Source organism: Diplotaxodon limnothrissa, linkage group LG8 (assembly GCF_057381915.1).
Source record: "Diplotaxodon limnothrissa isolate DT_005_m linkage group LG8, D_limnothrissa_male_GT1.1, whole genome shotgun sequence".
Classification (NCBI taxonomy): domain Eukaryota; kingdom Metazoa; phylum Chordata; class Actinopteri; order Cichliformes; family Cichlidae; genus Diplotaxodon; species Diplotaxodon limnothrissa.
This window is the reverse complement of record NC_140603.1, coordinates 26,958,020-27,030,108: the sequence shown is the minus strand read 5'-3', so window position 1 is coordinate 27,030,108 and position 72,089 is coordinate 26,958,020. Positions and strand designations below refer to the sequence as shown.

Genomic DNA, 72,089 nt, shown 5'->3' with positions numbered 1-72,089 from the left:
TTTCCGTAAAGGGCGGAAGGGGATGTTGCCCATATCCAATATGTCTGCCGGCATCTACGTTGTGTGAACAAAAACAACTCGTGGACGATGGCAGACATCGGAGTCGACGAGCTATCGCAGCTCGAATATCTGTCTTTAGTGTCGAAAGTCTGCACGGAGCTTGACAACCACCTGGGAATAAATGACAAAGATTTAGGTACGTATTTTATGTCTTTAAAAATCGCCTTCTGCCAAAACTAGCTAGCTAGCTTATGCTAACTAGCGGTTGTTAGCAAACTAGCATCTGTATTTACTGTAAACATATGAGTTCTTTTTGGATGTATTGTGTCGTTTACTAGATTTAAAAAAACTTTACGTACTAATCATTCAATAAATTCGTTGTGGGTCACTTTTTAATGCTGGGATATAAACTTCGACAGTTATGAGTCTCATGTAGTTCTTCGTTAATGTGTTGTTTGTGGTTCCTTTATAGCTGAATTTGTCATCAGCCTTGCCGAAAAACAACCGAGCTTTGATGGATTCAAAGCACTTTTACTCGAAAATGGAGCCGAATTCACAGTAAGTTAGTCTCTACGAGTTGTTCATGAAGCTTATTGTTATTCAACTAAACATTAACGTTTTCTTCGCTTATTGTAGGATTCTCTCATCAGTAATCTGCTCAGGCTCATTCAGACGATGCGACCACCATCCAAAGCATCTACAAGTAAAGGTAAAGTAGTTAGGCTAACTGTAAACTGGGCAGCTAATGGTCCCAAGGACATATTTTACTCCTTAAAAGTGACATTTCTAACCGTGTGCTCCTCTTCCAGCATCTGAGTCTGTGGCTAAGCCGAAATCAGAAAAGGAAAAGCTGAGGGAGATGTTTCCTGCACTGTGTAGACCAAATGAGCCGGCACCGAAGGTGTGTGGCTTCATCACACTGACATGAAGCTGCAGTGTCCACATTATCTTTATTGCAAAACAAGCTTGTACACATGGGCGCTGTACAAAGAAACGATCTAAACACACACAGGGTGTCTTCTGTTGGCAATCAGGCTAAACGGTGTCACTAAGCTGGTTATCATTTTGATAAGTGAACCCAGGATTTTCCTTTTTGTGTTTACATGAAAGGGCTGGTGTTGGCAGTACAGCTAGGAGATGCAGCCTCAAAATTACAATATTTTAAGAAACTGCGATGATAATACAATATATACTGACAATATATACACAAAATACCAAATGTGGTATTGATGCTTGTAGGTAGGCAATAGAAACGTTGACCAATTTATGTTGACTGATTTTTGTTATACTGAACTTCGTAGGCTCTCCTGGATGAAGATGATGTTAAAGTAGCAGCTGATGCCATGAAGGAACTGGAAATGTTCATGCCCAGTGTCAGTGGGACAGAGTCCAAAGGGAGCAAGAACAGGTAAGACTCAAGTCACTGGTCACATTTCATTGTCATGTTGGGTTTATTTAAATCTCTGATACCTGTGCTCCAACTAGCAAACTTGCGACAGCTGTTTGAATTCAGGATATTATTGTTGTGTTTATTGTATTATGTATTTCTGGCTCTTCTCCTCTCGTAGATCAGAAAAAAACAGGCGAAGTCGCAGCAGAAGCAGAGAAAAAGACAGACACAGAGATCGAGACAGAGATCGGGAAAAGGACCGAAAGAGACGGCATCGTTCCAGATCCTATTCCAGATCCAGGTCACGCTCCAGAGACCGTGATCGGCATAGAGATAGAGACCGTGGCAAGAGAAGAGACAAATCTTCCCGCTGGTCTGAGCGCTCACCTAGTCCGAGAAAAGACCAAGAGAGAGAGTCTGACCGCTGGAAGGACAAACACGTGGATCGCCCTCCACCTGAGGAACCTTCTGTTGGTGATATCTACAATGGAAAGGTTACCAGCATCATGCAGTTTGGATGCTTTGTTCAGCTTGAGGGACTCAGGTTAGTATAAGGTCGCAAACATTGTATAAATATACTTTCAGTTTTAAAGGGGTCTGCTGGTTACTAAAGATGTTTTCAGTGCATACTATTTAGAGATGTCTCCTCTTTTGTCCTGTCTCTTATTTCATTGTTAAAGTTGTCCATGATCATCTTCTCAATTTCTAGGAAGCGATGGGAGGGTCTGGTCCACATTTCTGAGCTGCGCAGGGAGGGTCGTGTGGCCAACGTGGCCGACGTTGTTAGCAAAGGCCAAAGAGTCAAAGTCAAGGTGCTCTCATTCACAGGGTCCAAGACCAGCCTCAGTATGAAGGTAAAAAAACAAAACATAACAGTGTGGTGCTCAGTTGATTTTAGAGTAGTAAGTAGAGATTTTCTGTGTTAAAGTGAAGGAAGTTTTCAGATGTCTTCCTTCTGATCCTGTCTGAAGAAATAAGATTTTTATCAAATAATTTGTGCTTAATTAATTTCACATTTATTATATTATAAATGTATGTATTTATTCATTCTGGTGAGTTTCAGCCAGTAGAACTAAATCAAATTTTCCTTGAGATTTTTCAGCTGTTGTATCTCAGCTCCAGGTACAGATAATGGAACGTTTTTATTTCCTCCTCTGTTTGCCAGGATGTAGACCAGGAGACGGGAGAAGACCTGAACCCCAACAGGAGGAGGAACGTTGGCCCCGACGGGGGGGAGGAAATTTCCATGAGGAATCCTGATCGGCCGAGCAACCTGAACCTCGGCCACGCGCCGGAGCTGGAACAGGATGACACACTGGAGCGCAAGAGGCTCACCAAAATCTCAGACCCAGAGAAGTGGGAGATCAAACAGGTGGGTTCACATTTGAAGTGGCTGAAGCTTCGTTTATGTCTGTGCGTCTATCTAATTTTAAAAGGTGTTTGTTAAAATCATCAGATGATTGCTGCCAATGTTTTGTCCAAAGAAGAATTTCCTGATTTTGATGATGAGACAGGCATCCTTCCTAAAGTTGATGATGAAGAGGGTAAGAAATTGTTTTGTCTATGACTGAACTGCTTTAATAAATGAGTAATTCAGGCTAGTAAAGGCACTTAATAAAACAGTCATCAAGTATTTAAACAATTTCAGTTTTTTAGCATTAAGCATAAATATTTAATACTATCTTGTATATTTGGGTTAGGGTTAGCTCTTGTTCATGTGAACCATGACTAAGTGTGACCTGATTGCTAACTGGTTGGTTTCATTTCATACAGATGAAGACTTGGAAATTGAGCTGGTTGAAGAGGAACCACCGTTTCTGAGAGGCCACACGAAGCAAAGCATGGACATGAGCCCTGTCAAGATTGTCAAGGTAACAGTAGAAGTTTGAGTGAAAGGAAAAAAAGAATAAACTAGGAGTAAATTTTCAAAAAATGATCAGGCCATAAAGTTTTCCAGCACCCTGCTGTGATTTATAAATTGAATTAATTATATTATAATTCTGGCGAAATATTCTTGTTTATATTTAATAGTTAAATTTAAGCATCTCGGCAGTCAAACAAACAGAACGTCCCTGGTTTGAATCCATTGGCCAGCTGGAGCCTTTCTGTAAGGAATTTGCATGTGTTTCCTGCTTGGGTTCTCTCTAGGTTCCTCCCAGTGGAACATGCAGATTAGGTCAATTGGTAATGCTGAGTTGGCTGTAGGTGTGAGTGGTTGTGTCAGCGCTGGGATAGACTGGTGAACCTTTCCAACCAGCTTAACCACAGCCTTGAGCAAGAATGGTGAAAAAAGATGGATGAGTTTATAAATTTTTAATGTTATGAAGTAAATGAGTTTCTGTAATACCGTATTTTCACGACCATAAGGCGCACTGTGCTAAAAGGCGCAGTCTCAGTTATGTGTGCCATTACTGTATTTAACACACACATAAGGCGCACTGGATCATAGGGCGCATACAAGTACCGTATGCGTATTTAAAAATAAAGCGGGAGCAAACCTGAGTTCGGTACCTTACTCACATTTTTATTACCAATAATCGTCATCATCAACAACACACAAGCATACAAGTGTGCGTATTTAAAAATAAAGCAGGAGCAAAACAAAGTTCGGTACTCACATTTTTATCATCAATCAAACCCATCGAAGTCCTCATCCTCTGTGTCTGAATTGAACAGCTGCGCTGAATCTCCATCAAACATTACAGGTTCACTTTCTTCACTGTCAGAGTCACTTTCCGTGCCATGCGGCTCCTCGGAAATGATGCCGGCTTTTGCGAAAGCTCGAACAACAGTGCCAGCAGACATGTTAGCCCAAGCATCTACAATCCATTCGCAAATTGTGGCGTAACTCGCCCGGCGCTGCCTTCCACTCTTTGTGCCAAGCACAACAGTAAAAGAAGACTTTTCATACCCCGTTGTGCGTATCGCTACCGTGCTGGTCCCCTTCTCCACAGTGTGACTCACTGGGATGTCAAAAGTGAGCGGGACCTCGTCCATGTTAGTGATGTGGCTGGGCTGGATGTGTTTGCTGCAGTAGGGGCGGAAGATGGCCAGCTTTTCCTTATAATCCGCTGGAAGTTGCTGCGCTACCGTAGTCCTGGTCCGGATGGAAAAATGGCACCGTTTCATAAAAAGTGAAAGTGAAACTGCTTTTAGCCGAATGGTGACCGTCGAAACGCTTCTCCCGCTCGTTCTTTGCTCGATGATCCACCGCTCGAGTCTTTCCTCCAACTCTGCCACACTTCACCCTTTAGCGTTCTCATGGTGTTCTCTACTACGTCCTCATTACAACACACAGGGCGCACTGCGCTATAGGGCGCGCCGTACTTTTTGAAGAAAATCTAAGACTTTTAAGTGCGCCTTATGGTCGTGAAAATACGGTATATCACCATGGACTGATTCAGGAAAAGGCACAACTTGGTGCATAAAACACCATCTCCTGCAGATAGTGATCTTATAGTCAGAGCAATACAGTATGTGGTTTAATTTGGATTTAAGGATTTATATGGTATTTAATTATGATCTCTTCCTGTGCTCTTCATAGAATCCAGATGGCTCGCTGTCCCAGGCAGCCATGATGCAGAGTGCTCTGGCAAAAGAGAGACGAGAACTGAAGCAGGCGGCGCGGGAAGCAGAGATGGACTCCATCCCCATGGGGCTGAACAAACACTGGGTTGACCCGCTGCCAGATGGTTAGAAATCTTTTGGACGTCCTCATTAAATCAGTTTTAAACTAATGCTAAATAGGAGTTTGTTGAGCAACACATCTGCAATCGTGACATGAGGAAGTATCTTAAATTGGGTTTTCAGATGTTATTGGACAATATTTTATCTTTGCTTTTGGATAAGCTTTAAATTAATGTAGCACTGTAGCATGTATGCTAGCCCTGCTTATTAAAAACCACAGCCCAGACACGACACTTCCTCCATGCTGGCAGACAGCACCCCTCAGGCTTGCCGGTACTGGAGATAGTTATCTGGTTTCCTGCCGCCCCCCATCTGGCCGGAATAGTCTTGTCATGGTTTAGTGTGCCTGTGTGCCCTCCTTAAGCACAAGGTGGTCTAGATGGCTTCCACTGGTGGGCATTATTCTGCCAACCCAACAGAGATGTAGCTTAATATGCGGTCAAACTTGAGTTGTAAAGCTAGATATATTTCCTCTTCTCTCTTACAGTTGATGGTCGACAGATTGCCGCTAACATGAGAGGCATTGGCATGATGCCCAATGACATCCCAGAGTGGAAGAAACATGCGTTTGGAGGGAACAAGGCATCCTATGGAAAGAAGACCCAACTCTCTATCCTGGAGCAGAGAGAGAGCCTACCCATCTACAAGCTGAAAGAGCAGCTCATTCAGGTTCATTACAGTTTAAACTCAGTGGGAGAAATTTCTGAGATTTAGTTTCACGTTTCAAAAATTTGTTTCTAACTGAATCTATTCAAAGATGGCTGCAGGTTGTTAAACGTCCTAGGCAGACACTTTCACCTATAAATGGCCTTTAAAAAGAAAAGAAATGACTAAAATTGGACTTTGAAAGTTTAGATTGCTCAATCTGACTGTTGGGCTAATATGGTCATTTATAGTTTGAGCGTTTCAGGGTATGTTGTGTAATAAAAAACTTATGAAATACTAAAACATTCTCAGCCTAAAAACATCCTCAAAATACAAAAATCCACAAAGCTTCAGCCCAGTGGGGTGGAAATATTGACATGTGCAAGTCTAATAACAAATAGCTATCCTAAAGAGGATATTTTCACGTTTTTTCTAAGATTTAGCAATGACATTTTCAAGTTGATATGTAAAAGTTCTTAAAATGTTTTACATTAACTTGGTCCTTGATGTTGATGATTAGGTTAATTGAGCTTTTAGTAATGTTAATGACCAGATTTTTAGCTGGTGTCTTCTTTCTTCTGGTTCTGACTAAGTAAAATACAACACCCCCAATAAAAACTCTGTTATTCCCTCTAAAAAAAATAAACCCAAATAAGGATGGATGCTTTTTGTTTACCAGTTACTAACTGTTGCCGTGTCCTTGTTAATCTGTTGCAGGCTGTTCACGACAACCAGATCCTGATCGTCATTGGAGAGACGGGATCTGGAAAGACCACACAGATCACCCAGTACCTGGCAGAGGCTGGTTACACAGCCAGGGGGAAGATTGGCTGTACGCAGCCCCGTCGTGTGGCTGCCATGTCAGTGGCTAAGAGAGTCTCTGAGGAGTACGGTTGTTGTCTGGGACAAGAGGTGAGTTAAATATTTCTGATCTTGAGTAAAGTGCAATCGTGTTACAGTATATAATTACTGAGCACCTTTTGCACACTGCAGCTTTGCTTAATCTCATTGGGACTTATCTTTTTGTGTTTTCCAGGTGGGCTACACCATCCGTTTTGAGGATTGCACAAGTCCTGAGACTGTAATCAAGTACATGACAGACGGTATGTTATTGAGAGAGTGTTTGATTGACTCAGAGTTGGGTCAGTACGCCATTATCATGTTAGATGAAGCTCATGAGAGGACAATCCACACTGATGTTCTTTTTGGCCTCCTCAAGAAGGTAAGCAAAGGTTTCCTACATTTAATCTATGACTTAATGGAGAATCAGAGACAAAAGGGATTCTGAGTGTTTCTTCTTGTGTTTGTCAGACTGTACAGAAGCGCACAGACATGAAGCTTATTGTGACATCAGCTACACTGGATGCTGTGAAGTTCTCTCAGTATTTCTATGAAGCACCCATCTTCACCATCCCCGGCAGAACGTATCCAGTAGAGGTTCTTTACACCAAAGAACCTGAGACGGACTACCTGGATGCCAGCCTCATCACTGTCATGCAGATTCATCTGACTGAGCCTCCAGGTATGTTTTTTTTCTCTTTAAGTCATGAAAAATGGATGTTCTTTCCACCTTTGGACTCTAGTATCAGTCCATGTCATCCATCTTACTGTGACTCTTCCTTTGCAGGAGACATCCTGGTGTTTTTAACTGGACAGGAGGAGATCGACACAGCCTGTGAGATCCTTTATGAGCGAATGAAGTCTCTTGGGCCTGATGTTCCTGAGCTGATCATTCTGCCAGTTTATTCTGCCCTGCCCAGTGAGATGCAGACCAGAATCTTTGACCCAGCACCCCCAGGCAGCAGAAAGGTACTTTCAGTAAATCTTTAGAATCTATAGAAACATATAACATTCGTTTTGTTCAAAGATTACAATTTGTGTAACTGTCTGTCCCTTTTCATTTGTCTGTAGAACTAAAAGTTTGGTTCATTTAATATGTTTCAGTGATTTAGTCAGTGTGTTTAGTATTTTTGTGGCCTTATATTGACATGGGTAAAGTCAATTCCGGATATTTTGTTGCTTCAGAGCAAATATATAACGTCCTTTGTTCTTTCTCTCAGGTTGTCATCGCCACAAACATTGCAGAGACCTCTCTGACCATCGATGGAATCTATTATGTTGTAGATCCAGGCTTTGTCAAGCAGAAAGTGTACAACTCTAAGACTGGCATTGATCAGCTGGTGGTGACGCCAATCTCACAGGTACAGCAGTTTTGTGATGTACTTGATGTTGTAGCAAAGGAGGTCTTAGAGCCTCGCTGAAGGCATTAGTGTTTCAAAATGATTTAGTGTGACATAAAACTCTTTATTGTATTTGCTCCAGGCTCAGGCTAAGCAGAGGGCAGGTCGTGCCGGCAGAACAGGCCCTGGAAAGTGTTACAGGCTGTACACTGAGAGAGCCTACAGAGATGAGATGCTGACAACCAATGTACCTGAAATCCAGAGAACCAACTTGGCCAGCACTGTGCTGTCGCTGAAGGTAGGAGCTGTTGTCCTTCAGTTCTTATCATGCATAGGATGACATCCTGCGTTATTGAGAAGAAGAAATTAAATGAGTTAAAAAACAAACAAACAAAACAACTAACAGACAGGAGAAGTAAACTAGACCTCTGCTTTAACATTTCAGATCACTAACGTTCATATTAATATTTACTCCTCCAGGCAATGGGCATCAATGATCTGCTGTCTTTTGACTTCATGGACGCTCCTCCTATGGAGACTCTGATCACAGCCATGGAGCAGCTCTACACCTTAGGAGCTCTGGACGATGAAGGCTTACTCACACGACTGGGTCGAAGGGTAAGGATGTTTTTACCCAATGGTTTCTCTTTGCTGCAAAGAAGAGCAGATAAATCTACATGTAATCAGATTTATGTAGCTGTATTTTCTTTAACTTCTTGTCTTTCTGTTATTCTGATAAGACTTTTAATCTCCTGTGCGTTTGTGTCTGCTAGATGGCTGAGTTCCCTCTGGAGCCCATGTTGTGTAAGATGCTGATCATGTCCGTCCATCTGGGCTGCAGCGAAGAGATGCTCACAATCGTGTCGATGCTGTCTGTGCAGAATGTCTTTTACAGGCCTAAGGTATGCTTTGAACACCGTCCAGTCATTTCTACACATCTCATTCCTTATCTGTGTAAGCAGTCATGCAATGTGTTGTGGTAGCGCTTCCTTTGAATCAATGGAGCATTGAATCCACTACGGTTTAACTGCATTAAGTTGAGATCAAGGCCACTTTATACAGATTAGTGGATGTCCAGTGGAAATGAACACTTCTGGGAAATCTTTAGCAACCTCAGGACTTATTTACTTCAGATGTTTTTAGAAACATTTAAACTTGAAAATGCAAAGTTTCATAAAAACTTTACAAATGTTGAAAGTGGCTATGAGAGCTGCAGCTGAGTGTTTGTGATGTTTTTAACATTTTTATAGTAAAAGATTTTGAAATGTATTCTGAATTCAATGATTCTCCCCCCCCCCCCATTTTTTGTGTTAAAGGACAAGCAGGCCTTGGCTGACCAGAAGAAGGCAAAGTTCCACCAACCTGAGGGCGATCACCTCACCCTGCTAGCTGTCTACAACTCCTGGAAGAACAACAAGTTCTCCAACCCCTGGTGCTACGAGAACTTCATCCAGGCTCGCTCCCTGCGCAGAGCCCAGGATATCCGCAAACAGATGCTGGGGATCATGGACAGGTACATTAGGGCCAAAATGTTAAATACTAAAAATCAAAAATCACTTTAAATGTTAACGGTAGCGCAAGAAATTATATTGCTTAGAAAGATTTAACATGTTCTTTTCTCTCTAGACATAAACTGGATGTAGTATCTTGTGGTAAAGCTACTGTGCGAGTCCAGAAAGCCATCTGCAGTGGTTTCTTCAGGAATGCGGCCAAAAAAGATCCTCAGGAGGGCTACAGAACCCTGATAGACCAGCAAGTTGTTTACATCCACCCCTCCAGTGCTCTGTTCAACCGGCAGCCTGAGTGGTATGTCAGCATTTCAGTTTTACTGTGCCACAGCGAAAGAGGAAGTAAATCTTTCTTGCAAGTTGGGCACTGTCTGATTTCTCAAATTCTTTGTCGACAGGGTTGTGTACCACGAGCTGGTGCTGACTACAAAGGAGTACATGCGTGAGGTGACCACCATCGACCCTCGCTGGCTGGTGGAGTTCGCACCTGCCTTCTTTAAAGTGTCCGACCCCACCCGCCTCAGCAAGCAGAAGAAACAGCAGCGCCTCGAGCCCCTGTACAACCGTTACGAAGAGCCCAACGCTTGGAGAATCTCACGCGCCTTCAGACGCCGATAATGTGTGTGACATCACAAACGCGCAACTCGGGTACTTGGACAGTAGTGGCAAAGTCGGACGTGTGGTCTCGTACCAGCACTGGGAAAACCCTGCAGGATGAAGGGTTTGCGTCACAGTTTGATTTGACGCTGCAGTCAGTCCTCCTTTCAGTTTTGTAAACAGTGTACATTTTCCACCAAAACTTACTGATCACATTTCTGTATTCGTCTTGACTTTTTGTTGTTGTTTTGTTTTTAAAAAAAATTGAGATGGGATGGGAATCTTGGTGTCAGTTGTTTTAGAAACACCAGAGGTATTTCCTTTGTTTAAGACTAGCAGGAAAAATTGGCGATTTTAATGTTCTGTTTGCAGATTTTGCAAAACAATTTATATTTATTTCTATTCTCTAAATTGTAACAGTAATATTGTACTGCAATGTTAAGTCTTAAGTAATGACCTAAAGGAAATCATAATGGGCTTTTATATTTTAACTAATCGACTGATGTCAGAGTAAAAGGATGGAAAAACATTTGTTTGATGTATTTTGTACAGGAATTGAGACTTTCACTTGTCGGTGTATCAAAGAATTACAGTGAAACTATGAAAACGTGTTCTCATTAAATACTGAATTTTCCTAAGCCTGTTGAGATTTTGTTGTCATCCATCCATTTTTATCCAGCTATCTGAAGTCGAGTCAGAGCTTTTTCCCTTCCTCCTGAGGGATGCCGAATGCCAGACAGATCTCTGGGTTAGGTGTGCCAGAAAAACATCCAATGGGAGTCATCCAGGAGAGGTCCTCATCAGATGCCCAAACCACCTTAGCTGATTTGTTTTGGATGGGAAGGTGGGGTGGCTGCTCTGAGCTTCCTCTGCATGTCCAAGTTACTCTTCCTGATCAGTTGGTAAATTAAAAGCTTTAACTTCTAGCTCAGCTTTCTCTTCACAACCATCAGTAACACCGCTGACTCGTAAGCTCTTCTTACGAAGGTAGAGAATGGTACACTGGAAATTTTCCTGAGGGGGAAATTGTGGTATTGTAGCTAGGCACAAAGAGGAGAATAAAAATGAGCCAAAGAAGTTAATAGAAGAAAAACAATTACAGAAATTTGAATGAGGATGTTTAAAAATGCATGAAAAAGATCAATTTGATAACTTTGATGTTAAGGGTGGATATGCTAGGGATTAAGAATCAGCGGTGGTAACAAGCTAACAGGTAACCTAAGGACACCTAAGAAAATATATGAAAAGTCTTATATGAAGATGGAAACTCAAGATTTAAAACTTTAGGATGTTTACAAAGAGACACACTAAATGTAACCAGAGGTTTTCATTACCAGAATTATTCCACAGGCCACTTACAATATATTTTTAATAATGGGATTATCAATATATATATATGTATAGTATTGGGTTATTAATGAGTTAAAAATAAAACGTGAAGGCTAGGTGAGTATAAGCGCATAAGCCAAAAAAATTGCTTAATGCATATTAACCTTGAGCTATGTAGAGTTGCCCAACAGGGGGCAGCAGTGCTGAAACATTTAGCTTCAATCACGAGAAGCGAAATGGCGTTTGACGTGTAACAACTTGCACGTTTGTGTTTGGTGTGCACAGAGCTGGAGAATCTTGATGACAACATTACTCATAAAGACATAATTAGTTATCTTGACATTGCTTAATTGTAAAGATGTGTGATAAAGTTCGTCCTAGGAGTGTAAAGTTAGGATGAACTGCTGAGCATAGGTTGCTGTGTTGGAGCAGAATCTGTGATCAGTCTTACCGAGAATCCCAACATTTGAAGACTTTAAAGCATTTCTGACAGAAAATTGAGCCGTCTTTATAGTAAGTACTCCTTAAATTATTATTAATTTTTATCCATTTGCTGCTGTTGTTTTATTACTTTTTAAAAATGTTTTTTTTAAGTTCGTTTTTAGTATAGCTTTATTGGTTACTTATACTTAAATATAATGGCCTTGGCATAAGAAAAGTCTCATTGGGTGTGTTGTCGGCCTTTTGTTTTGATTGTCAGTGTATTTCCTTTAAAAAAAAAGCTTCCATATTTTAGTGAGTCAGGAGTGTGAATAAAAAAAACAGCAAAAAAATTAAATTGAAGTTGGACTGCAGGATACATTTTTACTCTATGCTTTCAAACTGCAGATGATGAAACGGATGGAGGTGGTTAAATGGTACTCACCATTCCTGAGGGTCAGACTAATGGTCAGCAGACGTCATTCACAGTTTTCAAGGTATACTGTCTGATATTATCCATGTGAACACTATGTACTTCTTACTTACTGACATTTTCCAGTTCTGTTATGTGTTATTTCCTACATATGGAAACTTTAAGGGTCACTTCATATGAAATCTACCAAATCTAAAAGAATTCCCTCTTGACTCCCTCAGAAAGAAATTATTTACAATTATCGTACAATAACTTTACCATATTTAACCATATTTAATGATACCATGCAAAATTCATACTCTGAATATTTAGGAGTTGTGGTACTTTCTAGTTTTGCCTTATTTGCTTTTTCCAGCATTTTCACATAACTTCATAAGTACAGGAGATAGTCACACAGACGTTTCACACATCACACAAGACAACTCTCTGAAGGTTTACCCAAAATGCACTTAGAAGGTTTTCTGCACTGAGTTGCAAAAAAAGAAAAACATCCAGGGTAGCTTGTTTTTCCTCACTCTGCACTGATGCTCAAAATTGCTTATAGAAAAATTGTGCTGTGAGTTTGGCTTTAGATTGTGACACAGACTGATTTGATTTTAATTTCTAACAGAACGTATGCTTTTTCAGCCCCTGTGGATATCTCCCATATTTATAGTCTCGAGAGCTCACAAATGCTAGAAAAATAGCTCAAATTTAAGTGGCAAACCTCGATTGAGGACCAGTTTTAAGTACCTTCCATGTGTTCCTCTTGACTAAGCAAGGTGAGAAATGTAACTGGTAGGAATCAACAAAAACCAGCTGGATTTTTTTAAATCTTCAAAATGCCCACATATGAACATTTCCAAAATTTTTGTAACCTTTGCAGTGTCTTTCTCTTGCAATAATTCTCAAGCATCCTTGAAAGAAACCTACTTCCAGCCGGAAACTTAATTAAAATGCAACACCACCAATCTCTTGTTTGAGATTTGAAATTTAAAGAAATCAAACTCTAATTTCTCTTCTACGCCAGGCCTATTCCATTGTGACCTCAGAGCTGGAGATGATTATCAGGGCTTCCTCTGACTTTCCACTGGCACACAGAGGCGTAATGCACTCTTGTCTTCAGCAGCCTGAGGGGTCTCTGAGGTTTTACAAGTTCCTTCCAGCCCTGCTCACTACCTCTGACTCATACTTTAATACACAATGATCTTGTTGGGAAGTTTATTATCTTGGCAATTCATCTTAATTAAACAAAATGAAGACTGTTCTATGGATCTAGCTGGAAATTTACACATGTTCAGACTCACTGGAAGATCACTGCCAACACAGTGTCACAATGCCTGGTGAGAAAAATGGAAAGTGGAACGACTGTATAGCATGCATCTTTAGTGACTTTAAAGCAACAAGAATTAGTTGCATGTGAATTTATTTTTGATTTTCTCTAAGAAACACAGGGTCAAAAGTATACATATCCCCCTTGACATTTCATATCTGGTGAAATGTCAAGTTGCACCTTGACCAGATACTTTTGTTCACTATCAACAAGCTTTTGGCATAATTTTGTCGATATTTAATGACTTTTCTTAACACAGTTTATTTAAACTGGTTAGTTTCCTGGCGTGAACCTGGCTTTTAAGCGCAGTCGACAAATTTTCAGTAGGGCTGAGGTCGGGGCTTTTGAAAGGCCATTCCAGAAGCTTAATGTTAGCCTGCTTTGTCCGTTCCCAAACTAGTTTTGATGTATATTTGGGGTCATTGTCCTGTTAGGACACCCAGTTTTCAACCATCGAGCGATTTGTGGTTATGTTGAAGAATTTGGAGGTAGTCCTCCTCCATTATTTCATCCACTTTGTGCAATGTAACAGTACCAATGGCATGAGAACAGCCTCAGAGCATGATGCTGCCATCACCGTGCTTGACGGTGCTCTTAAGTTTGAAAGCCTCACATACCTCTTGTCATTGTGGCGAAATAGTCTTTGCCTCAACTGACCATAAAACTTTACTCCAAAACACATTTGTCTTGTCCATGTAGGCAGCTGAAAATTTCAGCTGAGCTTAAAGGTGCTAATTTTGAAAAAGTGGCTTCTTTCTTTGTCCATGGTGATGTAAAACTCACTTCACTGGACAGTGACACTGGTGTTCTGCAGTTTCCAGTTCATAGCAGGCCTGGGTTGATTCCTGGGTTGTTCCTGAATGTCCCAAGTAATTTCCTCTCGTCTCCGAGGGTGATAGTTTGCCAAGGTTAGAAGAATACCTAAAGATCTTCTCTGAGTTCCTTGGTCTTTCCTATTGTTCGGAGTATTGGTCAATCCAATGAGTGCAGTCAGTTTATGCTAGCAAAGAAAAACTACCAGTTGTAGCCAATCATGATCACTTAAGACAACTTAATGGCCTTGTCAAGTTAAAAGACATTGTAATCCCTTCAGCACCACTTTAAACAAAAGATTTCAGTGAGTGTTTGTATAAAATTCATCTTGCATGTATGATTTTGATCTGGTGAGGACTGGAGTAAACCCAAAATAAATTAAAACTTAGGAACCCAGTTCTTGTTGGGTCTGTGTAATCTATACGGTTATTCCACACTGAAAACAGTTGAAAGAAATTACTACCATTCAGTGCCTTGATGAGTGGATGTAAACTTCTGACCACAACTGTATATGATCTTACTTGGAACTTTTTCTCTCTAGGGCTATTTATCCACTTCAAAGTAGTTGCTTTTTTTTGTTAGCCTTAGCATCTATTAGCAACCCTAATTTCAAGTTGGTTAATTTATCAGTTTTGTGTGTATCAATCAAGTACATGACCCATGGTGTGCTGCAGAGATATGGACCCAGACATGACTCGGTATGCTAGACAAAGTCCACAACCCTACCAGTACTTTTTAGAAGTAATTTACTTAAAGTTAAATCAAGCTATTTGATTCAATCAATCAATCTTAGTTCAGGGTGATGATATCTCCCCCCTGACCTGTCATCCTGGCTCCCCCTCGCCATACCATGTTGGAACAGTGAGCTACCGGTACTTGTTGTTTCACCGACCCTTACTTATTTTATGGATACAGATGCCCCCAGAAAGGAATCCGAACTTGTGATCCTCCACTCCAAAGGTGTGTAGTCTTGCCACTACGCTATACAGCTGGCCATAAATAGTATGTATTAAATAGTGTATATATAGTCACTTTAAGATAACATTATGGAGTCAGATGAATTATCACGTTCAAATGGCATTTATTATATTAGTAAGCAATGATTTAGTGTGCCTTCTTGAATTTGGTGCCTAACACCTGTAATCGACTTCTTTTGTTCTCTGCAGTGGTTTTCAAACGTCCTGCCTGAGGCACATCGAAGGGCAAGCCAGAATTTCAAGGCACACAATGGAGGTAGCAATCGTTATTGCTACCTCCAGTTAAAAGCTCTTTGGGTTTTAAAGTGTGTCTGTAGAGACTTTGCATCGTTTTAGTGCTAGTTAACTCCAAATGATGCATTTAGCCAGAAAGCTGTTGACATTTTACAACTGAACTTGTAACAGGTAGCTTTTGCAGTTTGTTTTTTTTCCCCTCATCTTTGTGGTTTTGTGTTGCTGTCTCCAAACGAAAACGTTTCACCACCTCACAAATGTTATCCTCCCCACTATGAACCAGAATGTTTCAGTTATGCTAAAATATCATCTTTTAAAGCTCAAAGGTATGCGGCCATACCTTGGTTGGTACCATAACCAGTTTTAGCAGCAGATGGTGCAGCTCCACCCTTACAACTATCCCTTAAACTGCCCTCCTGAATGACGAATAGTACCTGGCTACAACGGGTCAGTCTAATTTGAATTAAGAAACACTTGATTAAAATTCTCATCACTATTCAGTAACATTGCTTTCAGCTGTGTTAAAGAATTCTCAGGACTTCAGTTTGAATATTATTATGAGTATTTATTAAGCAATCTCTTCAACCACAGTCAGGTTTATGGATTGAATAAGCCTCGAATGTGAGAGGAATACAGCTCTTAAAAATAAAACAAAACCAAAAAAAATCCCTAATGCGATTAATTTAAAATAAAAACACCATATCCTTATATACAAGAGGATGGGGTGGGCATGTGCAAGAGGTGCATGGGGTTTTGTGGGGCATGTATGATGGTGGGTTGGTACAATGGGAACATCTCTGAAGGTGGGGTAGAAAGGAGGGCGTGTTGGGGCTGGCTTTAGTACATGTAGCCTTTGGAGTAGGGCTGAGGGCCCATGTTTTGAGGGGCTTGTTCCGGGGTGTAAGGCACCCCCTCGTCCAGGTGCGACAGAGGCACCGTGTCCTCCTCGTTGACGTAGCGCTCGAACTCAGCCTTCAGGCTGGGTCGCTGATTGTCGGGGAAGGCCAGGGAGATTAGAGCCTCGGGCTCACAAACGAACTTGTAAACGTAGCGCTCCCCAGCCACCTAGAGAGAGAGAGAGAGAGAGAGAGAAGGATTATTTAAAATGAAATACGAATGCATTTGTAAACTAATATTTCACAGTTTCTGTAGCCTCTGAGGGCTGCAGAGACTAAGCACTCAGTATAAGAGAAAATTGGGAGATGTATATAAATATAAAAGTGCTGGAAATGTGTTATATCCACTTTGAACGAGAACACCAAACTGTTTCCTTTTCTTTAGCTATCCAGCAAGACGAGTGCACGAGTATATTCCTATTCCAGGGCGTCAGATACTAACTTTTTGTCTTAAGTTGTCACAGACAAATGCACAAGATGCCTTTTCGGAATATTTGGTGTGAGAGTTTATGTTCCTGTTTTTATGGAGCATCCAGTGTGTGGTGATATTTAGACAAAGGGCAAATCTCAAAGTCAGCACCTCTCCAGCCTTTTACTGAGTGAAAACAAAGCAAATCAGTGTATTTAGTGTACTTAGACATAAATCCAGGGGTTCCTTTGCAAACATTCATACGTGACAAGTTGCAAGAGGTCTATTTTTTTAATAACTTGCCAATGCATCAGGCACTGACATTAAGGGCACTTTTGTGCATCTTTGACTGCCCTCTGACAACTGGAGGCGCTGTACTGAAAACCTATGTGGGATTACTTTGGTTCCCAGTAGATTTAGTGCTGGCTGCGTTTTGTACCTTTTGCATGATTCCCTTCTCGTAGTAGTAGCGCAGAGAACGGCTGAGCTTGTCATAGTTCATGGCTGGACGGTTCTTCTGCATTCCCCACAGCCTGGCAACCTGAGAAAGAAGAAATAAATCAGTTAAAAATGTGTTTGCATGCTTTTAAATAGTGTAAAACATAACCTTCCTCAAATTACATTTCAAGAAGATCGAGTCTTTTTGCGCTAATAGTTGGACACAGGTAGTTAATTCCACAGGTTGCCCACTAGAGGGCCTCAGTAGCAAGCCAAACTTCATTCTGCTATTAAATTCGACAGTATCAACATGCCAAGACCAGGGCGAGTCCTCACATGTGGATTCACTTCCTTTTTATGTAACCATTACCACTTGAATGCAACCAGAGTCCCACAGTGTTTGCAGTGAAACAGGAGTCAGGGCGGGTTGTCAGGGGCAGGCCATAAAATACAGCCCAAAATTTGAACCCTGGGCTGATAAAGCAGCTCTGCCTCTTATAGAAAATGAATGCCTCACATTAACACCCCCCACCACCACCACCACCACCACCACACACACACACACACACACACACACATACACAAGGGGAAATAAATCAAGGAATTGTGCAACAGTGGATAAATTTTCTGTTGACAAACACCTTGGATGTAGGAAGAAACCGTAAAGCTTGGGATGGGGGGGGGGGGGCATTGATATTCATGACTCAGGAAGACAGGTTGTATCCCACAGTGGCCCAGTAGCCCCGTTTGATCTCTGAGTGCGCTCTCAGCTCTAATTGCGCTTGTAAAACTCTTACCCCATTCATTTTTAATGTACAGTAAAAAGATAATGGAAAACACAATATAGGCCTGTCTGTATTAGGGCCCACCTAAATGGAGGCGCTCTGATATCCAATCAAACTGCAGACTTAAACATTGCAAAAATGTCTGGACTTAAGAAATGTGAGGAGGTGAGAGAGAACAGGGGTGTTGGATGTTTCTGTGATAGTGCTTGTCCTTCATTTATCAATCCAGTGCGTGTTGAATAATGTATGGGGGCCTAATGGAAGATGGATCAGAAAATAGGCCTATGAGGAAAGTGGCCAAATCCCCCTTCTCATTGAAGGTGCTACCTAGATTACAGCAAACCCTCACTAAATTTATTTAAAGAGTATCCTTATCATATTAATGTCACAATCACTACCAGTACTATCAGTGGACAAGGCCACACAGTAATGTGTTAAAAATAATGCATTTTATATCGCAGTAGTCTTTTTTTCAAACATTTAAAGTGATATTGTTACTGCAGAGAAAGCTCCAGTTAAACTAGAACTTCTTTTAAAGTTACCCAACAAAGTGAGATGTGAGATCACATATGTCTGACACTCACTGGATATTAAAGTCTAAGGAACTTAGCAAACTGAAACATAAAGATGTCTCTCTTAAGAGCTAGACAGCCTCTGCATCTGTGTATGGCCATTTTCAAAGATGCATTAAATCTAGTTTATGTAGTGCTGCGCAACACCTTCTGCCTCAGGGTGCTTTAAGGTAAAGACCCTACAACATTTGAGAGAGAATCCCAGGAATCAGACAGTCCCCTCTGAACAAGCACTAGGTGACTGTGGGAAGGAAGAACTCCTGTTTAACAGGAAGAGACCTGCAGCACTGATCGAATGAGCTTCTGAAGGGTTGCCCCTGTACTTCTGTAAACAAAAGTGTAAAAGATGGACATGACTACTGGACCTTAAAAAGTTTAGCAAGCATCGCTGTGCCTTAACCCTTTAAGACCTACCATAGAACCAAGTCCGCCAGAGCTTATATTATATTTTTACATGCTGTAGTGCCATTTTTGGGAGCATTTCAAGTTGCTATACATCAATATAACCATTACAGCCTAAATTTTAATAATATGTCTGCATTAAGTGCATAGTAATTACATAAATTGCAAAAAAGTGCAGTAAACTACCAAAAAATTGAAAATCATTTTTGTTTTTTTAACATATATTTCTAGTTAGAGAAATTTAAGAGGCTTATCCCTCAAAACTGTAAATACAAAAAAGTTGCACAAAATAGTTTCCCACCACAGGAAATTTATTTTGAGTGTCTTCATAGTTTTATTTTTGAAATACACCAATTTCTATACACTGCAGGAAAAACGAAAATAAATATTATAGTGCAAATTTGCAAAAAAACAGCATATGCATCAAAATAAACTATTTTCAGCAGTGCAATATGTGTCCTAAGCATCCCAGAAACGACACAGAAAGTCATAAAGTCAAAGATAACTTTTAAAAACACCAGTATAGGCTCATGAGGCCCTGATGGTAAAAAACTACATTTCCGCGAAAATGACGCCACTTCCAGTTTCGGGCAGGTCATGGCAGACATGTGAAAGTTCGCGCTGACGTCTATTCCAACATAGGAAGTGTTACAAACAGCTGATGGATCGGCGAAGCGTGTTTCTGAATATTATGTTTTTGTTCCTGCAAGCGCTTTTTATGCAGTTTTTGCAAAGCTATATGTGGAAGGAAACTGTGACTTAGGGCAGGCTGATGGCATAAGATGTAAGTACAACTCCTCCGGTTTCATATGCAAAAAATTTTTTTGCGCTAGCTTACGTGGTTGCAGAGCTACCAGGATTTAAAAATAGTTACGCAAAACAGAGCGTGCCTGCTCCGATCGATTTTAAAGGGTTAAACCTTTGTTCTTTGTAATGGCCAGCAGGGGGCGGCTCTTCTTGTTTCAAAGAATTTCATTTTGTATTGAAGTCTTGGAAACAACCATTGACTCACTTTTACTGGGATGCCAGCGAACTCTTTCCTGATGATTTTATGGGCTTAGTCGTTAGTTTAAATTCATGTGACTACCAGTGATGGTGAAGGACACTGGTAATAGACATGTGATGTGGGAACTACACTACACTACACTTTTCTAAGCAGCCACATCCTGTCTGCTGGTTATAATCAACTGTCAAGTACAAAACAAGAAAAACGGGAAATGAGAGAATCGCTTTCGGTGTGGAAGCCCCTTAATTTTGTTTGCAATTTATGGTCATTCTAATAGTTAGAAAGGATGATCATTCAGACTCTAACCAGAGTAGATAATACCGTTTCAGTTACAAATCATTAGCCAATGAGTGTGTGGTTTCACAGTCTGATTCATCCTCTGTTATCAAATCGGGTTAAAATAGTAAGACCAGTGGGTGACATCATGATGGCTAGCCTGGTCGATTATAGTGCCTACAGACAACGCTTCCCCACCATCTTTGATTGAAGAAAAAAAAAGGTCGTTTACAGTTCAGACTTACCTCTTCTGGTTCAATTAGTTTGAATTCCATGCCGCGGCCTGTCCAGGCGATGAAGTGGGCATTGCCTGGGTCATCCAGAAGGGCCACCAGGAACTGCCAGAGCTGCAAAGAGCCACGGCGCTGGTAAGGTGTACCCTCACGGAAAAGACCACCCCCTTCCTGCTTCACCTCACCTGGACGAGGAATACAGAGGTACTCAGTATGTTTATAGGCGTCAAAATGCTTTCCATCTATTTCATGTAACCAGGAATTTAGAGATTTGTTGCCCTATGTGCACTGTGGTTTATCTCCAGCCAGTTAATGTGATAGTTGATATATTTTCAGCACATTAATGCATCCGACCATTAAGATTCAATCACTAAATTATGGTCTAAAGTACTTCTTGCTGTGCAAACAAGAAACATTTGACCCCTAACAGCCCAAAAGTGGCTTAATTCTAGTAGGATAAGTACATCCGTAGGTCATCTAATCTTGATTCCCCCCCCCCATGTTTGCATACTCACGTAAACCCAAATCCCCATAAATGTCAGCTTGCAGCTAAAAAAGCCAGAGCATGTTGAACTAGAGGCAAATAGAGATAAAAGTAAGGGGCAGTACAGGGCAAAAAGAAAGAAATCAAGCTTACTACTTAGTAAGGTAAATGGACACTGATTGGTGTTTGGTTCTCGGTTGTTTACCAGGTACTTGATATGTTGTACACAGGTGTTGGAACATGAGATGCACAGCTAAGTTACTGCTGTCGTCTCTCAGAGAACTTGCACACTTGACTGGTTCAACGAGTGCTGACGGCCTCAGGCTCTTCACTCAATCTCCCTTAGCATCAATAACCAACAACACCATGGGAAAAGCTTGTTTCTGTGACAGAGGAGCCCTGCCTGGAGGGTACAAGGAAACCAAACCCACTAACTCAGTTTCTGAGGACACCGGGATCCTTCTGATGTGTGTATAATATGATAGACAGTAAGGCAGTAGTTCCCAACTTTTTTTTTTTTTTGTACTATGATGTACCTCGGTTTCCAGCAGTTTCATTTTCTGCAACCACCATGACCCCACATTAACCAATTAGCATGCAGATAAAATGGGAAAAATTGGCTTCTGTGTAAGAAAAACTAGACGTTGTTTTACTCCATACTGTCAGTACACTGTGAACATTAAAATGACGTGTAAATAATAATTATTGCTGCTCTATTCACTTCGATTCTAAAGTGCAATTCACTTTCTGCAGCAAATTGCAAATGTATACCACTTTCTTGCTTTTTGACCATCATTAAACGCATTTCTTTTTCTTCTGCTTAGCCATTTACTTTTTTTTTTTTTTTTTTTTAAATAAACCATTAACCTTTCTTCTCAAACTTGTTAAGGTTCACTAAAATTGTAATAGTTGAGTTAATCCTTTCATGTCCCCCCACAGCGACTGTAGTGATACCCTTGGGGTACTTTTACTTCTGGCAGAGAATCAGTCATGTAAGAGATTGAAGTAAGTGACTGTGTTTCCTGTGATTTTCTTTTCTTCCTGTTGTCACTAAGTAACACCTGTGTGCTGTGCATTTGAAGTTGTGTGTGTGCATGCAGAGGGGATATGTGGTAAGCAGGCTCACCTTCGAACTTCTCTGGAACCACACGGGAGTCATTTTCAAACAGATACCCTAAGAGACGAGGGGGGAGAATTGTGTCAGTATTTCAAATGGACTTCATCCTGGCACAACAAGGTTGTTCATCTGGAACCAGTGGCAAGCTTTAAATATATTTCAACCAAAATAACTCACAACATTAATGTCCTTTTAGTATACTAGACCTGTGATATCTTATATGCTGAGTGCATCTGAATGAGATTTCAAATTGCCGAAAATGGTCTTGCAAACAATGGTAAAGAAGGGAGGGCTTGTTTTCCTTTTTGCTGGGGAAATAGTGTGCTTTTTCTAAGACTTATGTTTATTCAGGGATTCTTGAGGCAGGGGTGAGGCGAGAGCCTCTGCCAATGGAAACAGACACACCACTGGTTGGCCAATGGAAGCACGCACACTCTAGGCCGGTTAGCCAATGACCGCAGACCTCTAACCAGAGTAGATAAAGCTTTTGAGACAGGGCAGATTGGGTACATGCAATTTCTGTATACTGACATCACTTAAATTCCTTTAACTCCATAATAACTTTTATTGGAGGCCTTTAAAGGGCATTATTGCAGTAGAATGCAAAACATTCACATTACCTTCATTGCCATGCTGGGAGTTTGGGTAGCCCTCATTGTGATGGTAAATAGAGGGACATCCAGGCACATCTGTAACAGAAACAACGAACTACAGGTTAACAAATTGAACCGACATTTAGATTATGGCATAAAGTACCATTTAGAAATCCCTGTAAGGTGTCAAGTCAAATTAAAATGCAAGGATGGCTGCTAATGTGCTTTCCTAAGCACTACCTGTTTGAGAAAAGTGGGTGTATTAGCTGGATTTAGTGGGATCATTGTGACCTGCAAGGGCAAATGCTGCATTTATCATATCACTTCTCTTGTCCCTGGTGGTATTTTTAGGCCATGAGCAAGCACCTGCACCAGACCAGAAAAGTGGTACAGTATACAGTGTCTGCACTTTGTCTGGGCACATCGTTGGCTCGCTCAAATCACTGATATAGATTTTACACTGCTCTTCATAAACCTTCCGGCAAAATTCTCTGCAAGTTGGGACAGTTGTGAAGTGCATTTCACATGTAATGTGAGAATATTGTTTTCCATTTCCTGTGACCGAGCCACTAACCTTTGTGTGTTTTTCTCTTTCTTTGGCTAAGCATACAAAAAAAGGTGACTCATTGCCTATTATAAGAGCTTGTTTGTCTGTTTTTTACAGTCTGTCAACTGTATCAATGAGCCAAGCAAGTGTATAAAACTGAAAGGTGCAGCTCTTTGCCTCTGGCTCTGACCGTGACTCACTCCTGGGGAATGCAGCTGCAGCTCTGCGACTGTGATAAGATGCCACTGGGGAAAATCAAACCTCCATTCCAGAGCAGCGGCGCTCGATCATACTGTAAATAATATGTCTGCCAGAGATGGCAGGCTCTCACCAGGGATTGATGGGTAGACTGGGTGTGAGAGCACTGGGGTTAATTGTCTGCTCCGTGGCATGACCATTCTGCGTCTTTGATTCAACACAATAGCAGTGATTAAGCGATGGAATGCCAATTTGTATGTGAAACTACGAGTCTCATTATCTACCCGGCTTTTAAAATGAGACTGTATACTTGCGGCATTTGACTGTCATTGTTCACATTGTGCAAAGTGAAAGAAAACACTGGTGGTGTTTTTTATTACTCGCTTTCCATTACGTGCTTCTGACATCAAAATTTTGGGATAGAATTTCTTACAGTGACACTGTAATTCAGCAGAAAATAACAAATAACTAGGGATGGGTATCGAAAACCGGTTCTTGTTGAGAACCGGTTCCCACTGTTTCAATTCCTTGGAATCGTTTGCCACTTTTAAAAACGATTCCCTTATCGATTCCAGTCGCCCCGAATGACGTCATCACGTTGAGTAGCGTCTTTTACCCAGTAGGAAACACGGCGCCTGAGCGGCGCAAACGCTCAAAAGTTTGGTTACACTTTATGAGAAAGGATGACAACAGGGCAACGTGCAATACTTGCAAAGTAGAGATTTCATCAAAGGGAGGAAACACTACGAATATGCAAAAGCATTTGCTCAAAAAACACGCGATTGCTTTCAACGAATGTCGTGTTTTTGATCCGCTCCGGACTAGCGAAGCTCAACCCAGCAGCAGCGGTAGCGTTTCCACGTCCTCTCCCGTTAATACTGCAGGTAACTAATCAATTAGCATTGCATATTATGTTAGCGCGATTTACCTTATTACAAAACCTGCTATTACTGTGCGTTGCATTTAGATAACCATGATGAGAGAGACAGAGTCTGGCTGGCTCAGATGCTGGCAGTTCTCGCTGCAGTCTACCGGTAGCGTCTCCTTTCAGGCCAGGATAGACGAATGTCACCCAGCAGTGTCTAAGTTTGTGGTCAAAGGCTTGCACCCATTTGCCACAGCAGATGCCCCCGATTTCACTTTGGTAAGTGAATGTGTTTAATTGTAGGCAGGACATTACTGGATATTCTTGTGTAATTGCTACAGAATAATTTATGTTAAACTTTGTTATTGCTACAGGAGAATATTAATTTTATTATTTTACATATACATTTTTTTTCCTGGGGACCCTGTGACACCCCATTGAAGAGCCGTAGGCTGTGGATCTCTTAAGATCTCACTGTTGGGTTTGTAAGGCCATGTTACTCCTAAATTTCTATCTTGTTCAAAGAGAAGATATAAAACAAAGTTCTAAGCTAATCGACTTTAGTGTTCTCCTTTTTTAAAAAAAAGAATCGATAAGAGAATCGATAAGGAATCGAATCGTTAAACAGAATCGAAAATGGAATCGGAATCGTTAAAATCTTATCAATACCCATCCCTACAAATAACTGAAGGAAAGTATGTCTTCAGACCTGCCTGTATGTATGCAACCTTGCAGATGTTGCGGCTGGCATGGCTGGGTTTTGTATGCTGCACATTAAGAAGCTCAAGAAGATCAATCGACAAGTATGTAGCATGTACTACTTGATCACTTAAAAAAAAAAAAAAAAGGCAATAACAACTGTCCTCAATCATTGCTTAGGAGATTTTTGGGATGCGGTTTCTATCGTGAAGACTCCAATTCAGCTGCCTAAAAGAAACATCATTTTCCATTTAAATGTTTGCAGAATGCTTTTGGATTTTTATTGACGTGTTAAAAGAAAAAGGTTCTTTTAGACCAGCGGTCCCCAACCTTTTTTGAGCCACAGACCGGTTTAATGACAAACAGTATTTTCACGGACCGACTTTTAAGGTGTCACGGATAAATACAACAAAATAAAATGATACGACCAAGACACAAACTGTGGTATTTTGTAAATATAATAATAAACGTGAATTCTCGGTGTAATTGTGTAACTTTATTAGGAGCGTCCTCCTGAAGTGCGCCAACAACATTGAGAGTAACATCCTCCTCTCTGCCCCTTAGCGCTCTATGGTCGCTATGGTAACCCGTAATATTCCTTTCAAAATAAGACACACAACTACAACACGGGAAAAGACCCAGGGAAACCTAGTTAACTACAAAAAACCTGAAAACCATAATTTCACACCTGAGCAACAACTCTCACGGCCCGGTACCGATCCGTGGCCCGAGGGTTGGGGACCGCTGTTTTAGACCACCTGAGATCCAGTGACTGACTTTTCAATACAGATGTTAAACACTGCTCAGTAACAGAGAGAGAGAGTACATGTTCTTGAGTGCAGAAAATTTACTGGTAATCACATCCAAGTTTTAGGCCCCTGTCACTTTCTATTATCCTGCACACAGTCCAGTCACTTGTTGTATAATCGTCTACAAAAATAAAGATAAACTTTGATCTTTCATGTCAGATCAGCCTCTGGATTGGTTAAAACCCATATCAGAGAGAGTCTTTTAAGGAAACCCCACCAAATAAAACTTGCTCCTCCACCTAGCAGTTATCCACAGAAAAACATCCTTTGGTACTTTCCCCCATTTCTTTCTCAAGGTTGTGTGACTCTTGTCATTGTTACTGTAAAAACAGCAAGTCAAGACAGTCAGAAATTCTGTTTTCTTTGGATTTCAGCCGTTTTCAGCACATGTGGACCGCTGTCAGCCCTCTAGCCATTTTAATACAGGTGAACGAGGATGCTACGTGTTACTTTTCTCGCTCATTTTAGATTCAGGGAGAAGCCAACAGAAGAGCTACTTTGTATACTCGAATGCTGGTAGTGCTTGTTGTTAAAGTGCCTGAGCTGGCTACCCCACCCCTTACCTCCCCCCATTACCCTTCCACTCCCTCCCCTCACCCACTCCCAAAGCCCGGCCAGTGAGAGGTTCGAGTTACTGTGGCCACGCTCATTTTTCCATTATGAGTTCATCTGCCTGCAGAAAAAGGAAGCCGCTGGTGCAACATGAAACCCTGGAGCACTCCACCGGGGACTCTAGTCTTTCCAGTGCCCTCCATTTTCTCAATGAAATTCCTCTGCCTCTCTCTCACAGAGAGCGGTGAAGGGAGGGAGCGGGATAAGGAAGGAGGGAGGGAGGGGTGTAGCTACAGCAGAAAAAAAACTTTTTTTTTCTTCCTTTTCACTGCAAAGTGTCAGAGGGTTGAAAGGAGGAGTTTTGGAGGCTAAGAGGGAGTTGAGTAGGAGTGCAGATACAGTGAAGAAGTTTGTTTGCCTTTTGGACATTTTGTTCTAGAGTAAGCAATGTACACAGGGGAGGGTTTTCAACCCATTGATTCGCAAGCAGTCTAACAAGGAGAAATGCTCTATATTTGCTGTTTTGAGTCCCTCAAATGCTTTTTTTCCTCTAATATGACCATTAACTGGTTGTGAACTATTTTCTGGACCAAAAGACAAAAAAGATTAGGACATGCCACCCAGGTCTTGGAAATTAATAGAGTAAAAGAATTTTAGCATACTCTTCAATTGTGTCTTTTGGCTCTTGTGCAAAACCTTTACATGCGCAGAAAAAGAAAACACAGTTGTGTCCATGCCAAACAGAGTTATAATCTCCCAGTAAAAAACAACAACAAAAAAAACACTATCATTGTGCCTGCAATGCCTTGTTTGCAGAGAAGGTTTTTTATACGGTCCTTATCTCCATCACTATGTAACATACTGGCACAATGTGTCTCACTTTCCCATCTGTTTCCTTCTCGCCTAATCTCTGTGGTCACATCCACTGCATTTCAAGATGGATGAAGTCCCAAATAAAGCTTTTCTCTTCTTTTACATATTTTTCAGTTGAATTTGTTAAACAGTGGAACAAATCTGACTAAAGCAGCTGTTACTTTCAAGTCATTTTTTAGTCCACGGCATTGCTTAAGTCCTGAACATTGACATCTTTAATCAACACCCAGTAATTGGGTGTTGATTACTTGGATCACTTAGAAGAAAAGTTGGAGATGTCAGAATGTCTTAGTGTTGCTAAAATGTTTTTGTTAGCAGAGCAAGTGCTTAAACAGTGTTGTCCTGTTTTTGGAATTCCACCTGACCAATCAGAGCAGGTTTGTCTTTACTGGTGGTCCTTGGACAGGAGCTAAAACGATGCGTTTCAGACAGATGAGTGTCATTATTGCTCACCTGGTTCATAGGTGTAATCTGTGGGCTCCTGCTTGACCATCATGTGGGCTGGTGGGAACCGATGTGGGTGCGAGTGTAACTGTGGGTGTTGGTGTGGTCCATGGCCATGGTTGTGTCCGTGTCCATGCCCGTGTCCCTGTCCACTCACATGACCCGGCCCCGCCATATGGGCTGCCCGCTCATACAGCGGGTCCATGTATTCTTGCTTAAAGCTTTGCTGCAGGTAAGGCATGCAGGGGTCAGAGTGCTGCCGATGGTAGCCAACACCACCACCGCCCCCTGGCCCCCCACCGCCACCCCCACCTCCACCAGTGGTGCAGTGGCCAGCTGGGGCAGATGGCATGCGCTGAAAGGCCTGCGCTGGTTGGGGGAACTGAGGGCACATGGGGTCTCCTGAAGGTCCCTGAAACCTGGAACTGGGAAATGAAATAAGGCAGTTTAGGATGCATTCGTCAGGAGAAATCAACATAATATCCAGAATTCCCAATGGTAAGATTTCAGTGCCGTGTCACCTGGCGTTCATGGGGTAACTGTTGCTGGGAAGTGGCTGGGAGGTGGCACCTGGGTTCATGTAACCAGCATCGGGCCGTCCGGCCGTGGCAGGTTTGGGGGAGTAATGCTGCTGCATGGGAGACACGGGGGTCCCTGGGCAGGAGCTCTTTGCTCCTCCTGCTGCCCTTTTCTGCTCATAGGCACTGTGAAGTCAAATAACACATGAATACACTCATGACAAAAAAAACATCCATGCATGACTACACATGTCACAACAGGGGTGAGCTGTTTCTTCAATGAATACAACAAACAAAGCAAGAGTTCATGTGCAGGGATTCAGTCAATAACGTGTGATAAGAGTTTACATGTGGGTTGACCAACTTGGGCTTGGTCATTGTACACTTTTGTTGAGAGAAAAAGTAAAATAAGCATTTATTTTGTCTTTGGTAAGAGTGGATGTCTAAATATCTGAGGAGGCAATTAATCATCCTTTTGTGTCACTTCAGAGTTCCTCCCCCACTTTCATACAGCAGAAATTAGTTGTTACGGTTGCCACAAATACTCATTGCTTGAGGTGTGCTTACTCATTGCCCATCATTTAGCAGAAAAAATGCTTATAGCCACGGACTTGGTTGCACACTTTTGATTCCAGGTCAGCCACACTGGCCCCATTGAGCGGGCAAGTTCACAAAATTGGGAGATGTGATAAAGGCAATTTAAGACTTGCCATTGTCATCATCATGCATGGCAGCGTTTACAAAAGTGATGCAATGACTGCTGGTATACTGCACACTTTGGTGTTGTCTCCCATTTTGTGCAACGTGGGACAAGTCTGTGCCAGCCTGCTGATTCCCCTCCACAGAGATCTCTCTGATACAGATGACACCATCACAGAGAAGTTGTTGCTACAGTTGGAAAGTTTGCAGAAAAATTTCACCACCTTCAAACTTTTCCTCCCTGTTTTGACTTCTTGTATCCTTATTCCAGTGTTGTTCAGGTTTACTACCAGGATTAGACTGCAGCGAGTCGAGCGCACGTCAAGCGAGAGCAGCTCTCTAATGTGTCAACCATAAGCCAAAAACAACACCAAAGCACGAGTAGTGGTGACACTGCTTTTGTTTGTGCTGTTGCGTGCCGAGGCTTAAATTTAGAGGCGACGGTGGTGGCGGTGCTTTTGAACAGTTTGCCCGAGGGGGATGAGGCTTGCAGTGATTTCCTGTATATCAAGCTTCAAAACACTTAAGTTCGTGACATGACATCATATTTTCTTTATTTTAATTGACGTTTTATTTTTTGCATTATTACTTTTGTGATCTCCATTGGTTTTTTTTGTTTGTTTTTTTTAAAGGTGTTGTACAAAAAACTTACTGTGACTGAAACTATCCTATATTGAAGAAACAAGACCGTTTTGTCTGGATTGTCTTGAATAATCATGAAGGTAATTTTTGATGTTTGATGGCATTGTTGATGAAGAAATCCCAGAGATAAAATATTAAAAGTTCGACAGATTCAACCAAGAATTTATCTTCATAGTGAGATAAAGATAAGTTGAATGCACCGTTTTTATTTGGGTGAAGTCATCCATGACTAAACATGCACTATAGTAAATACCTGGCATAAAGGCACTGCTCTCCACTGGGGTAGCTGAAGCTCGGTTTGTGGCTACAAGACTGGCTGGGGTCGGAGCCCGGGCTCTGCGGTTCCTTCTTGATGGTGACTGGAGGGCTGTGAAATGCCACCGCTACAAGAGACAGTAAACAGAGATGAAACTTGGCGCACACACAGGACAACTTTTGTATATTCTTTCGTCATCCAGCCCTGCCCTGATACTACTGCTATTAAGCTCAAAGGCAAAAACGGCAAAAACAAATTCTTCTGTCTGCACAGGAATCTCTTTTACATGCCAGCCTAGATGCTTTAGTGACTGTCAACTGCAAAACACAGGGCAGCAGATAGACACGTATAAACACACATACACACACACTTACATAAACACTGACAGGGACAGGCACACAAAAGCACACATGCTCGCACACGACCACATTCCAGCAGTCATTTGAAAGCGCAGAGTGTCCTCGCCCACTTTTCTTTGCTCTTCCAGACACAACAGCAGTCAAAACTTCCTCTTTCAAAGTTAAGCTTCGTGTTAAACTTCAAGTTAAACAACTGTACGGGCCAGAGAGATGTCTATGGAGCGATGAAAGCAAATGTCACAGCTCTGTTAGAACGGCATATACACTCAGCATTCTTTCCGATTTGGTATCCAGATGTCAGCCTTTGCTTGTATCCTTCTTTTTTTGCATTTGATGGCGAGATAAAAAAGAAAGCACAGACAGCGATAACAGATAACCTGATAATGTGTCATGTGCTACAAAAAAAAAAAAAGTTTCAGCTTCTTTTTAACTAAATGTTTTTTCCATATGATGATCCCCCAAAGGAATCTACTCAATCTTTAACACACCAAACTGTCCATCAAGCCAGACTGCTGGAGGGGACCTTTGCCTCGACAGCCACAGAAACCACCCAAAGTGGAGCTTCAAAATGTGCCGAGGGCTTGTGTTTATTATGTGAGGGGAGGTTTTCACCCGGAGAACTGTACAGGATGTTTTTCTGGTCCCGACAGGGTAAACAGCAGCAGCTGCGCACTTCCAGCTGGGGAGGCATGTATTTAAGTGTGCGCATGTGTGCAGGAGCGCGCGTGTGTATTAGCAATCTCGGCTAGTCTCAAAGTGGGCTGCGTGCATAAAAGTGTGTATCCCTTTTGTGTGTGGGTGTGGGTGTGTGTTCAGTGGGTGTGGAGCTGACGGAGCAGACCACACTGAAAGCTCAACCCAGGTAATTATATAGCATCGTCCATTCACAAAAAGAGGAGGAAAAAGAAGTCTGGCTCTACTGAATGAAGCCCAAAATGACTGTCCCACTAAAGCAGGAGGTAGAAAGTGAAACAAAATGGAAACTGACACAACATTACAGTGACATAAACCACAAACTGCCTCAGGGATCTGCTGTTAAGATGGAAGTTGGAAGTATTACGGTACTTCTTAAAAAAGAAATAAAATGGCAACATTAAAATAGTTTTCATTAAATGGTTGTACACTCGGTCAACAAACATATGTAGTCACATGAAAACAGTTATTATTTTGCAGGACTCTTCAGAAGCTTTGTCAGTTTGCTGGTCTGAAGCTTTCCGGTGTGTGCTAACACAATTCCACCCCATAGTCCTACCATTCAATGCTTAACAAACTGCCAAAAAAGGTCAAGAGCTACATCTCAGATTCTACAGGCCTCGGTGTGTTAAATGTTAACGTTCATGAGAGTATAATTAGAAAAAGACAGATTATTTGGAAGGGTTGCCAGGCAACGACCTCTTGGTGGCAGAGCTCAAGTTTGCAAAGTTACAACTGAACAAACCACGACACTTCTGGAACAGTGTCCTTTGGACTGATAAGACCAAAGTAGAGACGTCTGGGTACAATATACAACATATGATGATCTGGGCTTGTTTTGCAGTCATTGAGGCCATCTGCCCTCCAGCTAAAGCTTGGGCCAAACAGAGACATACAAGAGTGTCATCCCAAGCACAGCAGCAAATCTACAACAGAAAAACCTATGAGATGGATGCAGTGGTGCCATCCACACCTAAACCTGATTGAAACTGATATAAACAAATGTCTGCAAGCCTTGATGAACTCATGTACACTGTAAAGAAAAGAGGGCTAAAGTCCCTCCACAGTGACCTGAGAAACTGATGAAATCATATAGAAAACCATTACCTGAAAACATTGCTGCTAAAGGTGGTTTTTACAAGTTACTGAATAATGGGACGTACTTAGTTTTGCAGGACTGTACAAGTGTAATACCTTTACACAACGCTATCGCTAAAGTAATAATAATAATAATATTTAGTTGATAAAAAAAAAAGTTTGGAAATGCCAACAATTCACCCGAGTTTTTTTGCTTCTCACTCACTAGTTTCACACACAGCAGAACATTTTATATATGGTCCCATTTACAGTAAAATAAGAAACAAAACAAAAATATACTATAGGGTGTGACATCAACTGCTGTCCAATATACCTTGCCCTGCCCTTTATTATTTTCCCTCTCTGAGCATGTGTCACAAATACCCTTTTTAAACATTTTCAATAACACCTACGCATATCCAAAATCCTCTGCCAACTGCTGTGGATTCAAACTTGCAATTCCTGTTCGAGTGTTTGTTTTACTTTAACCTGAATGCCTTTGAGAAAGCAAACACATTAAATGATAAATTATGTGATTTCAGAGCGCTGCTCATCATCATCATCCTTCCTATTTTTGGTCTGTACTTACTCTCCCATGGCAGGCAGGCAGGTGAGGAAGTGTTGGCTTTAGTGGAGGATCAACAGGATTAGAGAGCATTTACCCAGATTTCCCAGACAGACGCAATGGGATTCCAGCCTCCTCTAAGTCTCCGACAGTTTGTCTGCTAGCACACAGAGGGTGGCACATGACCGCTGCTCTAATAATACAGCAGTGTTTGTCTGTTGACATCCCCATCTTTCTCTGTCTTGGTCATGAACTGCAGACAATCCTCAGAGAGTGTCCACTCACAGCGCGGCCAAGCAGAGCCACTAATGCGATTGGCAGGAATATTGCCCTTGATGTGGCTTTCAGTTCATGATGATGTTCCATTTCAAAGAGACCGGCCGGGTAACGGCGTCAGCTGTACTCAGAAGGGTCTGGGTATGTGTGTGTGTTTGAGTTATTTGTGTGTGACCTTTCTGGAATATTAATTAATCTGGTAAATGAGCACCATGCAGATTTGTGTGTTTGTGTAATTTGCCTGCGAGTGTGACTGCTGTCGCATGGGGACTTCAATTAGACACACACACAGAGTTGGTGAAACATGAATACAGCAATTTCTGAGAGAATCTGCAGTCATTTTCACTAAAGGAACACAATCGCACTTGCAATGAATGATAACGTGTGATTTGGAAAAGCATTGTGCTGACAATGGCCTAAACATGCTGGGTCCCTTAGAAACACGGATCCATCTACACTATCTATTGTTAATGTTTATCTACACTAACAAGTGACAATGATTTATGAAATCTGGGGACTGTTTACTATACATAAGTGTTCAGAGGCCTATTTTAAGCAGCCAAATCTCCTGTGCCCTGGGGCAGATTGCACTCCATTACTCAAATTTATCATCTTACATTTTTTAATTCTTTCAGCTATGCTAAAATGTGTACTACTCCCCAGCTATTACAATCTAGTTCTTAAGAGTACCATGACATCAGTTTTAGGACCTGTAAGGCTCTGATGGCCTCTCTTTTTTTCTGGTTCGGGCCACTTTGTATCTTTCTGCTAAGGAAGCACACAAAGTTGTATTGTTTCCGTTTGTGGACATTTTGTTGCTTCGAATTTCTCATGAAACTTGTCATAGAGTTCTTGTACAAAGAAAGTTCTTTTTGTTTTTTCTTCCCCAAAAGAAATACCCCCGCGGGCGATGCTTCAGACATCATACAATGAGCCAAATGTATCACTTCTAACAGTTTTCACATGTGTACTTACGTAATTGGAAAAGGGTGGGTTTTTGTAATTAACCCTTAAGACCAGTTAAGTCTTTAATATATTGACTTGCTTTAGATAAAGTGGTCCACTGGGCTGACTGGAGCTAAAAATGGCTTCTCCAGCACATCCCTGTATCTGTAGTATCAAACCCATGAGTGAAAATGCTCCCTGAACCACTTCTTCATTGTTTGAGTTGAACTAATCCTGGCATTATCATCCTGGAGTATGTCTGTGCCAGCAGCGAATACAAAAGAAAACTCCATTTAAAATGGAAAAACCTGGTCTTTTTTTTCTGACCTCATTTCAGGTCACATCATAAGACTGCCCCTACTGGCTTGTACGGTAGCCACGAGGCGTGATGGGAACGCCACTTTATCCCCTTCTCTTCTTACCCAGAGGCATCCATTGGTCTGGACCAGGGCAAATCTGGATTCAGACCAAACAGTGTTTTCTTTACCATTGCTCCAGAGTCCAGCGTTTATGCTCCCCAAGCAAACTAAAGCCTTTAATTTTGATTAGCCTCACTGATAAGTGGTTTTCTTAAGGCTACACAGCTGTTTAGTCACAATCCCTCGAATTCTTTTTACACTGTGAGCGTGGAAATGTTCTTAATTTCACTGTTAAACACAATCAAGAGTTTTATTGCTGATTTCAATGATTTTATTTCACCAAGTGTTTAATGAACCTCCAGTTTCTGACTGCATTTATTTCTCAGAGATGACTATTATTCACCACTATGTCCTTCCAGGTTTAATGGACAGCATTATTAACTCAGTTTTATTTGTTTCAGTAGATTTTCTTAGGTTTTTTTTTTTTCATCACTTGATGCGGGCCACCAATGACTAACTCTTCAGACGTGGAATAACATCTTTTCCACGAACACGGGATGTGTCTTCCTACATGGTGCTTTAAGAAATAAGCTATTGAGTGCATCAGTTGGGGTTAAATAACCTGTTGCCAGCTGAAACATATTATTCACTGCAGTAATTATCCAGTGGAAGGCTCTTACCTGTTTGCTTAGTGAAATCCAAGTGGGGACTTTTTTCCCCCCCAGGTAGTGTATATTGTTTAAGGTGCACGTGTGCATGCAGAAAATCTTCTTCTTGACACAGTAAAACTTTGATATATTAGAGCTAGAATGGAAAATTGGGGATTGCCACAATAAAAAAAAAAAAAATGTTGGGACATTGCCATCTTTAAAGCCAAGCCGCTGGTGTATCTTAAAACATAATCTGGGAATAAGTGTAACATCCAGCTCCAGGAATAGTTATTAAAACAAACTCTGGTCTCCCCCAACTATTACAAACTCTCTGGTATATCACAGTAAATCTCTCTGTCCAAATGATGTCAAATTTGCAGCTAAAGTTTATACGGTGCTGGCAGTCTTGTAAACGGATCCAGGGAGAGTTATGTTCTTCCACGTTCACTTCTCTTCCTGCTTTTATTTGGGGCAGTATAACCTCCCGGGCGCCCAATGGCTGCCCACTGCTTCACTGAGTGAATGGGTTAAATGCAGAGAGCAATTTCCCCACGGGGCTCAATAAAGTACAATAATGTACACACTTTCTTCTTCTTCTAACTGCTTTGTTAAATGTTACATCATCACAGAGACCCTCATATTTCATGGTTTTAGGGGGAGGGACAGTTTGTGAACTTAAACATGGATCACGGAGGAAACTGAAAGGTGTTTAGAAGTCAAGAGACAGATACAGTACACAACAGCTTTTGCGTTGTAAATCAGACAATTTTGAGATAACACAGAAGTATATACGGTAAAATAAATGTATGCGAGTGTAGTGATGTGTATGCCTTTCCACATTTCATGCACAGGAGTGTATAAAATGTGTGCAACGTCTGTTAGATTCCCACCACCTCTTAAGGTCAAAGGGCTCTTCCTCAATCCAAACACATCTCATCTCCTCCTTCCTTATTTTGTCGTATTCTTTGCCATTTGCACCCTTTTTTGAGCCCTGTGTAAAGGGATAACCCTGAGCTAAAGACAGGGTGGAGATGCGCTCTTACATATGTAAATGTTGGCTCTTAGAGGGGGAGGATGCAGGGTGAAAGGTGATGGTCATGGTTGAGTGCTTTAGGAAGTAGAGGGATAATTACATTGGGTAGGTTTCCATTCAACAGACACCTACCACAAACAAATGGCATAAGCAAGCACGATCCCCACACAGACTCTTCACTACACAATGGTCTCCTCAGCTGAGCCATATGGAGTTGGGGTGAAAATGTCAGGAAACACTATTGGGGTTCCACACAAAAACACAAATAGTACTGACACCGACTGATATTTTAAACCAGTTTTTGCAAAAATCTCTACGATCGCCTTGATTGAAAGAGACAGAATGATGGGATTAAACTTTCATGAACTGTATCAGTCAAAAATATTTTAATATCTTAAGTGAAGGAGCTGCTGCGTGCAGTTGACGAGACCTGGCTATGAACTCTTCCATCTTATTTTGGACAGATTATTTCCTACCATTAAAGGCTCTAGTGTAGGGAAATCCAATCTGAAGACAGGAGTGCATCTGGAGAGTCTTACGTTGGATGTTTATATGCTGCTTGGCCAAGTGCTAAGCCTCTGGAAGTCTGCAGCACACGACAGCCTCGCTCACAATAACTCATTGGACATCAGCCTCGGTGTCAAACAGGGTGACTGGAGCTTGCTAAAGCGAGGAACTTGTGAAGCGTAACGTAAATACACACTTAATGCATCCAATCATACAAATAAGATTCAAGTCGGACTCTTGGAGGGATCTTCTCGGGGTTATCTAGAGATCTGGTTCCCGTCTCACATGAAATGTGCTGTACATGGCAGAACGAATGACACGTGGCCTCAGCGTGCTGCACAGCCACGTTAAAAGCAAGCTGCAAAGATGGCCTACACCTGGTCTCCCACTCTTTCCAATTGATCTCTTGTGGTGAGTGATCAATAATAACAAGGATGCCAATTATGCCACGATGGTTTTAAAGGTTAAAAAGGAAGTTATTGATTTACAGAGGCTGTGAATCACGTTATTTGCTTAGTGAATACATTGTGGTGGAGACATAATAGGAGAATGCCTGGCACAGTATAAAAGAATCTAAAAGCATTTAAAGTGTAGGTTACATCAAACCTATAATGCATGTGTTGACAGTCAAAGTTTTGCACAGACTGGTGGATTTTACTTTGTGAGACCAAGCTTATGGTCTAATTCTAAGTTTATATAGTTTGTTTTGTGTGGGTTCTCTTTTTTAAACACTAAACAGATAAAAATAAATAGATCGCAGCTGTGTACCTGATTTTTGAGCTTCATATTAAATGACTAATACCGCATGTTGAAGTGAATGTTTTGGCCTAGTAAACAGAGAAACAAATGCTTTATTGCATTACTTCTTTCAATTTTTACACCATTTGTCATGGTCAAAAAACGGTCATGTCGATGTACATATGGAGACCAGGGATAGCGCTAACATGCAATTCCTCAGTCCAAAAACGAGCTAGTGTGATTGCACATGCTCATTAGGATTCCCTCTCTGCTTGTGGAAATGCTGTGTTACTTTCTTTCTGCAGAGATTCAAGGGCAAAAGTAATTTGCTGTAAGAAATTCACTTTTTGGACAAATAGAACAGAAGTAGTTTGCTTCTGTGTAAAGTTCAGATGAATGAATTGAAATTTACATCAGTTTATCCAGTAAAAATGAACCATGATCAATGAATATGAATGACCCATCCTTATACAGGTGCTACCAGCTAGAACACATTTTTTAAATCATGGGTGCCATATTATTATAAGCAATCATATTAGTAACAATTGCAGGAACCTTGTTTAATTGTCTTTCTTACCGTTTCACTAAACTAAATTTTGTAATGATATTTAAAAATTAAAGTACATCTTTTTGTAGAAAATATATACATCTTATGTGTTAAAGAACTATTAGCTTAAATACTGATAGTATAGAACACACACTGTATCATGCATTACATCACACACTTAAATATATCATGAATTTCAATTCTTTTCCTTGTTCATTTTTCCCAGTTTAGGGCTGCATTTTTCATGTGCATTTTAAGAGTCAAAAGTGCCCAGTAATTGTGAAATAGAGCACCAAGGGCAAATCTTAAAAATCACCTAAATCTCATTTATCAAAGACAAGCTATAACTGTAGCTAAAATGAGTGTCTTCCACATGTATTTAAGAACACAAGATTGTAACATTTGACTGCACAAATTACTTGTCTTTATCTAGAGCACGTCTAAAACCTTAAAGGGGGGAAAAATAGAAGTTTAAAAAGTCAAAATCTGGTCACAATGTGGTACTGACTTTGGCCAAGTTTCTACTTATGTGTGAAAATGTGCAAGAGTGAGAGCAAAAAGAGAGCGAGGGAGGCTAGGCGAACCAATGTGATCCAGACCGTTTCGAGCCTGTCCAGTGGTGCATGGAAACATGTGTTGGGCATGTGTGCATGCTTTTAAGGCCACTGCACAATCAGGAAGACGAACTCACCCTCGTCTCTGGGAGCCAACGGGCTCAGGAGTGGCTTCACTGTCTGTCTGCTCGGGGGAGGCCCAGGAGTGTTGGCTCCATTAGTGTCTGCTTTATCAGATTTACAGATCATCTTCTCTCATCTGATAATGGTTCAGGCTACTTGAATATTTAAAGAACGGTTGTCAGATAGCTGCCAAACAAGCCTAACGAGATTGATGGAAAGTACTATAGTATCAGTAGGGCGGAGAGATGATTTCTTTGGATAGCACAGTGGCACTTCTGACAAATGTTTTCTGGACTTTGTTGGCCGTTGGAACGCCTCTGGTGCACTATGTTGCATTGGCTAACAGGATGTAGATCTAAATGACACTAAACATGGGAACAACAGTGACGCTACAGTTTTGCAAGCATCATAGTATCACTTCCCATTTTTTGAAATCGAAACAATATTTTTTGAAAGGGGTGTAATTGTTGTCTTAACAACTAAACTTAGATTTCTTCCCCCAGAATTCCTCCTACAGTACAACCTTGAATCCTCAGTGAACTGGATCAATTTGTATTGATATTGCTCTCGTTATAAGAGAAATGGGAAAAACTGAGTACGAGGGAGAGAAAATAAAGTATCAGGGGATCAGAATTTAATTGGTAAATCTTCTGAAATCATATGTTTTCCCTATTGTCCACTTCACTTTCAATTGTGCAGCGCTGGCTTTTTATAAATGGCCATTGAACAGCCATAAATCTTGGAGCCTTATTGCTGTTTAGTGCAGGCGATACAATACATTCCTGTCTTGGGACGTGCCATGAGAGGGACATCCCGTCACAGGCGAGAGGTGGATGTAATTAATCTGGAACAATATTGACTCTCGACTCTCAATCCCTCAGCCCCCAATATAGCTGTCCCCTCTTAATGTTTAATGTAGCGATCGATCCACCCCCTCACACTGTTACTGAAATGATATAATGAGCTGCCCACCGGGGCATCTCGTGGATGTGAGTGTGCAGTCGTTCACGTGTTTGTGAGAATGCATGCCTTTACGTATTTGGAGGTGAAATCTACCTCATCAGAAGGAGGAGATAACACACTGAAAGGCCGGGACACCTTCCTTGAAATTATCAGTGAGCATGCCACATCCACAGCTCTTCCCGCACTTCTCAGAAAGCCCCCACCCCCGGCCCTCTCGATAGTGATCTTGACCGTAATGCTTCGTGGCACGTTTGACCCGCTCCTAGCCCTCCACTTTCCCCTCCCTCTCCTACAGACTGATTTATCTCTGCTTTATCTTTATCAAGTCATCCATCCACCCTCTCCATCTCCTCCTGTTCCTCTCCTGGACTAGCGAGGATCAATATCAGCGTATGCCAGCTCTCAGCTCACGCTACACACCTTCTGCTGTGTGTCAGCAGGTTACTATGCATTGACCTCCTCTGCTCAGAAGCTGGACGTGTTTGGTGTGTTGATAACTGTGTTTGCTGAACTGTCTGGTTGGCCATGCAGCTACTAATTTCTTTGTTTTATCGTAAAACTGATGGAAAGGCAGCAGCATTGGTACAAGGAAAAAAAATTAGAGAGGAATGACAACACAGGTGGTTCTAAAGACAAATTTAGTTTGCAAAATTGCAAAATATCAAAGTCATTTTCTTACATGAGCTGTGAAAGCTGAAGTTGCCCCCTCTCAGTTCTAGCACATAGTGTCAGGCTTTGTCTCTTAGACGACGGTGCTGTCTGGGTAGCCTGTGCAGAAGGGAGCACATGATGCCCACTTGCTTACTGGGAATTCACCAGACTTTTACTGTCCAAGTTATTCTCACATGGGCTCAGTTAGGCATAACAAGTACTTTGTGCTAACAAGCCGGCAGGTTAAAGACTCCTTAACGCCTCAACTGACTGTGTTGGAGCTTTGTGTTCTCTCAAGCAGCTAAGCTGGGTAATGTCTAAAAATGTTGAGCGCTGCGGTACACATGATGATGGCCACCATACAAGGGACAAAGCCAAATAATGGTTTAGATGGGGTTGGGTTAAGTAAAGTATAAACAGTGCTAAAGTCTGAGTTCTGTCATGGACAGTCAAAACTTCTGTTTGGGAAAGTTACAAACTTAAAGTGATTATGACTTCAGAAAGGGTTGAAGAAGAGGGGGAAGAAGTGGAGCTGAAAATGTTGGGAATAATTGTAATTATACTGGACAACTGTATATGTACTGTAGATGGTCATTTTACCAGTTCTCTCTTATTTTAAGTGTCTTACAACTTGTTTTTATGCCTAACTGGAGCAAAACCCTATAAACTTTCAGGATATTGAGATTGAAGTGGACTGAAGGTAAACTAGACTCCTGCACCTGCCCTGGGTTTCGTTTTCGGGCCAATCACAGGTCTTTTCATACGGATTGGGTGAGTAAAGTCTCCAGATGACTTCCACCAAGGTGAATGGGGTTCGAGTCTGTTGAAATTGCCCTGGTGTGGGTGTGGTCTCTTCTGCCTAAGTGCCGTCCGTTGGGTACAGCTGACTCCAATCAGCAGTTAGAGGTACTTAAGGCCAGAGAAAGGTGAGCTCTAGGCTCAGCTGGTGAACTGTGTGTGCGCGCATCCTGCTCGATTACTCCTGCTCTGTGGAGAGGAGTGTGTTTGGTGATTAACATTTTGTTTTACTTACTTTCCAGGGCTTTGACCAACTACTGAGTTTTGTTGTGTTTCCCTTTAAAAGAGTGATAGCGGCTTGACCGTCTCTTTGAATTAGTATTGTTGAAACGTTAATAAAGCCTTTTAATTAAACCAGCTTGCCTCTTTCTCTCCTTTTTCAATCCGGACACTTTTTTGTTACTTCCCCTCATCCCCAGGACCTTTAGGGGGGAACGTAACAAGTGGGGGCTCGTCCGGGACGTCTCGCACCCGAAGCAAGAATCATACGCCTTGTTACGTTCCCCTCTAAAGGTCCAGGGAATAAGGGGAAGTAACAGAGTCTCGTGTGAAGCCAAAAGTAAGCACCGACTTATTTTTAGCTTTTATGGAACGTGGAACGTGTACTTAAAAGAGATGCCTAATTGTCAAATCCAAATTGACACTAAAGTTGTAATAAACACTGATTATCATAACAGCCAACATGTTCAAACTGGCCTTTGTCATTGCAATTGCTGCTTCTTCCTATTATTATTCAATCAAGTTAAGCTACTGTTGTTTTTATGGCCTCACCCTCTTCCACGGCATCTGTTCCCCACTTTGGTCTGTGCTCTCCTTTAAAAGAGAAAAATTCCAGCTGCAGAAAGCAAAGCTGTTCATGTAAATAACACAGAAAGAGACAGGCATGCATATGAGCATCCCATCAACCCTTTTTTCCTTGCACATACACCTCCCATCACTCTCCTGTAATAAAACACATACTGCTGTCCATTCACAGAACTATGCTGCTGACATGCGGGCTGTGCTGCCTGGCTCAAATCCCCCATGGCCCCCTGGCTTTTACAGGGCTGTTCTGAATCAACACAGGAGTTCAGCTTTAACTTCCCCACTGGAAGTTATTAAACGCCTTTTCCTCTACATTGTAGACATTACAAACTCCTTTTCAGTGGATTTGATTGCCTAAAACATGACTAAAAGATGTTGTAAACCTAAAGTAACTTTTATGTATATTTAAAAGGTCCCATCTTAACTGAATTTAGGACATTTAAACCAAACATGTGGCTCTAACTCTACCAAACAGAGAAAATACAAATAAAGACCTAGCAAAACAAACTCTCTGTATCACTGTTGTCAGTCAAAGACTGGCAGAAAAGAAGCCTGTACTTCTATAGGTGTTTTGGTAGAGGAATAACTCATGTTAATGTCATGAATGAAGGTTTACTCCCCCTAACTCAATGTGCTGCCTCAGCCAGTCTTTCACAACCAACCCATTCATAAAACTGCAGGGCTGAAGCCTGTGTATAAAAAACAAAACGTATACCAGCCCAAGTGTGTTTATGTACATGCGTGAGTAAGTGGAGGAGAAGCTGTCAAAAGAAATCATATGTTCATGTTAGAGAAATCAAGTGTTTTACTCATAAACAAAACAAAATGCCGCAACAAACACAGTCATTGAGGAAGGCTCGCCTCCCCCAGAGCGAGAAGGCGAGCGGTATCTGTGCATGTCTGGCAGGCACCTGGATGTTTTTGCACACTTTGTTGCATAGCAGCTGTATTTTGGAAAGTGGAGAACACAGAGCTGCATGTTTCTCTTTTGGGGAAAGAGGGAGCAGGGAAAGGGGGTGGGGATGGGTTCGATTCACCCATCGCCCCACGCTCCAAATAGGGCCTGATTGGGCCAGTTCGGATCCAGAAAAACAACCCAAACAAGAGGAACGCTGTGAATTCATGACAAAGCAGAACACAGGGAGCCAGAGAGCCACGCTGCTGGGAGGATTTAGTTAGAGCTGGGTTACTGGAACCTTTTCTTCTTTTTTCTACCTTCTTTCCTTTCTTTAGAAAGAGAATCAGCAACTTTTAGTAACAGTTTAAATAGTTATATTTTTAGGCAAACGTGTCAAATCTATTCTGATTCTGTCAAAGACTGATCAAAAAGGCAGTAAGATGGAGTCAGTCTATTCGTTCTATTACTAGACAGACCCTCTAATCTGAAACAAAATTCAGAAATTCCTCCAATCAACTACAGTCAACCATTGCAAAGAGATGGGTGGCAGACGAGCTGTGCTCAGTGCCACAAACTGACTAGGATTGATTGCAATGCATCATTAGAGGCTGGGCTACCTTAACAGGTGGTGAGAGGTACCTTTAGCCACCATCCTCTTCTGCTCAAGATTTAGTGCCAACTAGCATATAAATACGTCTAGAATTTAATGCACAGATTTGCAGGTGTCTGTGCAATGCATGGATACAGTCTACAGATGCGGTGTGCTAACCAAGCTTCCTCAGCTCTTCCAGATAACCCAACACTCCACCTGCTTGCCAAAATAAAGCCTCTCCTTGCTTCCAAACACCAAGATAGCCACAATGCTAAAACTGAGGCTTCAGAATAAGAGTTCGCAAAACAAACAGGTGCCACTGCGGTGGCTATGTCTATGTTTTATACACAGTTTGTGATTATATCTTGCATAACTTCAGCCTTTTAATGTCGGTCAGACAAAACAAGCAATCTGACAATGATGCCTTTGGGCTTTTCAGACACCTTTTGACACTTTCTGGACAGTGTATAGAAACGGATCATGCAGCCCTATTTCATAGCATGGTGTGCTACAATTAAAGAAAAGGTTGCAAAGAATAAAATGGAAAAACAGCTGCATGTAGACAATGTGTAAGGACCCCAGAAGGACGAAAGGTAGAAATTATTTTGACAAAGTTGATTTTCAGTTTTATGTGTTCATCTCTTTTTCTTTTCTTCCCCCTTTGCCCTCAGAAACTCTCGCTCTTTGTCATTTTGCTTTCTCTCCCTTGGTAAACTTACTCGCCGAGAAGAACTGTAACAGCATTCTATAGCCACAACTTCCTATATAATTACTGCAAGGCACAAAACTAAACAATCGTCCCACACAACTCTTAAAATCACTGGATTAGTTCACATCTTGGAACACTCAGTGTGTGCATGAATGTGTGTGTTTGGAGAGAAAGACAGAGAGAGGTAGAGAGAAAAGGGAAAGGGGAGTCCAGATTTTTAAATTTGACTTAGTTTGTACAGACACAGGAAGGGAGGGAGGAGTTTGGAGTATCTACTTGAAGAGCGGGGGGGGGGGGGGGGGGGGTCAGAAAGGCGGGGGGGGGGGGGGGGGTCTGTAGTACTGTAGGGCTTTTTTATGAATGAAGACTGAAGGAGAGGACTGAGAGAGGGAGAAAGCGCAAGAGAGAGAGAGAGAAAGAGGGGGGAGGGAGAGGCACACTTCCTTTTACGCACACAGGGAAGAAAATTTATGAATGGGTCACATCTCTCGAGCTGCTCCAAGTGTAAACAACATACTTGAACAAAGAACAAGCTCTCAGTGCAGGCAAAGCCTCGGCAAACCCTCCGACTGTGGCCTTTTAGTGCGAAACTAGTGACGCGTCTAAACTATTTTAATTACGCTTGTGCACTGTAAATTTGACTGACACCTCCATGTGTTTCTCCCCCGAAGGCAGTAAACAGACAAAGTAATCTGTCTGACAGTAGCATCAGCCTAACCCTTGAAGGTGCTGTCACCACAGAAAAACAAGCATTAATCCTCACGGGCAATCACATGAAGCCGATGGAAAAAACATAGGGTGCACTGTTATCACCAATGGCTCAATTACCTTTAAGCACACACAGGCAGGTCAGCAAGTACATAAAAGTTGCATGTTTGCATAACCTTCCCTCAGTGGCGGCCTGCAGACAGAGCATGCTTGTTAGCTGTGAACTGAGGGAGAATGGACCAGATGAGATAGATTTACCAGATGTGCAGGTATTGCACAATCCCTGCTTTGCCCCCTCCTCTTCTCTAATCTAGCATTCCAACATGTTCCAATGTTTTTGCCTCTCTTTTGCCATTTCACTGGCTCCACATTTCCTCCCTTCGTCAGCACCACACCCATGCAGGTAACAACTTGACTCGGTAAACAACAATGTTTAATTTTTTACTAGGATGCTTATTCAGTGGAGGCCTCAATTATATTCCGGTCACCTGGGATTAAGGCTTTCCTTTATGTTTTTTTTTTTCTCAATGTTTTTGAGTTTCCAAAATAGGTGAGTCACCTCTTTCTTTTTTAAACACTTGCTGAGAACGCCTTTTCAGTTCAGCATGGGAACAGAACAAGCGCAAATATTTAAAGTCGCTTGTCAGCTTCAGTTTTCCACCAGTCAGAGCTGAATAGAGATGCTCTAAGTGGACTCAGCGGCTATTGACCGTGATCAGCAGGGACACTGTCTGTCAACGCAGGAGTGTCTCTGCTGCGTATAAGTGAGCTGCCTGTCAAATTGAAGCCCCGCTGACCCTGCAAATCATACCCAGGTCAACCCTTAGTGGAGGCCTGACAGCTGATTGGCTGACAGTCCAGGGGGTTAAGTAGACATGACCTCTGTGTGGCCCGGGGATCATCCGCACATCCTCCTCCGCATTGTCGGCCGACACAGTGACAATATTGCGCAGGGCATGTGTCACCGAGGGGCTGAACAGTGGTGACACGGAGCTGGTTAAATCACATGATGTTTGCACACAAAAGTCACATGGAGGAAGCGCCTTTGACCGGGAACCAAAGCTGCCAGTTTTACTTAGGGGGTGGGATTAATTCTAGAAGTTCCCTTTAAGATTCCTTTAAGATTCCAGCCATTTCGGTGTCATTGCTTAAGACGGAGAAGCCTTCAATGTGCTGAATGGGGCCGAAAAAAACAAAAAACTGTTTGTAGAGCAACACGTACTCCCACCCATATCCTGAATCGCCATTGTTAAAACACACAACAAGAAAGGGAAACTCATTCAAATAGGCGCTCAGTTGTGCAGCCCAGGAATTTGCTTTTCTATTTTACACCTTCCGATGTGGACAAAAGGCCATCTTTGTACCTGGGCCCTGAATAATTTTTTTACTGGTTTCCTGGGCCGTCTCCATTCAACTTTTCAAAGGCATGCAAATGGATGGCGGCAGGACATAATGCCAGGATCCAAACTCACTCCATGTTGACTGGGTCATTAGCCCCTCTGTTTCTGCATAGCTTTGCCTCCCAAAGAGATTACTGTAACATCAGCGAGTTACAGTATCCCCACGTAAGCCTCTGGTGGCTTCACAGCCCAAATCTGACCGCTGCTTTCATCCCGTCTTTCTCGTAACATGCAAAATTCAACAGGAATTATATGAACAGGCTAAATGCCAAAGCAGAAAGATGGGGTTAGACGGGCATGTACAGCACTGTGTGTTACATGACTCAATACTGATTGAATTAGAAATTTTGTGACAAAGTGTGGTCAAAAGGCCAGAGTTTTGTTTTCTATGAAACTGACACAGAGCGCATTTCCAGACATTCGTTTAAAGGACAAAAACTGAATATACTCACAGTTCTCAGAATGGAAATCAGGAACAAATTGCTCATCGCTGTCAGGAACCTGAGCTGAAATTAAGAAGAAACAGATTGTGTTTTAGACAAGAATCTAATATTTCTCTACCTTTCTTTCATCTCTGATGGTGTAACTTTCTTCTCTTCTTTGAAATCTGAGTCGTGCTCATTCAGGTGACCTTCATGATTTGTGTGTGTAGCATGCCAGCAGTTTACTCATCGATAAATCAATAAAACAACAACATGGATACACTGTAGATGTTAACCTGCCAAACTGGTTTTGTGTAGCATTTGTAGCAGTCACACCAAGTCGGAGAAAATACAAATTTTTCTTTGCCCTTGCTTTAAGACTATTATATAGAGGAAATAAAGTCCTTCAGCCCCCCACTCCCCCACCCAGCCTGCCCGCTTCGATTTCACAATGTTTTTGTCTATAAGTGAAAGTTCCCTCCGCCTCTTTAAAAACACTCATCTCAAACCCGTCACTAACAGGCAGGTGTTATCTAGTTTCTACTCGAAATCCCAACAGACAATACAAGCCGCTCTGGCCAAACCAGTGAAGAGATCTGTCACATGGTGTGACAAACCAGCTCTTTTCTTTTTTGATTTGTTTCCAAAGAGTTGGGGACTTTTGTCTAACAATCTAAAAGCAGTCTGGATTTCATCTTCTGCAGAGATGGCGACTGGCTTAAAATAGAAGTAGAGAGAAAACAAGGAAACTAAAAGCAAAAAGAAGAAGTGGAAGAGCGAAACAAGAGCAAGTGAAGATTACGTGAATAGTTCCCCACAAAATCAAGTCTAGATAATTTTCTTTTTGCTTGTAGGGTTATCAAGTATCTAGATTGTTTTGGTGTGCCATATTGGCTGTATTCTCTTGAATATAATAGAGCTACATTGACCGACCGCTTTATTAAGTGTACCTTGCTAGCACTGGGTTGGAGCCCATTTTGCTTTCAGGACTGCATTCTTCATGGCATAAATTCAACAAGGCGATGGAAACATTCCTCAGAGACTTTGGTCCATATGACGTGATACTGAAACAATGCTCAGTCGGTAATAAAGCAGGATGCTACCACGCTTTCGTGATGTTTACACCAAGTTCTGACCTCACCATCTAAATGTCACAGCAGAAACTCATACCTGATGATGTTTGTACAATTTTCTGTTGTCCGATTTTTTCGAGCTATTGCAAATTGTAGCCTCAGTTTCCTGTTTCTAGCTGACAGGAGCGACTCCTGGTGTGGTCTTCTACTTGAAGGTTTCGCATCTTGTGCGTTAAGATATGCTCTTTTGCATGCCTGGTTATTTGAGTTACTGTTGCCTTCCTCAAAACAATCTCATCCCTTTAACATCAAGAAGGAATTTTTGCCCAGAGAACAGCCGCTCGTTGGTTATTTTTGCTTTTTGCACCGTTCACTGTAAACCCTTGAAAAGGTTGTGCAGCAGTTATACTTAAAGTGGCCGGTGAGTGATTAAAATAAAAATGAATCTGCAAGCATAAATCCCCAAATTCCAGCCAAGTTTCAGTCCCATTAAAAGCTACATGATGTGATTTAAATCCCCCAAATATTGTGTAGATTGATAAAAGGCATTAGAGACAATGGATATGTGACTTTAGTAAAGTGCCCTCCATATGTGAGAGTGAATACTATTTAATGTGAGTAATATATTAACCCAAATTATATTCAGTTACCTTTCAGTGATAGAAAAGTTTGCATCTAAGAAACAAAATACACCCAACTTACACTGATTTGTAAAAATAGACGAGTCAATACGGTGATATGTGATATCTTCATCTGATCTGTAATGACTTGCAGTGGTGTACATTTTCAGTGGGCCTGATTAGGCACTCTCTCATAATGAATCTCATCTAGGATCTAACTGAATAAGCAGAGCCAGCGACGCCAAGCCCAGGTGCAGCAGAGCTAGACAGACGCTATTGTGCTACTCTTTCCAAACCCCATTCACAATTATCCTTTTGGAGCTTTGGACTTTGAGTCACACAAACGCAGTTGAAAAGCCTAAATCGTTGGACTGCCAACACCCTACTAAGGGTGAAGAGGTCAGATACACGCACTGGCATTTCTTTTGCCAACCCTCGAGTTAATGACCTAACCCTAATCGTAGCGCAGAGCCAGAGCTCGCAACCTTTTTAATCTGGCAATGCTCCAGCTACACAAGAGTGTGGACTTTAAGTGTTTCCATTGCTTGGGACTCAAACTTATGTCATGGTACAACCTAACTGGTAAGGAAAATTTGATGGGTATCATTAAATATCATGAACCCAATCAGGTTATGAGCTACAAAAAACACACTGTGGGTACTTAAGCATCATTTACCCACTAAAAAGAGGAAAAGTATCTACTTTTTAGATAAAGAGCAACTTTTTTTTAACCTTACAAAAAGACATTTGCAGATGGCACTGCAACTCTGCAACAGGACCTTTGATTGTAACCTCACCCAAGAACCACAATCTGACCCAGCGTTCGACCTCAGTGGCCTCATCGCTCGCTCTCTCACTTCATCAGTGGAGACAACAAAACTCAGACAGCGAGCGAGCAGCAGAGGCAGAGGACAAAAAGAGGAAATAAGAAATTCAAATCCACTTTCTTGTTGTCACACTCCTCCTTCCTGTGCAGAGGAAACCGGATGACTCCGTTTTGGAGCATGTTCTGATAAATGACATCGATTTCTTATATAATGCCGCATCCTGTGGTTTACTATACCATAATAATATTACCCCCTTTTAACTTTTCAGTCTTTTGCCCTCAGGGGGGAGGAATAAAGCTGCCGTATGAGACAGAGCAGGGGCCAATATTTAGTTCTGCACATCCAACAATCAATCATTTCCACTAGTTTCAACATGTCCAAAGCGGAACATGCTGGACCTCGTAGAAACGCGGGAGAGGGAAAACAAATGATGAGCATCAGGCATCATCCTGTGTGTTTGTGTGTGCGTTTGTGTCTGCACACTTTCCTGTGTGCGTATGAGCGCTTGCACGTGTATCTGATTTGTTTCCAGGAACACCTCATCAGGGACTTTGAGATGCAAGTCAGCACAAGAAGGAAAGTGTGTTTATTCGGGCACAGACGCATGTTCTCCTCGATGCTTCCAGGCACCTTGAATGACTCCCCCCCCCCCTTTCTTCTCACAGTGGGAGATCCTGGGAGGAGCTAAACAGCTACAGACATACAAACCTAAAGGCCCAGAAATCAGACAAGATGTGACAAGCTCCTGAACTCTTGCCATTCAGCGCTTCACCCTTTTTGTCTCACTCCTGCTTCCGCTCTCCTTTGGTAGAAAAAAAAAATCCCTCCAGCAAACCAGCTTTTACAACCTCGGTGAATCCCTCACAACTGCAATCACTCATGATAAGGTCTTTAATTAATGCAACAGGAAAGGAGAGGTCTTAGCTGAAAGCTGAAAACAAGCCCCATACTTAGGGTTAAATAACACTTTGATAAAGTTACACTTACACACTTCGTTTGGTCTTTCCCCCACCCCCTCCTTCACTCTCTGTGACTCAACAATAAGCTGCCAAACAATGTTTTAAATTCCTTTAAACGCCTGGTTTATCTAATTATAGAAAGGGCCTAATTTTCACTTTAAATGTTGCTTTCTGTGGTGTTTAGCCATGCAGACAGTTTTAGGTTTTATTGTTCCAGGATCTCTAGAGAAAACTCTACAAGTGACTTAAATATCTGAAAAACTGAGATTGAAACAGTCAAACGTCCATTATCAGATTTCAAAGGGACCGTTTCTTTGGTAGGAAGTTGCTATGCGAACTAAAAAGGCCCCGTGAATTAGTCAGCGTAACCACAACACTGTATCTGGGAAGCAACATTTCAAGACTGTGAGCGCCACAAACTAAACTTAATTTAGCTTCTATGTAGTAAAGTTGTTGGCAAAGATATCTAAATGGCTTAACACCACTGGAGGTAAGTGGAGAAGGTACATTTAAGTGTGGCCTTTAATAGCCAAATGTGTGAATACAAATAGGGCCTCAGCTTTGAAGTGACTTTCATCGTTGCACTTTATTGGTTTGGGGTCTTGTCTTTTTGTTAAAGCGAGACGCTGGTGTGAAGAGAAATTGCAGGTATTTGACGCCGCATGTGAAAAGGTGTGGAAGCTAACGTGGAAACGACATTGTTTGCTGTAAACAGTAGCTGGCTCAGAAGTAGGATCTATTTAAATATCCATCTGCTGTTTGGGCAGACACAAGCGCTTTCCACAAGGTCTCAGATCAAAGTTGCTTCACCTCCCTTATTCTCCTATGTACTACAGATGACTCAGAATGGGTCCCATTTGACTGTTAAAAGTAATCCAACGATCCTTAATCAAGTCAAAAGACACACATTGATCACATTCAGGTTCCACCAAAAATATGTTTACAAGAGATTTTACATTTTTTGGGGGGGGAACATGGAAGGAAAAAAAAAAAAAGACACTTTTCATCCTACTAAATGAGTTAACTGGTCGACCAAAATGTTAACAGATGCTGATTAAACATGGGCTTAGACTAGATTAGCCAACTAGAGAACAATATTTTTTTAAAGCATTTTTTTGTGACTAAGAAACATGACAGACTGCACGCTACTCCCCGATCACTCTTTCACTGCATGCACAGTGTCGTTAAGGAGGAGTTGCTAGCTACCACTTTCCATGAAATGATGACTAAAATATAATTTTGGCTGCCTTATTTGACTGAGCTACACCAGCAGTTTTATTCATATCCCCCTTTGCTTTGGCTTATTTTACAGTTGTACATGACTAAGTAATATTTTTTAAAAACAAAAAACGTAAAACAACTACTACCACTTTATGTGCATCGGGAAACACAACGGAGATGAAAATATCCCCTAGTAGGGCATTTTGTCCTACTAGGGGTTGAGTCCATAGTGTCAAAATGAGCTGGCTAATTGATCTACATAGCAACAGGAAGGTTTGTTGCTCTTTGAGAAAAGTGATTAACTTCTTTATAGGTTAATGTATCAAAGCTTTCTATTGGCCCAAAGATGACGTGAGAGGACGTGATGGACACTATATCTATCCATCTATCTATAGGCATACATGTTTTAATGATACATCATGAGTTTTCCATTGATGGCAAACTAAATTAACAGGAGCTGATCCTAAAGTGTGGCACAAACTGTCTTTATTTGTATATTCTATTTTCATTCATTGGCTTTTAAACCTGACTGATATCCATTTTTTTAAATGTTATTTTAATGCATTTTTACTTATATAGCACCTTAGTAAATCCCTGTTTTTTAAATGTACTCATAAATAAATTGACCCTTTGGCTTTAGCCCTCAAACCTTTGAGAACCATAGTTTAGAAAGAAACCAAAGACACTAAAAAACACTGCTCGGAGCAATAATTTGTGCACGACTGTCCCCAAAATTCAAAGCACAGCGCATGAAACAATCTTGAGCCTATGAACACATTAATATTTTTCAATTCCCAAATTTAACTGAGGAATATAACGCATCTCCAACTTCAAGGAAAAGTACCCTCTCACTGCATATTAGACCACCCTTAGTTTTGTGCATATGCAGCAGACAAACATTAAAAAAAGCGTCCAACTTTAATCGTCTGCACATTCATTCTGCATGGTGAAGTTCAAACATTCAAGTAAGCAAACAGAGTAGAAAATGACCTTAAGCAGCATTTATCAGGTTGTTCTGGCTCACATTGGAGTGAATGGCATATTTTATTAATCTTCCCCATCAAAGCAATTGACACAACAAAATTCACACCCAGTGATGATCTTCTCAATTTACTTGCAGCTTTTCTGCAAATTTAAACTCACTGTCCTGCCACTGCTGTGCTCCAGGTTACCACTAAAAAAAAAATAACCCACTCAGTGACTCACTGGTTGTGTTGTTTTCCCCCTCTTGACATACAGTATAATTACTCCATTGCAGCTCACGTCATCAGTGCACTTATTAAGTCTACTAGCTGACAATCACCTCTGACTGGGCCTCATTTCATCGCTATGCGCCTTTGAGTGACACAAGCCAAACAGCCTGTTTGTTTGCATTGGCCCCTAACTCGCACGCATACTACATGCCAACATGGCCAAAATAGGGTATGCTCAAAGCTAATAATGTCCCGTCTGTGTTCACTTTTTGGAGGTGGGGGGGATTCTGAGTATTTTATGAGCATGTGTGTTGAGTCAGAAAAATCGAGATCCTGTATGGCAGCAAAACTAACCCGATTAGCTTTGTCATAAAGTTTGAAAGCAGTTCAATAAAAGTGCAAAATGTTGTGGCATAAGCACAAAAAACAGGGAGCCATGCATATCTGTAGTAGTCTCAGAATGTTTCAAGCAAATCTTAGTATCAAATAAAACGATTCTTTGTGGTTTCAGTGGTTACAGATCTGTCCAGACACATGTAGCATCAACCCCCACGGCTGTCAAAGTCACATCACAGAAATTATACATTAAGAGTCAGCCAAGTCTCACCTTCTGTGAGCCACGTCTCTTGGAGCTGGCTTAAATCCTGGAAGAGGTCTGAACAGAAAGACAGAAAAACAAAGAGTGAATATTCATCGACACACAGTAGCTATGACACAGACTGACTGACACTAACCATACATCATGATGTATAACATGTAAAAAGACCAGAGGACAAAACTTCTACTCTTTCACTTTACCTTCAGATTCCTGAGGGGGCAATTCTGTGTCCATGTATTTCCTTTTCGCTGCCATCAACAGTCTATTTAGGGGCCCATTTCCTTGCGACTTCTGCAAAAGCCATAGAGGTTAAGAGAGGAAAAGAAGTGAGAAATGGACTCCCAACAGGGCATTTTAAGCACATCAGTGTCAAAGCAGTTAACAGCTCTTTACTATGGCCAGGAAAAATGGCATGAAGTGATGCAAAAGCTACCACTTGGACTGATGATGATGATAATAATAATGATAACAGTGTCATGGATTACAAATGAGATCCTACTGCAGTTGGTGAGCGTCAAGCTCCACTGAAAACAACTGATTTCCCAGTTGTGGAGGCAATCTTGGAAAAACAAACGCGCCGTATGCGTCTGAACGACGTGACCATTTGGCACACATTGACACGTTCTCCAAACAAACTCGTTCACGTAAGAAACCCCGCGGACAAACATTAAATGCGCCACATTATATCCTTTACTTTGAGTGGGTTTTTTTTTCATAGTTTTAAGCGGCTTGACAAACAGTTTCCTATCGCGCGCACGCACACACAGCTGCTCCAGCCAAAACTCGTGCAGACGCGACGCCGAGAGAAATGTAAAAAACAAAAACAAAACCCGGTAGCAGAAACGTAAAAAACCAGGCAAAAGAGAAGTGGAGAGTTAATCCGAATATACGTACATTTGCTAAAGTGTAAGGCACTTGCTGGTCCAGATATCCATCCATCTTATAATCCATCCGTTAACCGTTTGTGGTCATTTAGGCTGAGTTGAGTGAGATCCACGCAGCCTGCAGAGAGAGGAGGGAGCGCTGCTTGTGAATGGAGCTGCGTGGAGGCTGCATGCATAATGAGCTCCATTCACAAAAAATGCCAAGGGGAAGCGATGGCGAGTGATTACCCAGCGGGCTGCGGCCCTCTTTACAAATCTTCTTTTTGCGTTTGTGTGTGTCTGTGTGAGTGTGACAGACAGCTCGACAGATTGCAAGTTTCAGGTAAAGTTAAAAACAACAACAACAACAACAACAACAACAAAAAAAAAAAACCGAGCAACCATCTATTTACTTGTATTTGCAGAAGGATGCAGCTTTGTTAGTTAATGTGCGCAAAAAAGTTCCCCTTTCTGGTTCAAAAACACTTCGGATGTTTAGAAAAGTGCACAACATATAAGATGTGTGTATTTGAGACATTTCGTGGGCTTTTTGCCACGTCTGCCCAGATTGCCAGGCTCCACTTTTTTTTTGTAAGAAACTGCGAGGGGAAAACAGATGTTGGATTTTTTGTGAGCGTGTGTTGTCGAGAGGCAACAACTAAACTAAACCCGATTTGATTGACGCACGCTCTTAGATAAAGTTTATACCGAAGTGTGGTGACTTTGAACGCCAGCTGTGCTGTCACTTCTCCAGCATAGATGATTTGGGGGTAATATGGAGACGTGCTTTTCTGGCTCGGTCCAGAGAGACTCGTGATTGGTGGATTTCCTCTTCAAGAGCTCGAATTTCTTGCCTTTGTCCGGATGAATACACTGGCTTATGAATGAAGTCTCGGTCCCCTCTATTAGCCAATCAGAGGCCTGGTAGTCAGGATCCTAGCAACCGTAGGTGGAGTTTGGGTCTTAGCAGCCAATCATATCTCGGCAGGCTGTTAGCTTTTATACTGGATTTTCCAGTTGTTTTTCATTCACAAAAAAGAGAGAGGAAAAAAAACCCCGTCCATTCATAAAAACCTGCCCTGGCACGAAAGTCCTGACATGTTTTTCTTTTCTGCCCAGACAAACTCAAAGAACCTCATGTTGTTTACCTCATTTCATGTCTCTCCCCCATATTTATAACAAGAGATCACAGCCAGGCCAGGAAAAAGTGGAACTAGCCCTGCAGGAGTTACATAGATCAAAATAAGCTTTAAAAAAGTGACGCAAATGAATTCAGGATTAAGGATTCTTACGTTTTTGTGGTTTTAACTCTACGCCACATGATAACCACAGGATTTAAAGCTCTTCGAGGCTGAGAGAATGGGGAAGTGCTCACTGCTTATGAAACTATTTTGCCAAATTAAAGCCACAGAAACAGTTTGAAAAAACAGAGAGAGGCCAGTCAAGAGACAGGAAATCAAGTCCTAAAGAGATTTGCGTTTAGTTTCAGTGGTGAACGAGATTCAGAGATACAGCAATGAGCCTTATAAGAGCATGTGCACCCTCCTCGTCCTCATTTCTCCTCTGTTGATATTCAGTCTCCATAACAAGGGATACTGTACAGGTTATTTCCTGCTTAATGATATTTAGATGCACATTTAGATGTACACAACAGGCTATAAATATTGCATCAGCTCTGCTCTGTACTGCTACAGTAGCACTGAGCAGTTTCACCACTGAACAGGAACACAGACTCAAGGAAATTAGAAAAGATTCTGATAATTTAATTGAATTTAAGCCGCTCAGTGCTCTTCTATAAGATGGTACAGTGGGTCTCAAGTCAGGGTTTGATGCCCCTCAAAATGCTGGAAGATGAAAGTAAAGTGGTGAAAAACCCCCCCCCATCAAGTTACACAATTTTGTTTTTCTTTTGCGTAAGACACAGCATACCTTTGCAATCTTTGTTGGATCTCAAACTGCATAAACTAGGGGAGGTTGATATTCTGCATCCATTATGGATTTGCCTATAAAAGCACGCAGCTTCAGGGATGTTTTACGTGTTGTTTTGATGGATTTTCAACGTGTGTGTCAGTGTATGACCTTAAATAGGTCAAAAGACTACAGCTTAGACAGGCGTAGGTTCTCATTAGTCATTTGTCCGTGGTGTATATCGTCAAATAAAACATAAAAAGCAAAAATGAATTGTGATAACACACAGTGTGAGTTATGAAAATGGGTGTGCTGTTTATCCATAAATACAAGTCATTTCAACATATCAGGCCATTTGGGTCAATATGTACCAACAGTTATATGCACTGCAGCTAAATACTCAACCAAGATTTATGATCCCAAACAAATTCTGTCATTTGTTTCATATACCTCTACTGGTTACTCCACGTTTTGACGTATCCAGTAAAATATCTCAAGAAGTTCTATACGTTAAGTTGTGGGCTAAAGAGGATGGATCTGTCTGATATTGTTATCCTTTTAACTTTCCTCTAGCACCACTTCAAGAGTGGCTTTTGTGGTTTCTGATAACGTGTACTAAGCACTTGTTCACTAGAATATTTGGTACACTGGTGTTCACTTAGCTAACCTTATCTCTTTAGACAATCCTACTTGTGTCTAGTGTCAGTCAGAACGCTAATATGCAAAACACTGAGGGTAAACTTGTGGTATACAAATGTCATTGTATTTGTCAAGTTCACAGGATAAAGAACCCAAATGCAGAGGGCTATACTGCAAATGATGTTCAACATAGCCAGGGTTTCTTTGCCTTCACTAGCTCAACAAAACATGAAACTCCAGTTGGCAATAATGGGTATCATGGTGATGATTGTTAGCTCTCTATTTCTTAAGCAGGGCTTTCTGCTTCAGGGTCCGTATGCACTTACATAAAAATGGCCGTCATATGACTCTTCTGCACAAAATGATCCCAATGAGTGCCACCTACTCCGATCAGTGGTCGATGATGAAAAATCTATAAAGAACATAAAATGCAACTATTTTACAAACACTATGAGAAGAATCCTGAGAACTTGCACCTATAAAACAACGACAATGCACTGAAAACATGCTGTGAATATAACAGTCAGTGTCAGTTGATTTTGAACCTGACTATAACTTGCTTGCTGACCAGGTTAAGTACTCAGTAGTTTATCACGGTGATGTAGCCAGGTAGAAGGTCAGCCGCTTTTGTGACAACAAAGCTCTGACTTCCATCTTGATATAGCTTGCTAAACCATGAATCTTGCACCTGTGGTCACAAGAGCAGGTAGATGTAACTGAAAACGAAGCAAACTTTTTATTCAGGTTGATCTAGAGTCCAAAGCGGGTGCACAGGTACACACCTAATAAACATGGCCCTGTGTGTGTGTGTGTGTGTGTGTGTGTGTGTGTGTGTGTGTGTGTGTGTGTGTGTGTGTGTGTGTGTGTGTGTGTGTGTGTGTGTGTTAATGTTGTTTTTTAATTTCCAAACTTTATAATAAATGGATATTTTTCACAGGCTGTCCTCATTTATATTACCTGCATTAAGCAAAAATGTAAGAAGCTCTTGTAGCGAGTTAAGATTTGCATGTTATAATCCAACTTCTGCACATCTGGCATTACATTGTTGTCCAGGCACCTACTGTAAAAACCTTCAAATTCTCAGTACACTACCCTTCTCCAGATACAAAAATTTAAGAGAACGGTCTGGACTATTTATACTCATGGAGTAATTGGGGAAGTGGAGACAGCTGGGGCAAAGGGGACACAGGTGAAGGCAATAAAGACAACCATGGGTAAGGCAGTCAAACTCAGATTTAGATACAAGAGATTAACTGATAATTAACAAAGTAAAATAGGAAATAACTAGAGGTTTAAACTAAGAAAACTCACTGAACGAAGGATGCTGGGGAGACAAAAACATTATACCAAAATATAAGGAACAAATCTCAAATGACAAGCTTCATAAACACTAAACTAGAAAAATAGGAAAAAATACAGAAACAAACTGGAATTGACTCGATACAACTACTAATCAAAAACCTGGAGCTTCTCAATAGCAAAGAAGGTCAAACTGAAAATGCTTAAAAATGAGAAAAACCCATAGACTCTAACATTACCTATATTTTAAAACATCTAAAATCTTTTGATTTAATTGTTCATGTCAGTATTAAAAGCAATGTTTGAAACGCACACAAACCCCCCCCCCCCCCCCAGCAACAACAACAGAAAAAGCAAAAACAGGCCGAAAACGTATGAGTCAAACCCAACATAGAAAGCTCACCAGTGTTCCTCAGAGAAGTCACAACCTAAAAAGCCCGGGCTTTACATAACCAGCTCTTTTCCAGTGACCGGTTGGAAAAAAACAAAGATTTTTTGCTGATGGTTGCACTACACTGCGCTTTATTAAAGCAACACTCAACATTATGGTGCCGTTACCACAGAGTATTGGCAAATACCTGCAAAAATAAGTCAGATGTGACAATCCACGTGACCGGAAGACATGTGAAAATTCCCCATTTTCCCTGTGAAAAAGACGATCTTTGTGTTTGTAAATGATCTCTTTCTTTATGCAAAATGAACTTTTCAGATGTGAAAAACGACGCTGTTATTTCAAAATCCTCACATGGAAACCCCCTCTCTCTTTGGCTTACTGTTACTTTTCACCCACGAGTCAACATTTTTACATCTAAAGTGGGAACTGTCACATGTGCTTCCAGACAATGCACCATGGAAAAAAAAAGTTGACTTTGGAGATGTGGCACGTGCTCGGAAAGCACACATGTTTTTAATTCGACTTCCTCAAATTGGATAAAAGAGGAGAAAGGAGCAGAAACAGCACGTTAAGTACCTACACAGTGATACACCTACATTTAGCGTTGTGCTGATACAGTTCTGTTGCTACAGCTTATGCAAGATTTACAACTTCTTTAGGTCCTTTAGGATGAATGGAGAAGTGAAGCACATGGGCAGTGACTATAGATCACCTCCCATCTATTTCATTTACAGAACACACATACACACGCATAGTGCTGAAAAGCATTGTGAAATCTATTGTAATAGTCATCCACCCTTCAGTCTAATATAGCTTTGTCAGCAGAGAGATAAGTACTAACAGAGACAGAGGGGAGACATTTTAAGTTCAGTGCGGTGCTGCGGAGTGGACTCAAAGTGCTTATTGATCAAAGCTGGCTGTGCTTGATGGATGGATGAAATGTTATTATAGCTTTAGCTGTTGCCGCTATGGGGAGAGAAGAAGTGAGGTGTGTTGAAATGGAGGAAAGATGGGCAGAAAGTTTTCCAAAAGAGTGAAATGCTTTCAATAAAGAACGAAATCAAAGCATAAATGCATGACGGGAATGACAAACTGATGCAGAGGGAGACGAGGGGGCAGAAGGCGTCTGTGGGGGGATGGGTGTGTGTGGAAGGGCCGTCGACAACACCTCTCTGTCTTTCCTCTCTCCTCCCTCGCTCCTGATAAGGCTGATGGTGACTGATAAACATAAAATGAACTCTGATAAAACAAGGGCAACATCACACGAGGATTTACTGGAATCACGATGCATAATTAAAACAATCACACCCATACTACAGAGTTTCCCTCACCAACTCTTATGCATGTATTAATGTATTAAAATGATGTTGCTTTCAGGCATTTTAACCTAATCGTATTTTTTTAAACACAGGAAATCACAAAAGCAAAACCCCAGAATAACAACTTTACAGAGCAAGTTTGAGCGTTTGTTGTATTTGAGCTTCATCAGCACGTGAAGATTTCTTGTCATGTTGTTGTGCAAATTTTAGATTATTTCTGAAAAATTTAAAGACTTTTGGTCGATGTTAGCATAAATGCACCACGTGCAGGTATAAGCGTTCAACATTTATTTATGTTTTTTTAAATGGACAGACACTCACTGCCAGTTTTTGAGGTGCATGTGTTCAACTGCAAGTATCTAATCAGCCAGTCACACAGCAGCAGCTCTGTGTTTTTGTGCATGGTCAAAACAACCTGCTCAAGTTCAAACCTGAGTATAGGGTTGAGGAAGAAAGGTGACTTAGGTGACTTTGAACATGGCATGGTTGTTGGTGCCAGATGGGCTGCTGTGAGCATTTCAGAAACTGATGATCTACTTTGATTTTCAGACACAACAATCTCCTGAGTTTAGAGAGAAGGTCAAAAAAAAGAAAAAAGAGAACATATCCAAAGAGTTATCTGGGAGAAAATGCATCGTTGATGTCAGAGGTCAAAGAGGTCAATGGCCAGACTCATTTGAGCTGACAGTAACTCAAATAACCACTGGTTCCCACCAAGAGAAGAGCTTCTAACATGTCAAACCTTTAAGCAGATGGGCTGTAATAGCAGAAGACCACACTGGGTCCCATAGCTATTAGCAGGAAAGCGAGGCAGTTTACACAGGATCACCAAAATTGGACAATTGAAGATTGGAAAAATGTTGCCTGGTCTGATGAGTCTTTATTTCTGTTGCAACATTCAGATCGCAGGGTCAGAATCTGCTTTGAGTGACATAGAAATATGGATCCATTCTGCCTCGTATCAGTGGTTCAGGCTGTGGTGGTATAATAGTGTGGGAAACTTCACACATTTTAGGCTCATTAGAACCAGTTGAGCATCATTCATATGTGAGAGCCTACCTGAGTATTATTACTGACGTGTCCATCCCTTTATGACCACAGTGAGTGACCTTAGATGATATCAAACCGGTTTATTGAACATAACAATGAGTTTACTGTAGTTAAATGGCATCCACAGTCACAGACCACGATCCAATAGAGCACCTTTGGGATGTGTTTGAACATGAGATTCACACCATGAATGAGCATCCAACAAATCTGCAGCAACTGTCTAATGCAACTCTGATGCTATCATGTCAATATGAACCAAAATCTCTGAGGAACGTTTCCAGCACCTTGTTGAATCTATGCCAAAAAGAAGTGAGGCAATTCTGAAGTCCAACCTAGTAGAGTGGGTTTAACAGTTATGGGGTATATGTAGCATATTAGGGGAAGGTGAAAGCGTAGTTGTTGAAAGCCTGTGACTTAGTAGGAAAACATTAACTTGGGAATAAAAAACAAAAAACACAGATTTATTTATTCTGATATACCAGGATAGAATAGAATTGTCTCTTCTTTTAAAATCAAAACATTTGCAATGACATTTAAATAGAGAGCACCTTTTTAAAGTTTAAAGCAGTTTGTTGTTGATATGGTATTTGTTGACTTGTCTTCTATGCTGTAAATGAAGATGAAGTGATTTAAATATTAACTCTACTTCCTAATGTTATGTGATGAGCCGCCACCCTGAGCACTTGCCAGCCATTAGTCATTCTCTGACAAAAACACTCTGACCCTGGTCTCCATTACTTGAGTAATATGAATTCAACACATCCTGTGTATATATGTGGGTTTGCCAGCAACCTTCATTGTCAGTTTATTTCACAAAGCTGCCCATTTCCACCAAGCATTTGTCGACAGTTTGCATGCAGCAGCTGCAGCTTTACTGGGAATGTAATAGATTCCCCATAACAGCTATTGTTCTGCTTTGCTGGGCAGTGGTTGTTAAGGGGAATCCAAAACTAAAACATATGGGTTCAATCTATGCTTGCAAATCTTCCCTGCAAATAAAACTATGTTTATTTGTTCATTCTTTTTACTGTCTTCACTCACTTTAGTTAAAATAGATTATGTCAGGCTCCTCGCTCAGTTTGGTTTCAGGGGATAGATACCCTCTGTAACCACTCTGGGTTCAGGGGGTAGAGACCCTCTCTACTTTTAAGATCAGGCTTTAAACCTTCCTTCTTGAGAAAGCTTAAGGCTGGATCAGACGACCTTAAATCATCCTTTAGTTATCCTGCTGAGAGACCTCCTCTGAGGATCTCTCCTCTATGCTCCTTTTTTCCCCTCCATGCATTTATATGCTAGTATGCCATGTCATTTCAACCAGTTGGCCTTCACTCTTCCCCAGTGTGTGCTTTGTCCTTTTAGTCGTCTCTCTGTCTTCCTCTTTTGTCTCTTCTTATTTCTCTAACAATACCCATCTGGCTGTGCTCCCTACTGCAGATGTCTTCCTATTAAAAGTGAGCTCTTCCTCTCTGCTGTCACAAAGTTCTTGCCTGTAGTGGATCACTGGATCATAGAGTTTCTATCTATAGCGTTGTAAGGTTCTCAAAATTTAAAGTGTTTTCAAATGGCTGATCAAACAGGTCTAAGTGAGGGTAACAGTGTATTCTTAGTAATTCTTCTGATTCTACTGAGAACAGGGATGCTAAGGTGGAGCTGGAGGTTAGCGTAGCAACAACCACATGTGTTTGTTGTCTTTTGTGGCTTCCATGCTGACAATGGACTTGTAAAAGTAGTGTTTTAGCCAGGTATGCAAAATGTGGTGGTTTGACTCCCATGAGATGCAACACCATAGAGCATTATCCCAGATGAAGTTAGGTGATAGTGACTATAACCCACTGGTGGTAGAGCTGAGTAAGTGGATATTTTTCTGGACAATCTGAATGACTTGGAGAGTGGGAGGAGGAGGGCCTGAAAGGGACAGTGACAGAACACAGTGAATTTAAAGGAAGCAGAGTAGAGGCTCAGAAAACACATGCAGGTACGTAATTGGAGCAGAATATTCATGTAAATATTTATAGCATGGGAAAGGAATGAAGACAGGACAAGAGAGAACTTACTGAACTCTCAGTTTCCTAATTTTCTCTCTGAATTACTTGTGCTCACTGTGTGTGAGCACCAAAGATTGCAAATTAAGAAGAAATGTGAGTAAAAATTGCTTTGTGAAGCCTTCCTTGTTGGTCCATCTCTCCTTAGTGTTACTTGCTCAGCTCATGTTTACATGGATTTTTTTTCCAGATATGCCGACACTGCAATAATATTTGCTTATGTCTAGACCATTCCCATCACACCAACATTAGTCACTGGAGTCAGAGCATGAAAAGAAAAATGGGCTTCTAAGGAATTGTGTGAAGTGACGATACACAAGGAAGCGAAGACTTTCGCCAAGAAATATTGGAACAATGAAAAGATTTCTTTGGTCCACAAAAGCCTTATTGTTGTGATTAAGTGCTACTTAAGTAAATATTTATGCAAACGTTTAAATATTTAATCAGTACTAAATATTTAAATATTTACATGACTGAATCAAAAACTTACGGGTTGTTTGAGTATTTCAGAAACTGCTGATCTACTGGGAAAAAACAGAGAAAAGCAGAAGAAGACCACACCGAGTGCCACTCCTATCATATAAGAACAGGAAACTGAGACTACAGTTCACACATGCTCACCAAAATTGGACAACAGAAGACTGGAAAAGTGTTGCCTGATCGATTTATGCTGATGCATTTGGATGGAAAGGTCAGGTTCAGGCTGGACGTGACGATGCAATGCTGTGAGGGATATTTTCTGGGCACACTTTAGGCTCCTCGGTACCATCTGAGCATTGCTTATGCACCAAAGCATTGTTTGGTTCCCGTTATTGGTATGCAGCCAACAAATCTGCTGCACTTTTGTCAGTATTACCAAAATGACTGAGGAATGCTTCCAGCACCTTGTTGAATCTGTGCCATGAACAGTTAAGGCAGTTCTGAAGGTAAAACGGTCCAACCTGGCAGTAGAAAAGTGTATTTCATAATCCTTCTGGTGTTTGTATATTCTAATCTTCTGAATGGCCCAAACTCAAACTTTCCAGTGCAAAACAGAAATAAAATAGCCATTCTTCTATATCTTGAAGCATACATCAGATGTCTTCACGGACAGTGGACCGTTAAAACAAACACTCTGAGGCTGGAAGCTAACAGGGAGCTCGGTTTGTTTGGAATATGGAATAGGCTTGCAAGGAAGAGCAGCCTCTCTGACATGCCATGCCAACTGGAAAATCCTTCATAATGCAAACAAGAACAACTGTGTGTACTGCCTGTGTGCATGTCCTACATGTCCTTGCAACATGTAAGACACCTTTTCCAGTTTTTTCCCCCCAAGGTGACCAAAAATAATATCAGCTCCACCTCCGCTCCCGACTATCTCACATCCTTAGTATGCTATGTTGCCAAATCTAGACCCCCCCAGGGCTGCCTCGTGTCCTGCCTGTGCAAAACCCAAGGTGCCTGATTTACATCCAGGACAATTTCCTTTGCAAACAATACATACCTGAAAATAACTCTAGACAAAATAGAGCCAGCTATGTTTGCTGTATGATTTTACAGGACACTTCCTCCAAAGGTCATGCGGGATTATTGAAACTTGGAACCTTCCTGAAAAGATCCTATTGTTTAAGGCGTTAAAAGACTATATCACGTTGCTACGCTTTGACAAACTGATGGTGATCATGCTGCATTTGAGCCTGTATGTACAAGAAAGCTGAGAGCTGATTTGTGATTCACTTTGCTTGACATGTTTGGTTCTTAACTCTGAGGCTGGTTCCAGGATTTTGATTTACGCCTTTTGGCAATGTGCAGAGGATTGTTACTGCCTGCTGGGTTTTAGACCACAGAGACATACCAAGTGATTTCCCACCCGTGCACCACCCTGTGGAATTCCTGGCAGTGATGTGCAGCCAGCACCAAAGACAGGCTTCACTCGCCTCAGCTGCAGCAGATGAGCTTCATCGGAGGTGCGTCTGTGAAAAGAGAGAGGTTAAAAGAGGTTGTGTGTTTATGAGGAAGTGTCTGTTTCATGTTTAATGCATACTACCATGTATGTGCACTCCCCCTCCTCCTTCGCCCATGTGTGCCGTAAAATCCACCCAAGGTCCTTTTCTTCATTCCCCCCAGGACGCTGCACCGTTGCTGGGATGCCTGCTTGTGTATAGCCATAGTCAGGAAATGTCACTGTTGGCATCTGACGAAGGCTAGTGCGCCAACCCAAGCGTGCCTCCTCGCCACCTGCGGCCCAACCTCCTCTGCTGCAGACACTGGCTCGCTTGTTTGTTCACCAACCATTCCCTGCCATTCCTCTCCAAAGTCAGCCTGTCTGGCCTGCCCTGAGCTTGTGAAAGATCAATCAGGTGAGCACAATAGCATTTATAGGGTTGTTTTTGACTGGTGGCCCTGTAAGTGGCTGCCATGCAGCTGCACCGTCCCAGCTGAGCTGCCAGGAACACAAACACAAAGCTGACTCTAAAGTCTCCCCCACAGAGATACTCCCACTCACACACACACATACATACACATTGGAAAATACCAATTTTAATGCTTTGAAATGGGAGAATATATCATAAACATAAATGTAATCTATGCCGTATTTATTTGTTATTTGATTTTATTTGTGTTTTTCTCCTGTATGTCCTTACAATCTTTTACAATCACCACTTAACCTAACACCATGTACATCTTTGGACTGTTGGAGGAAGCTGGTGACACCAGAGAGATTCCACGCAGACTTAAGAAGAACAGACCAAATGCACACGTAAAGGTCCCAGATTGAATTCAAATCGACTCTGCCCTCTTGCTGTGAGGTGCCAGTGCTAACCGCTGCAGTACTTAAACGGCTGGGTGATATCAACTTTTTTTTAAAGGCCAGTCTATGGAGGCATGGACATTTGCATTAACCTCCTAAGACCTGAACTCTTCCACGGCATGCATTTTTAATTTTTCTTTGATATTTGAGCTGATTGGGACCCGATGAATGTAAAAACAAAGAATTACCAGATATTTTTTTTAACCTAATTTTTGTTTCTAAGAAAAATGAGAGCCACATATGAGGATATTTGTTTAAAATTCTGATAGAACAGTAGCAGTATAATGTCCTCGTAAGTGGATATCAGACCCTTGTAGAGCAAAATTGAGTATTTTGGTCTAAATAACCCAAAATGTGATGTCCACAGATGTGGACGCCAGGTCCTAGGAGGTTAAGGTAAGGCTAAGAGATAAAGCTCCAGTGCATTCGTACTCCTAATGCTTAATTTATGCTACCACAGTCGGGTCTGTTTGCAGTGGTATTTGCCTACAGACAGCCAACTGAAAGGGGTGGTCAACTAAACCAAACATGCTCCCAAATGCAGATTCCTCATCATGGATGATAGTGTGCATGTTATTTTTACACGGTGTCATACCAAAATCAAAAGTAAATAAATAAAAGAAGAAGAAAAAGTTAATAAAATGTTGAAAGAACTGTGATATTCAGATTCAGTCATTTGTGCAAAAGGAAGAAAGTAAAGTAGATTAAGTTAATCTGGTGTTTTGAGTTTTTAAGCACGATGATGACCGAGTCTACACTCTCTATATTATGGCAAAAACATACAAAAGATTATCACAACTAATTATTCTTTAAAGAAGGAGGATATTTTTACTTATTATTCGCAACATAAACCACTTGCTATTGCATCCGGTCATTTATAGACTGTTAAAGATACATTCAAATGCGTTTTTATCCATGGTTGACATACCGACACCATAAAACTGGGCTTCTATTACTAGCCAGACATCCATCATGGAGACCAAAGTCAGTTGTGGGAGACGCTGTTTTGTTCTAAAAGCAGAATAGCTTTGAGAAGACACAGAAGAGCCTTGTTATGTCTCTTTCTCTGACTCTCCCACTGCTCACATCGGGCTGGTTTTGAGTAAACCCTCTTATTGTTGCCAGCAGCCCCCTCTTCACCCACATTTCCATTTATATCCCATTTTCCACTTCATTTCCATGCTAATTTCAGGAGACAAAAAAATCCCATGTTATGTCATTTATAGGGCTGCAGCTGGTTTATCTATCCATACAAGGGGAAAACCAGTGGGGCTGGCCTCGGGGCATGGGCTCCCCTTCATCAAAACCTCCTCTGTTAAATCAAAGGCAGGACATGTAGATGGTAGGACTGTTTGGCATACTGATGATAAAGATGTCTGTTATGGGATGCCTGGCATTGAGATCGAAAGAACAAAAACAGATTAATAACAAGTTATTTTAGCTTTCCTGAGCTGTGCTCCACATTTTCTGCTGGGGTTTCATGGTTTTGCAACCCTGTATTGTGCTGTTTTCACAAGGGGGCCTGTCTAATTTTCTTGGATTCCTGCTTGTAATGACTCTCAATCCTTGTTAACTCTGTGGTGTAAACAATGCCTCCAGATCTTTCCACCAAAACAACACACAAGCCTGTTTGGAGGCCTGAACAAGTGGGTGGTTGTGTTTAGTTTGGGTTTATCCGGTACTAGGAGACCTGATAACGCAGCTTGACCGCAGATGTCCTACTATGGGTGATTGTGAGTTTAATAGGATGTGAGGGTCAGGGAAAACTATCCCAAGGAATGTCTTAAAGTTTCTGTATGATTCTGTATATTCTTTGTTGTCAGTGTAGATTTTTTTTCCACACAAAATACAGACAAATAAAATCTTCTCCGTCCACTATTTAACAATTTAACAAGACAAGTCAGATCAGATTAAAACAAACCCTTTATGCTGACTGTCTGCAGTCTGCATGGACATCTTCATTTTTCTGCACTCCTTCCTGGCTGGATATCTCTGTGTAGGTTCTCAGTCATCCAGGTAGTCTAAGGAGTTTGGTTAAAAAGCGATAGACTTATTTAAGTTTCAAAACCTGAAAGTCAGGAATTGTACAATATTGATTACTTGTATAGCTAAATAAACACCTGTTATTTTACCAAAAACTATTGACTAGTAGCTGACAGCAACAAGTAGTGGAGGAATTTTATTTAAACTACACTTCAGTACGCACAAAACGTGTGCATAAAGTATACAAAGTAAAAATAATTCCTCTGCAGAAAAAAGATTCACATCAGTGTTAAATGATCAATATTACTCCTGCATATATTTAAAGTTTATCTCATTTAAAATACTTTATATTCTGTTTAATGTTCAGCATCATATCCTATAAATGATGTTTGTTGCTGTCCTATGAGGATTATGCAGCTCTGAAAACAAAAACAATAAAACAAACAACAAAACAGCTGTTCATGACCTCTGAAACACAAGCCTAAATCTTGATTTTAAAAATAAAATAAAATATATTAATTTAAAAAATCATCCATATTACACAGTGTGTGATTGTCAATATCTACAAGGGAGTGACGGTGAACACTGGCGGGGGAGTGTTTATAAAAACTGCTGGACCAAGTGATTTCTCACAGATGCTAATCTGAAAGTGCTGCTGAGCCTGCACCTGGTTGATTTAGCTTCTGTTTTCATTGTCAGAGATTTCCTTGATGATGTACTAAAGTAGTTTTATTACTCGATCTCCTCTACATCACACATGTTGCTCAATGTGGTTATCAAGAGGAAACTCATCTGTTGCTAATTCACTGACGCTCATTTATTTGCTAAAGCTAAATGGGTTTTGAAACAAAGCGCAGATCATAACTAATCTCGGAGAAGTGAAAGTAGAACCAGTGACAGCTTCCCTCGCACGCTGGTCTCCCATTAGTTTACTTTGAAAGAAGGTTGATCCACAATGGATATGTGCACACCGCTAAAAATAAGCACAAGTCATTGTTACTGGTGAATGGACGCACCAGTAAATTGGAGCCAGCTACAGTTTCAGTAAGTACAGTGGCAAGCGGTGCTTTTAGTGACAATAGCAAACTGCTGCCACAATATGACTGTAATGTAAAGGATAGATGGAAATAAGTAACGGGTTTTATGACAGCACCAATCTTTTTTTCGGTGGACTACAATTTATGGTTTGCCTGAAAATGTCCTCGTCTATCCTCTGCAAATGTTGCAAGTGGATGACGGTCCGTCCTAATCAACAATGCTTCATAGGTTAAACTGCTGACAGTATCTGCTAACATTATATAAATGCTTAACCTCCTAAGACCTGAACTCTTCCACGGCATACATTTTTAATTTCTCTTTGAAATTTGGGCTGCTTGGGGTTCTGTAAAATGTAAAAACAAAGAATTACCAGATTTATTTATTTCTTTTACCTAATTTTTGTTTCTAAGAAAAATGAGAGCCACATACGAGGATATTTGTTTTAAATTTAGATAGAACAGTAGCACTATAATGTCCTTTTAAGTGGATATCAGGCCCTTGTTGAGCAAAATTGAGTATTTTGGTCTAAATAACCCAAAATGTGATGTCCACAAATGTGGTTCGCCAGGTCCTAGGAGGTTAAGCTAACATAATGCAACTAACATTATACCTCATAGGTTGTTAGTGTACTCGGCAACCATACTTTTCAACATTTCAGCCTGTGTCCTGTCAAAAACATCAAAATTTATATTCACATTTTACAATAATATTTCATTTAAAAGGTGTATGGTAAATAAACAGTGTACAACCATGACTTTTAAATATCTAAATGCATGGGATGCTGAACATGGAGCTGCCTGACAGGAGGAAGCGAGACCATAGAGAAGATTTGTGGATGTAGGAAAGAAGGACATGTGAGATGGAGGCAGATGATCCTGAAATATTTCCAGGGAATCGTTCCCCTTGTAAGCTACATTCAAGCAAAAGAAACTTCCCGTTCTAATTCTCCCAACAATTTCTTTAGTTCATACGTGAAACATGCGTGAAATATGTGAACATAACCAAATCCTCTCTTTCAGCCTTCTAGTTGTTGGGATTTATTATTTGGAGACCATAACTGTCTGTAAATTTTCATCGCAATCCATCCAGTAGTTGTCGAGATATTTCATTCTGATGTTCTTTATCTAAAACCCTTCCATAATGTTTCTAGATCAAATGTTGCCTTTATTTTCAAACAATGACAAATAAAGTATTATTAGATATTAAATATGTTTAAACATGGAAGTTGCAGCTATAGTTAAAAAGTAAATCACATGAGACATCCCTACCATCACTACAGAGATGCCCCTCTTCAAACACACATTCACACACACCCTGCAAACAACTGTCACAGGAAGTCCAAAGACACAAGGTGACCTTTTGCACCTGTAAGAATCAGCTAATGCTCCACATGTATGAAATGCCTGGCACGCCACACTGTCTTTGAAGTTCTCCACCAGGCTATGTCAGACTAGCACCCATGCCATCCTGTGCCATCTGGGCCATCACCAGAGCAGGAATGTGAATGACTGCCCTTGATAGAGGAGTATGCACTGTATGTAGGTCTGATTGTCCAGGAGCAGATAGGATGTGGTTTAAGGGCCTCTGACATAAGCTTTGTCCTTGGGAGTGGAGATTCTACAATTTTGCATCAATGAAAAATATTCTTTGACACATGCTGGATGCCTGTCAGTAACAATAAAAATGAATTTCTAGTAGTTGGGGGCTTCTATTTTAGTCTGTTAGTGTCGCAAGACACTGAGCAGAATTTAGGAAAAGTGTTGAAATAACCACAAAGTAGTCATCACAAAAATGAATTAAATGCAATACTAATATTACTGGTAATATTTCGTTTGATTTTGGTGAGGGTGCTGCATCAATGGAGCATGCAGGAGGGAGGAAACAGGATGCCCTACATGCTTGCTGTGAATTTACTGGCCATGTAAGAATAGACGACAGTTCCCTGCTCTATTCTTAGATTACAAAAGTCTAACATGACACAGCCTCAGCCTTTGGGTACTAAGTTCATTTAAGACCATTTTATGTTAGATCTAACTGAATCAGGCTTTTGCACTCTCCCATGCAGCTCAGTTGGATCATGCACAAAAAAGTTCAGGTCTGCAATGCATGTGTCAAATCAGCTTAAATCGATATTAAGCTAATAAAGCCTTGTTAAAATGAATGCTTGCAGACGTACGTAGGTATTAATAACTTGGGGTCCATCAATGCCAACTTTTAACTTCTGTCTTCTATGAACCTATGCAATGTTTATAACTGGTTAAGAAGCATTTAAGCTCCTGCTGATTTCACATGACAGTCTTGAGCTGTCTGAGACTTGATAGGAGGGGCTGTATGAATGTAGACTTTGGGACTTTGACCTGATACTGAAAATGTGCTTAGCCAGTGTAACCAATAAACATATACTGTTTACTTATTGGGTTTCCTGATACAATAAATTCCAAGTGAAGTAAAACAGTTTGTCCCCAGAAGTAAGTGCGCAACTTATAAACAGTTTCTCTAAATAGAGCTCTATGTGACATTATGCATGTTCAATTCTAATCAGGGTTTGTCATTTATCAGGACACATCTGTCTATACCCGACATCATATTTGATTGGATTTCATGTGGACTGCAACTGATTAGATAGACGGACATATTCATGATAATAATAATTATTAAAGTGACATAGTTAGTTAAACATATTTGGAAGCTAAAGCAAAAGTAAAAAAGTGAAAAAGACCAAATTCTCTCAAGACTTTCATCTAAACCGTCATATCTGTTGTTTTGCTCCTAATATTTTTAAGATTGTAAATTACATTTACGAGTATTTACACTTTAAAAGAGGGAAGAATGCAGTGCTTGAAAGGTGCACACTTGACTTTTAGCTAGGAAGCTGATGTTTTGTGCTTGGTTAAAGCTAGAAGAGATGGTTTAAGTAGAAATATTTATTAGTAACCTTGAATCTTAGACCTCCAGTTTTCCGAGTTCTGCCACATAAATATAGGACAACACCTGCACACGTTTCGCATCAGTCTACTCAGCTGTTGCTAACAGGTACCCTAAATAGCTTGCACAAAAGAGCCACAAGATTATTTTATCCTGAAATAAAATAAAAGCTTAAAACAAGAAATCTGCTACAGCCCTTATAAAATTAAAGGTGCTTTCACATCTCTGCTGTTCAGTTTGTTTAAACTCTGGTCCATTTGTGCAAATCTGAATATAGTAAATGTACTCGGGGTCTGGGTGTGGACCCAAACAACCTCACAGAGACCCCTTGGAGGAATTGGTCTTGGTCTGCTTCAAAAATATTTTTTTATGGTGAGAATGTAACCTAGAGCTGACCCCACTACTAGGTGAATACTTCAAATTTCAGCTAAACACCTTACTGTAACTGAAGATGCTTTGAATTGTGGAATGCAACAGACCATAGACATGAAGAGTACGCACTGCCAGATAAATTTAAATGCTGGGAGTAAATCCAGAACAGAGCATCTTCTTCCTGTATTTACTTTTGTTGCTCCCGCCACAGACGTATCTGGCCAATAAACAGACTAACGTTCTCACACTGTGGTGACGCACTTTGGTTTGTTTGGAGTTTTCTTGAAGTGAAAAGAAATCAAAGACATGAGAAAATAAAAGCCCACAGTTAATGTCTTTAGAGTTTGTATTTGTCATCTTGGTTGAATGTATTAATACAACCAGCACTTGGAGCACATGCTTGAAAGTTAATTGAAATCGAAACAAAAAATAAATAAGAACAACTTAGGACTATAATACCAGATTTCCCCAGAGTCCTTGTTTAAAGATTGCCTGGCCATGTATTTAAGAAACGTGCATTTGAAACAGTTTTTGAGCAGTTTCATGTTTCATGTCACCTTATTGTAATTGTTCCCCAGCCCATGTTTGCATGTATAACACCATGCAACATGATGCAATAAAAACAACATTCCCCTGAGAAAACTTGGCCTGGTTTGAAGTGGCCACTCCCTACTCATGTCATTATTATTTATTTGCTCTGCTCAGGTAAAGCTGCACTGATGTCAGCCCTTTCTCAGTCTAACATCAGGGTATGAAGTCAGAGGCG

The 72,089-nt window shown here is 41.2% G+C and overlaps 2 protein-coding genes across 2 annotated transcripts; one reads left to right on the top strand and one right to left on the bottom strand.

The window, feature by feature from the left end:
• Window positions 1–42: 42 nt before the first annotated feature.
• dhx8 (DEAH (Asp-Glu-Ala-His) box polypeptide 8) lies at window positions 43–10,100 on the top strand. Its single transcript, XM_085361579.1, has 23 exons — window positions 43–196; window positions 473–558; window positions 637–709; window positions 810–901; window positions 1,302–1,408; window positions 1,569–1,934; window positions 2,100–2,244; window positions 2,556–2,762; window positions 2,847–2,934; window positions 3,164–3,261; window positions 4,935–5,082; window positions 5,565–5,746; window positions 6,440–6,634; window positions 6,759–6,944; window positions 7,034–7,244; window positions 7,350–7,531; window positions 7,783–7,923; window positions 8,045–8,200; window positions 8,383–8,520; window positions 8,676–8,804; window positions 9,219–9,415; window positions 9,529–9,708; window positions 9,809–10,100. The coding sequence occupies exons 1-23, from the start codon at window positions 88–90 to the stop codon at window positions 10,026–10,028; spliced, it is 3,636 nt and encodes a 1,211-aa protein (XP_085217705.1). The 5' UTR covers window positions 43–87; the 3' UTR covers window positions 10,029–10,100.
• A 6,135-nt stretch (window positions 10,101–16,235) lies between these two features.
• Window positions 16,236–53,661, bottom strand: etv4 (ETS variant transcription factor 4). Its single transcript, XM_085361017.1, has 12 exons — window positions 53,595–53,661; window positions 52,901–52,991; window positions 52,710–52,757; window positions 46,240–46,293; window positions 29,836–29,965; window positions 28,245–28,427; window positions 27,733–28,148; window positions 22,764–22,832; window positions 22,153–22,200; window positions 20,555–20,727; window positions 17,270–17,371; window positions 16,236–16,590 (listed from the first exon to the last, which is right to left on the bottom strand). Exons 1-12 carry the CDS (start codon window positions 53,649–53,651, stop codon window positions 16,363–16,365), a joined length of 1,599 nt encoding a protein of 532 aa, XP_085217143.1. The 5' UTR covers window positions 53,652–53,661; the 3' UTR covers window positions 16,236–16,362.
• Window positions 53,662–72,089: the final 18,428 nt, after the last annotated feature.

Excerpts from the sequence above, each read along its gene's own strand:
- dhx8 (XM_085361579.1), top strand. The coding sequence starts at position 88 with ATGGCAGACATCGGAGTCGACGAGCTATCGCAGCTCGAATATCTGTCT. Across the intron at positions 1,409-1,568 it reads TCCAAAGGGAGCAAGAACAG|ATCAGAAAAAAACAGGCGAA; the intron begins GTAAGACTCAAG and ends CTCCTCTCGTAG. Across the intron at positions 7,532-7,782 it reads CACCCCCAGGCAGCAGAAAG|GTTGTCATCGCCACAAACAT; the intron begins GTACTTTCAGTA and ends TCTTTCTCTCAG.
- etv4 (XM_085361017.1), bottom strand. The coding sequence starts at position 53,651 with ATGGATTATAAGATGGATGGATATCTGGACCAGCAAGTGCCTTACACT. Across the intron at positions 28,428-29,835 it reads GAGCAGTGCCTTTATGCCAG|TGCCTATGAGCAGAAAAGGG; the intron begins GTATTTACTATA and ends TTGACTTCACAG. Across the intron at positions 16,591-17,269 it reads AGAAGGGAATCATGCAAAAG|GTGGCTGGGGAGCGCTACGT; the intron begins GTACAAAACGCA and ends CTCTCTCTCTAG.